Source organism: Apus apus, chromosome 3, assembly GCF_020740795.1.
Source record: "Apus apus isolate bApuApu2 chromosome 3, bApuApu2.pri.cur, whole genome shotgun sequence".
In the NCBI taxonomy this organism is placed as follows: Eukaryota; Metazoa; Chordata; class Aves; order Apodiformes; family Apodidae; genus Apus; species Apus apus.
In genome coordinates this window covers 57265953-57327309 of record NC_067284.1, presented here as the reverse complement: position 1 = coordinate 57327309, position 61357 = coordinate 57265953, and the positions used below count along the sequence as shown (strand labels likewise).

Below are 61357 nucleotides of genomic sequence, written 5' to 3'. Positions count from 1 at the left end.
ACATCCCGGGAGGAGCCCTTCATTGAGCTTCTCCCAATGAGCCCTTTGATTGCTCCTTGCTGAGGGAGCCTGCTGCTGAGCTGCCGAGGAAGAGCCCTTCTCTGCACCTTCCGGAAGGAGACCTTCGTTGTGCATCACCCAAGGAGCCCTTTGATTGCTCCTTGCTGGAGGAGCCCTTTGTTGTGCTGCTCTGGCATAGCGTTTCCATTTTTTGCCTCCGAAAAGCCCTTCATCGCGCTGCTCCCGAGGAGCCTTTTGACGCTTCACTTGGAGGAGCCCTTCATGTCAGCGTGCCAGAGGAGCCCCTGAGCTTGCTACACTGGGGAAGCCCATCACTTTGCTTTCCCTGAGGAGGCTGTTACTGTGCCATCTTGGAGGAGCCCTTTATTGCTCTGCACCCAAGGACAGCCCTTCGTTGCTCCTGGCTGGAAGAGCGCTTTGCCACAACTGCCTGGAGCAGCCCTTCACCGTGCTGCCCATGAGAATCCCTTCACCCTGCCCTTCTGGGGAGCCCATCATCTCACTGTCTTGGAGGAGCCTTTGATTGCCTAACCTTGGAAGAGAGCCCTTCATCTCTCCGATCTAGAGGAGCCCTTCACCTCACCTGGCCGCTCCTTATGCTGCCCCGCAGGAGCCCTACCTTTGTCGCATTGGTGGATCCCAACATTTCCCTAGCCTGCAGTGAAGGTATGGTATTTATCGAGTTGCGTGTGTTGTATCAGATTCTATGTAGGACGTAGTGCCTGTGTGTATTTAAAGTATGGTATTGTTTCTATTGCCCTTTGTCACGAGGCCCTGGAGGAGCCCCTCGCCGTGTGGTGCCTGAAGAGCCCCATTGCGGCGCGTCCCTGGAGGAGGCCTTTGCTGCGCCGCCCAGGAGGAGCCTTTCATCGTGCGTTGCCGGGTGCCCTTCATCGTCCCACCACAGCGGAGCCCTTCATCTTTCTGTGCCAGGGGAGACCATCGGTTTGCTGCACCGGAGAAGCCCATCGCTGTGCTTCCCCTGAGGAGGCCTCACTGTGCCATTTTGGCAGAGCTCTTCGTTGCTCCTGGCTGGAGGAGCCCTTCTCAGCGCTAGCCAGGAGGGACCCTTCATTGTGCTTCTCTGGAGGAGCATTTTAATGTTGTGCCTCCGGAAAGCCCTTTTTCATCATTCTCCACCTGAGGAGCTCTGTTGCCCGGATTGGAGGAGGCTTTCGCCTCTCCATCTGGAGGAGGTCTTCACGTCACCGTGCCAGAGGAGCCGCTCAGCTTTCTGCACTGGGTAAGCCCACCACTTTGATTCCCTTAGGTGATCCTCACCGTGCCGTCTTGGAGGAGCCCTTCGTTGTGCTTCACAAGGGGAGCCCTTTGATTGCTCCTTGCTGAAGGAGCCCTTTGATAGCTCCTTGCTGAGGGAGCCTGCTGCTGAGCTGCCGAGGAAGAGCCCTTCTGTGCAGATCCCGGGAGGAGCCCTTCATTGAGCTTCTCCCAGTGAGCCCTTTGATTGCTCCTTGCTGAGGGAGCCTGCTGCTGAGCTGCCGAGGAAGAGCCCTTCTCTGCACATCCCGGGAGGAGCCCTTCATTGAGCTTCTCCCAGTGAGCCCTTTGATTGCTCCTTGCTGAAGGAGCCCTTTGATAGCTCCTTGCTGAGGGAGCCTGCTGCTGAGCTGCCGAGGAAGAGCCCTTCTCTGCACATCCCGGGAGGAGCCGTTCATTGAGCTTCTCCCAATGAGCCCTTTGATTGCTCCTTGCTGAGGGAGCCTGCTGCTGAGCTGCCGAGGAAGAGCCCTTCTCTGCAGATCCCGGGAGGAGCCCTTCATTGAGCTTCTCCCAATGAGCCCTTTGATTGCTCCTTGCTGAGGGAGCCTGCTGCTGAGCTGCCGAGGAAGAGCCCTTCTCTGCACATCCCGGGAGGAGCCGTTCATTGAGCTTCTCCCAGTGAGCCCTTTGATTGCTCCTTGCTGAGGGAGCCTGCTGCTGAGCTGCCGAGGAAGAGCCCTTCTCTGCACATCCCGGGAGGAGCCCTTCATTGAGCTTCTCCCAGTGAGCCCTTTGATTGCTCCTTGCTGAAGGAGCCCTTTGATAGCTCCTTGCTGAGGGAGCCTGCTGCTGAGCTGCCGAGGAAGAGCCCTTCTGTGCAGATCCCGGGAGGAGCCCTTCATTGAGCTTCTCCCAATGAGCCCTTTGATTGCTCCTTGCTGAGGGAGCCTGCTGCTGAGCTGCCGAGGAAGAGCCGTTCTCTGCACATCCCGGGAGGAGCCCTTCATTGAGCTTCTCCCAATGAGCCCTTTGATTGCTTCTTGCTGAGGGAGCCTGCTGCTGAGCTGCCGAGGAAGAGCCCTTCTCTGCACATCCCGGGAGGAGCCCTTCATTGAGCTTCTCCCAGTGAGCCCTTTGATTGCTCCTTGCTGAAGGAGCCCTTTGATAGCTCCTTGCTGAGGGAGCCTGCTGCTGAGCTGCCGCGGAAGAGCCCTTCTCTGCACATCCCGGGAGGAGCCGTTCATTGAGCTTCTCCCAATGAGCCCTTTGATTGCTCCTTGCTGAGGGAGCCTGCTGCTGAGCTGCCGAGGAAGAGCCCTTCTCTGCAGATCCCGGGAGGAGCCCTTCATTGAGCTTCTCCCAATGAGCCCTTTGATTGCTCCTTGCTGAGGGAGCCTGCTGCTGAGCTGCCGAGGAAGAGCCCTTCTCTGCACATCCCGGGAGGAGCCGTTCATTGAGCTTCTCCCAGTGAGCCCTTTGATTGCTCCTTGCTGAGGGAGCCTGCTGCTGAGCTGCCGAGGAAGAGCCCTTCTCTGCACATCCCGGGAGGAGCCCTTCATTGAGCTTCTCCCAGTGAGCCCTTTGATTGCTCCTTGCTGAAGGAGCCCTTTGATAGCTCCTTGCTGAGGGAGCCTGCTGCTGAGCTGCCGAGGAAGAGCCCTTCTGTGCAGATCCCGGGAGGAGCCCTTCATTGAGCTTCTCCCAATGAGCCCTTTGATTGCTCCTTGCTGAGGGAGCCTGCTGCTGAGCTGCCGAGGAAGAGCCCTTCTCTGCACATCCCGGGAGGAGCCCTTCATTGAGCTTCTCCCAATGAGCCCTTTGATTGCTTCTTGCTGAGGGAGCCTGCTGCTGAGCTGCCGAGGAAGAGCCCTTCTCTGCACATCCCGGGAGGAGCCCTTCATTGAGCTTCTCCCAGTGAGCCCTTTGATTGCTCCTTGCTGAAGGAGCCCTTTGATAGCTCCTTGCTGCTGAGCTGCCGAGGAAGAGCCCTTCTCTGCACATCCCGGGAGGAGCCGTTCATTGAGCTTCTCCCAATGAGCCCTTTGATTGCTCCTTGCTGAGGGAGCCTGCTGCTGAGCTGCCGAGGAAGAGCCCTTCTCTGCAGATCCCGGGAGGAGCCCTTCATTGAGCTTCTCCCAATGAGCCCTTTGATTGCTCCTTGCTGAGGGAGCCTGCTGCTGAGCTGCCGAGGAAGAGCCCTTCTGTGCACATCCCGGGAGGAGCCGTTCATTGAGCTTCTCCCAGTGAGCCCTTTGATTGCTCCTTGCTGAGGGAGCCTGCTGCTGAGCTGCCGAGGAAGAGCCCTTCTCTGCACCTTCCGGAAGGAGACCTTCGTTGTGCATCACCCAAGGAGCCCTTTGATTGCTCCTTGCTGGAGGAGCCCTTTGTTGTGCTGCTCTGGCATAGCGTTTCCATTTTTTGCCTCCGAAAAGCCCTTCATCGCGCTGCTCCCGAGGAGCCTTTTGACGCTTCACTTGGAGGAGCCCTTCATGTCAGCGTGCCAGAGGAGCCCCTGAGCTTGCTACACTGGGGAAGCCCATCACTTTGCTTTCCCTGAGGAGGCTGTTACTGTGCCATCTTGGAGGAGCCCTTTATTGCTCTGCACCCAAGGACAGCCCTTCGTTGCTCCTGGCTGGAAGAGCGCTTTGCCACAACTGCCTGGAGCAGCCCTTCACCGTGCTGCCCATGAGAATCCCTTCACCCTGCCCTTCTGGGGAGCCCATCATCTCACTGTCTTGGAGGAGCCTTTGATTGCCTAACCTTGGAAGAGAGCCCTTCATCTCTCCGATCTAGAGGAGCCCTTCACCTCACCTGGCCGCTCCTTATGCTGCCCCGCAGGAGCCCTACCTTTGTCGCATTGGTGGATCCCAACATTTCCCTAGCCTGCAGTGAAGGTATGGTATTTATCGAGTTGCGTGTGTTGTATCAGATTCTATGTAGGACGTAGTGCCTGTGTGTATTTAAAGTATGGTATTGTTTCTATTGCCCTTTGTCACGAGGCCCCGGAGGAGCCCCTCGCCGTGTGGTGCCTGAAGAGCCCCATTGCGGCGCGTCCCTGGAGGAGGCCTTTGCTGCGCCGCCCAGGAGGAGCCTTTCATCGTGCGTTGCCGGGTGCCCTTCATCGTCCCACCACAGCGGAGCCCTTCATCTTTCTGTGCCAGGGGAGACCATCGGTTTGCTGCACCGGAGAAGCCCATCGCTGTGCTTCCCCTGAGGAGGCCTCACTGTGCCATTTTGGCAGAGCTCTTCGTTGCTCCTGGCTGGAGGAGCCCTTCTCAGCGCTAGCCAGGAGGGACCCTTCATTGTGCTTCTCTGGAGGAGCATTTTAATGTTGTGCCTCCGGAAAGCCCTTTTTCATCATTCTCCACCTGAGGAGCTCTGTTGCCCGGATTGGAGGAGGCTTTCGCCTCTCCATCTGGAGGAGGTCTTCACGTCACCGTGCCAGAGGAGCCGCTCAGCTTTCTGCACTGGGTAAGCCCACCACTTTGATTCCCTTAGGTGATCCTCACCGTGCCGTCTTGGAGGAGCCCTTCGTTGTGCTTCACAAGGGGAGCCCTTTGATTGCTCCTTGCTGAAGGAGCCCTTTGATAGCTCCTTGCTGAGGGAGCCTGCTGCTGAGCTGCCGAGGAAGAGCCCTTCTGTGCAGATCCCGGGAGGAGCCCTTCATTGAGCTTCTCCCAATGAGCCCTTTGATTGCTCCTTGCTGAGGGAGCCTGCTGCTGAGCTGCCGAGGAAGAGCCCTTCTGTGCACATCCCGGGAGGAGCCCTTCATTGAGCTTCTCCCAATGAGCCCTTTGATTGCTCCTTGCTGAGGGAGCCTGCTGCTGAGCTGCCGAGGAAGAGCCCTTCTCTGCACATCCCGGGAGGAGCCCTTCATTGAGCTTCTCCCAATGAGCCCTTTGATTGCTCCTTGCTGAGGGAGCCTGCTGCTGAGCTGCCGAGGAAGAGCCCTTCTCTGCACATCCCGGGAGGAGCCCTTCATTGAGCTTCTCCCAATGAGCCCTTTGATTGCTCCTTGCTGAGGGAGCCTGCTGCTGAGCTGCCGAGGAAGAGCCCTTCTCTGCACCTTCCGGAAGGAGACCTTCATTGTTCGTCACCCAAGGAGCCCTTTGATTGCTCCTTGCTGAAGGAGCCCTTTGATTGCTCCTTGCTGAGGGAGCCTGCTGCTGAGCTGCCGAGGAAGAGCCCTTCTCTGCACATCCCGGGAGGAGCCCTTCATTGAGCTTCTCCCAGTGAGCCCTTTGATTGCTCCTTGCTGAAGGAGCCCTTTGATAGCTCCTTGCTGAGGGAGCCTGCTGCTGAGCTGCCGAGGAAGAGCCCTTCTGTGCAGATCCCGGGAGGAGCCCTTCATTGAGCTTCTCCCAATGAGCCCTTTGATTGCTCCTTGCTGAGGGAGCCTGCTGCTGAGCTGCCGAGGAAGAGCCCTTCTCTGCACATCCCGGGAGGAGCCCTTCATTGAGCTTCTCCCAATGAGCCCTTTGATTGCTCCTTGCTGAGGGAGCCTGCTGCTGAGCTGCCGAGGAAGAGCCCTTCTGTGCAGATCCCGGGAGGAGCCCTTCATTGAGCTTCTCCCAATGAGCCCTTTGATTGCTCCTTGCTGAGGGAGCCTGCTGCTGAGCTGCCGAGGAAGAGCCCTTCTGTGCACATCCCGGGAGGAGCCCTTCATTGAGCTTCTCCCAATGAGCCCTTTGATTGCTCCTTGCTGAGGGAGCCTGCTGCTGAGCTGCCGAGGAAGAGCCCTTCTCTGCACCTTCCAGAAGGAGACCTTCATTGTTCGTCACCCAAGGAGCCCTTTGATTGCTCCTTGCTGAAGGAGCCCTTTGATTGCTCCTTGCTGAGGGAGCCTGCTGCTGAGCTGCCGAGGAAGATCCCTTCTCTGCACATCCCGGGAGGAGCCCTTCATTGAGCTTCTCCCAATGAGCCCTTTGATTGCTCCTTGCTGAAGGAGCCCTTTCATTGCTCCTTCCTGGAGGAGCCCTTTGATTGCTCCTTGCTGAGGGAGCCTGCTGCTGAGCTGCCGAGGAAGAGCCCTTCTCTGCACCTTCCGGAAGGAGACCTTCATTGTTCGTCACCCAAGGAGCCCTTTGATTGCTCCTTGCTGAAGGAGCCCTTTGATTGCTCCTTGCTGAGGGAGCCTGCTGCTGAGCTGCCGAGGAAGAGCCCTTCTCTGCACATCCCGGGAGGAGCCCTTCATTGAGCTTCTCCCAGTGAGCCCTTTGATTGTTCCTTGCTGAAGGAGCCCTTTGATAGCTCCTTGCTGAGGGAGCCTGCTGCTGAGCTGCCGAGGAAGAGCCCTTCTGTGCAGATCCCGGGAGGAGCCCTTCATTGAGCTTCTCCCAATGAGCCCTTTGATTGCTCCTTGCTGAGGGAGCCTGCTGCTGAGCTGCCGAGGAAGAGCCCTTCTCTGCACATCCCGGGAGGAGCCCTTCATTGAGCTTCTCCCAATGAGCCCTTTGATTGCTCCTTGCTGAGGGAGCCTGCTGCTGAGCTGCCGAGGAAGAGCCCTTCTCTGCACCTTCCGGAAGGAGACCTTCATTGTTCGTCACCCAAGGAGCCCTTTGATTGCTCCTTGCTGAAGGAGCCCTTTGATTGCTCCTTGCTGAGGGAGCCTGCTGCTGAGCTGCCGAGGAAGAGCCCTTCTCTGCACATCCCGGGAGGAGCCCTTCATTGAGCTTCTCCCAATGAGCCCTTTGATTGCTCCTTGCTGAAGGAGCCCTTTCATTGCTCCTTCCTGGAGGAGCCCTTTGATTGCTCCTTGCTGAGGGAGCCTGCTGCTGAGCTGCCAAGGAAGAGCCCTTCTCTGCACATCCCGGGAGGAGCCGTTCATTGAGCTTCTCCCAATGAGCCTTTTGATTGCTCCTTGCTGAGGGAGCCTGCTGCTGAGCTGCCGAGGAAGAGCCCTTCTCTGCACCTTCCGGAAGGAGACCTTCATTGTTCGTCACCCAAGGAGCCCTTTGATTGCTCCTTGCTGAAGGAGCCCTTTGATTGCTCCTTGCTGAGGGAGCCTGCTGCTGAGCTGCCGAGGAAGAACCCTTCTCTGCACATCCCGGGAGGAGCCCTTCATTGAGCTTCTCCCAGTGAGCCCTTTGATTGCTCCTTGCTGAAGGAGCCCTTTGATAGCTCCTTGCTGAGGGAGCCTGCTGCTGAGCTGCCGAGGAAGAGCCCTTCTGTGCAGATCCCGGGAGGAGCCCTTCATTGAGCTTCTCCCAATGAGCCCTTTGATTGCTCCTTGCTGAGGGAGCCTGCTGCTGAGCTGCCGAGGAAGAGCCCTTCTGTGCAGATCCCGGGAGGAGCCCTTCATTGAGCTTCTCCCAATGAGCCCTTTGATTGCTCCTTGCTGAGGGAGCCTGCTGCTGAGCTGCCGAGGAAGAGCCCTTCTCTGCACATCCCGGGAGGAGCCCTTCATTGAGCTTCTCCCAATGAGCCCTTTGATTGCTCCTTGCTGAGGGAGCCTGCTGCTGAGCTGCCGAGGAAGAGCCCTTCTCTGCACCTTCCAGAAGGAGACCTTCATTGTTCGTCACCCAAGGAGCCCTTTGATTGCTCCTTGCTGAAGGAGCCCTTTGATTGCTCCTTGCTGAGGGAGCCTGCTGCTGAGCTGCCGAGGAAGAGCCCTTCTCTGCACATCCCGGGAGGAGCCCTTCATTGAGCTTCTCCCAATGAGCCCTTTGATTGCTCCTTGCTGAAGGAGCCCTTTCATTGCTCCTTCCTGGAGGAGCCCTTTGATTGCTCCTTGCTGAGGGAGCCTGCTGCTGAGCTGCCGAGGAAGAGCCCTTCTCTGCACCTTCCGGAAGGAGACCTTCATTGTTCGTCACCCAAGGAGCCCTTTGATTGCTCCTTGCTGAAGGAGCCCTTTGATTGCTCCTTGCTGAGGGAGCCTGCTGCTGAGCTGCCGAGGAAGAGCCCTTCTCTGCACATCCCGGGAGGAGCCCTTCATTGAGCTTCTCCCAGTGAGCCCTTTGATTGTTCCTTGCTGAAGGAGCCCTTTGATAGCTCCTTGCTGAGGGAGCCTGCTGCTGAGCTGCCGAGGAAGAGCCCTTCTGTGCAGATCCCGGGAGGAGCCCTTCATTGAGCTTCTCCCAATGAGCCCTTTGATTGCTCCTTGCTGAGGGAGCCTGCTGCTGAGCTGCCGAGGAAGAGCCCTTCTGTGCAGATCCCGGGAGGAGCCCTTCATTGAGCTTCTCCCAATGAGCCCTTTGATTGCTCCTTGCTGAGGGAGCCTGCTGCTGAGCTGCCGAGGAAGAGCCCTTCTCTGCACCTTCCGGAAGGAGACCTTCATTGTGCATCACCCAAGGAGCCCTTTGATTGCTCCTTGCTGGAGGAGCCCTTTGTTGTGCTGCTCTGGCATAGCGTTTCCATTTTTTGCCTCCGAAAAGCCCTTCATCGCGCTGCTCCCGAGGAGCCTTTTGATGCTTCACTTGGAGGAGCCCTTCATGTCAGCGTGCCAGAGGAGCCCCTGAGCTTGCTACACTGGGGAAGCCCATCACTTTGCTTTCCCTGAGGAGGCTGTTACTGTGCCATCTTGGAGGAGCCCTTTATTGCTCTGCACCCAAGGACAGCCCTTCGTTGCTCCTGGCTGGAAGAGCGCTTTGCCACAACTGCCTGGAGCAGCCCTTCACCGTGCTGCCCATGAGAATCCCTTCACCCTGCCCTTCTGGGGAGCCCATCATCTCACTGTCTTGGAGGAGCCTTTGATTGCCTAACCTTGGAAGAGAGCCCTTCATCTCTCCGATCTAGAGGAGCCCTTCACCTCACCTGGCCGCTCCTTATGCTGCCCCGCAGGAGCCCTACCTTTGTCGCATTGGTGGATCCCAACATTTCCCTAGCCTGCAGTGAAGGTATGGTATTTATCGAGTTGCGTGTGTTGTATCAGATTCTATGTAGGACGTAGTGCCTGTGTGTATTTAAAGTATGGTATTGTTTCTATTGCCCTTTGTCACGAGGCCCCGGAGGAGCCCCTCGCCGTGTGGTGCCTGAAGAGCCCCATTGCGGCGCGTCCCTGGAGGAGGCCTTTGCTGCGCCGCCCAGGAGGAGCCTTTCATCGTGCGTTGCCGGGTGCCCTTCATCGTCCCACCACAGCGGAGCCCTTCATCTTTCTGTGCCAGGGGAGACCATCGGTTTGCTGCACCGGAGAAGCCCATCGCTGTGCTTCCCCTGAGGAGGCCTCACTGTGCCATTTTGGCAGAGCTCTTCGTTGCTCCTGGCTGGAGGAGCCCTTCTCAGCGCTAGCCAGGAGGGACCCTTCATTGTGCTTCTCTGGAGGAGCATTTTAATGTTGTGCCTCCGGAAAGCCCTTTTTCATCATTCTCCACCTGAGGAGCTCTGTTGCCCGGATTGGAGGAGGCTTTCGCCTCTCCATCTGGAGGAGGTCTTCACGTCACCGTGCCAGAGGAGCCGCTCAGCTTTCTGCACTGGGTAAGCCCACCACTTTGATTCCCTTAGGTGATCCTCACCGTGCCGTCTTGGAGGAGCCCTTCGTTGTGCTTCACAAGGGGAGCCCTTTGATTGCTCCTTGCTGAAGGAGCCCTTTGATAGCTCCTTGCTGAGGGAGCCTGCTGCTGAGCTGCCGAGGAAGAGCCCTTCTGTGCAGATCCCGGGAGGAGCCCTTCATTGAGCTTCTCCCAATGAGCCCTTTGATTGCTCCTTGCTGAGGGAGCCTGCTGCTGAGCTGCCGAGGAAGAGCCCTTCTCTGCACCTTCCGGAAGGAGAGCTTCGTTGTGTGTCACCCACGGAGCCCTTTGATTGTTACTTGCTGAAGGTGCCCTTCTATTGCTCCTTACTAGAGAAGCCCTCTGCTGTTCTGCCGAGGAGGAGCCCTTCTTTGCACCTCCTGGGAGGAGCCGTTTGTTCCCAGAGGATCCTACCATCTCACCGTCCCGGAGGAGACCTTCATAGTGCAGCTGCAGAGGGATCCCATAATCGAGGCGCCCTGAAGGTGCCCTTTGTTTCTCAGTGCCTGGGAAGCCTTTCATCAGCCAGCGCTGCAGCAGCTCCTTTTCTGGCTGCCCCAAAGTAGCTCTTTGCTGCACCCTGCTTCAGGCACCCATCGTTGTGCTGCCCTTGAGGAGCCCTTTCTTTGGTCATGTTGCTGGAGCCCATTACTGTCCTGCCCGCTAGGTCTGGTATGGTATGGTACGTATTGAATGTCACTTATGGTATCAACGGAGTTGTGTTATCCTGCATGGTAAGCCATGGTTTTAATGTATTCTCTGTAATGTATTCTCTGTACTTTATTCTCCCTGTTGCATTCTCTGTGTTGTATTGTACCGGGGCTTACCGTGTGTTGCGTACTGTAGATAGTGTTCTGTTGCGTATGGTGTTTTGTCTTCTCTTTTGTATGCATCGTATGGTATGGTATTTATGGAGTTTCATGTCTGGTCTGTATTGTTTGTATCTGATTCTATTTTCTGTGGTGGTGTGTGTATCTGTGTATTTGAAGTATGGTATTGTCTGTCTGGCCCTTGGTCGCAGGGCCTCGGAGGAGCCCTTCATTTCGCCATGCCACAGGAGCCCCTCATCTTGCTGCACCGGAGGAGCCCTTCGCTGTGCTTCCCCTGAGGAGACCTTCACGACGCCATCTGGGAGGAGCCCTTCATTCGTTGCGTGGCACTGGCGGATGGCGTCGTGCTACCCTGGAGGAGGCCTTCACTGCGCTGCCCTGGAGGAGCCCGTGGTTGCCAGCGATGATGCAAGATGTCGTCTGGTGTGTTTTATTGTATTGGGTGTTCTGTATCATATGTTGTAGGGTATGTATGATATGCTGTGTATTGTAGGGTGTGGTTCATGAGTTTTGCGCGTGTTGTTTAGTATTGTATATGTTTTGTTGTATTTGGCATTGTGTTTCATGTTTGGTGTGGTATGACTCCTATTTTCTGGCCTGTGTTTTTATTATCTGGTATGTCTTGTCTTATGTATTGGATTGTATTTTGCGTTGTGTGTGTTGCTTTGCCTGCTTTGGTGTTTAATGTAGTTACTGTGTATAGAAATGTTGTATTTTGTATTTTCTGTGTTGTGTTTATTATGTGTATTGCCTTATATTTGTGATTGTCTGGTCCGTATTGTATGTATTGTAGATTGTCTTGTAGGTATTGTATTGCAGTTTGGTTTGTTTGGTGTTGCTTGTATGCTGGTGGCACGGTATTTATCCTGTTGTTTGTTTCTTGTTACACAGCATATATCAGATTCTACGTAGTACGTAGTGCCTGTGTGTATTTAAAGTATGGCATTGTTTCTATTGCCCTTTGTCGCCAGAGGATCCTACCATCTCACCGTCCCGGAGGAGACCTTCATAGTGCAGCGGCAGAGGGATCCCATAATCGAGGCTCCCTGAAGGTGCCCTTTGTTTCTCAGTGCCTGGGAAGCCTTTCATCAGCCAGCGCTGCAGCAGCTCCTTTTCTGGCTGCCCTGAAGAAGCTCTTTGCTGCACCCTGCTGCAGGCGCCCATCGTTGTGCTGCCCTGGAGGAGCCCTTTCTTTGGTCATGTTGCTGGAGCCCATCACTGTCCTGCCCGGGAGGTCTGGTATGGTATGTTACCATGCTGGCCCAGAGGAGCCCTTCATTTTGCCGTGCCAGAGGAGCACCTCAGCTTGCTGCACCAGGGAAGCCCTTCAGTGTGCTTCCCCTGAGGTGACTTTCATGGTGCCTGATGAGGTCTTCACCACACCTCAGGTCTTCTCCTGGAAAGCAGCTTTGCAGAAAAAGACCTAGGTGCTGTAGTGTCACCAATCTGCTCATGATCCAGCAGAGTGTTCTTGCATTGCAGAAGGAATTTGGTACACTGGGCTTCCTTACACAAAATATTGCCAGCCGGTCAAGGCAGGCGATACTTGCACTGTATACAGCACTGGTGAGGGGAGTATTGTGTTCAGTTCTGGGTCTCTTGGTGCAAGACAGAATGGACATAGTGAAGATAGTCCCTCACTGGGCCACTAAGGTGATAAATGGTTTGGAGTGTATCACATGAGGAAAGGCTGAGAGAGAAAAGAGAAAGCTTTAGAGGAAATCAGTGCATATAAACACCTGAAGGGAGGGTTCAAAGCTCTTTTCAGTGGTGTGCAGTGACAGGGCAAGAGACAGTGGGCATAAAATTGAACACAGGAGATTTCTTCTGAATTTCAGGAAACACATTTTTACTGTGAGGGTGCCAGAGCACTAGTACAGGCTTGCCCAAGAAGACTGTGGTGTTTTCATGCTTGGAGATACTCATAAGCTGGCTGACACAGTTCTGGACAGATGGCTCCAGGCAACCCTACTGGAGCAGAGATCTTGGCCCAGAGTCTTGTCTCAAAAGTGGGTTCCTTCACTGGATGTGTAAGAAGCCAATCCACACAGAGGGTGGAGATACTTGCCATCAGTACCTGCCAGCTCTGTAAGAAAGACCTGAGCAGGCTGCACTGCGTGGCTGCCCACAGCAAAATGGCATGGTTGAGGTCATGGCCCTGGTGGCTGAAGAGCAGCACTGACAGCCAAGACTACGAGACAAGAGGGGCTGTGAGCTGATTCTGGCAGGTGTTGCTGCAGGTAGTTCTGAGCCAAGCTCCACTAGTCCTCAATAGCCTTCTCTCAAGCACAAGGAGTGTGCTAGGATACAGAGCCTACTGATCCAGGGGGGGCATAAGCATGGTGTGACCAGTCCCCCAAGCAGCTTTTGGGTGCCATGTGGCAGCATCCACCCTTAGGGCTTTTTGTGGGCTCACATTCAAGCTGATGGCTTGAAAAGCAAGATTTGTCCTGTCAGCTGGAAGGGGGAACTCTAGAGCTATTTATTGCTTGTAGCTGCTGGGTTGGCTCAAGTGCTGTTGGAAGTGCATGCCACTGACCTGCCACTGGACCACAGTCTCCCTGCAGGGTTGTTTTGTAGCTGCTGAGACATCATCAGTTCTCTTCTGGCCTGTGAGTGAGGAGTGCAGCAGCCCTGCAGAGGGGCAAGGTCTGGGCAAAGTCCTCAGGACTAGGTGGTGACAGCTTTGGTTCTTTTGTTGTCTAAGTTAAAATTATGTGTTTAATTTTTAGGACACCTCTGCATCTTGCTTGTTCAAATGGCCATGTGGATGTTGTTAGATTTCTAGTGGGAGAGAACTGCCAGCTGAACCTTGCTGGCCATTTTGGGACATCACCACTGTTGCAGGTATGCGGAATATGTTATGCTCTTGTGAGTGGGGCTTATCGACTGTGCATTACTTGAGAGGTGTCTGGCAGGTTTCTTTACACAGACCTGTGCAGAAACATTCTTGTTGTTACTGGCATAGAAGAGGCACATGTTAGCTGATCTTGCCTGACAATCCTGATGGCCTTCTATGACAAAGTAACCCCCTCAGTTGATGAGGGCAAGTGGTGGACATCATCTACCTGGATTTTTCCAAGGCTTTTGATATGGTCCCTCACAGCCTTCTCCTGGAGAAACTGACTTGTTAGGGCCTTGACAAGTGGTCTGTGTAGTGGGTGGGGAACTGTCTGACAGACCCTGGCAAACTCTGATGGCAACACCACCCCTTCACCTGCCTGTCCTGTCTCCTAATATAAATACAGTGGGGCTGTTACTTGAGCATTATGACACCGTTGATGCTGATAATAAGGTAAATGTTTATATTTGTTAAGTAAGTAAGTTCTTTCAGAAAGGTGCATTAATATTTTTCTTGAACTTTTTTTTTTTTACTTTGATTTTTAACTTGATTTATTTTACTGTCCTTTCAGGAGGGATGTACCCCACTAATGCTTGCTGTCTCTGAATATCATGAAGAGATAGTACATTTTCTCCTTCTAAAAGGAGCTGATGTGCATGCTCAAGATCTGTGTGAAAGGTAAGAGGTTTATCAAAATGGTCCCTTTAGTATTCATTAGGTTGGATTGATGGAAGGCATGAAAATGAGCTCTGAAAAAGAGGCACACACAGGAGCAGCTGTTTCTGTGTGACTTGTGAAAGCAGGTCTGCATTTGGCTGCTTTTGTACCTCAGTGGATGCTTTCTGCATTGAGGATTCCAAGAAGGCATTGCCTGGCAGGAAATGTGTCGTAAGCTCAGCAGCATCTCCTCAGTTCAAAAAACCATCTCTTGCATAGCAGCATAGTACATACTTAAGTGTTGTGTATATGGAAGCTTTGTCTGAACATTTAATTGTTTTGACTCACTCTCCCATTTTGTTGGTGTTTTTAATGGAAACTGCTTTTTCTTTGGTTCATTTTAAAGTAATGAGGGAAACAGTTTTTCTGAGAGCAAACGGGAATGAAAATAATCACAATCTCTGTGTAAAATTATCTATTTCATACCATACTTTAGATCTTTTTCAGTCATAAGTGGAGGATTGCTGCATCTGGTGGGGAGCCTAATTTGATAAAAGTTCTTCAGTATGGTGATGATGTTATCCATAAAGACACTGGTGTGTGGACAGCTGAGGATTCTGCTGTTATTCATGGATATTCTAGGTAAACTTTTAACTTTATAATTAGATTAAGATGTCAGTTATTAGTGTGGCTTTTGAATATTTTTGGTAGCAGCACCAAGGTTTAATGGTGTGTTTAGGCCTGTCTTGAAGGTGTGCTTAGTGATGCCTTCTGATGTGTATCTTGCCTGTGTCTTGTGTTAATTTGGAAGTTGAGAAAATTTCTACCCAGGATTCTTTGTTATTTCAAGTTATTTTGCTAAGCTCACATCTGCCCGGTATAAACTTTAAAGTGTGTCTGTAGCCAGAGGTGGAACTGGGCATGTAAACCCTCTTCCCAGACCAGCAAGCACCATTGTCCTTACTGACTTCCACTACAATGACCAGGAGGAATTATCAGCCTTCTGTTTCAGAGCTTGTTAAAATCTTAAGCAGTTTTATTCCTCTTATGCATAGCTTTGTAGCTGTGGCTGTTCCTTATCTAAGGTGGTTATGTGTGCTTGAAAGCTAGGCTGAAAAAAATGGACCAAGCAAGAGTTAATAACTGCAAAGGTATGAATATACACCTATAGGCTTAATGTGACAGTAGGGAACACTGAAGTATGTAATAGCCACACAAGAGGTTCTGTGGACATTACCCTTCACAAATATATGAGTATATGCTATAGGATAGATAATTGGCTGTTACCTATTCTGCTAAATGGTATATGCAAGTATGTGGTTATTTTTACCAAATACATTTCCTCTCTTTCTCTATATAGTCTTGGTAAACAACTGGCAGGAAATGCAGACCAAGAGAGCACAGGAGAAGCTTCTGCAGGTGGTGCCCAGGGCTCCACAGGACTTAGCACTCCTCACTGGACAGGAGCTGTTGGCTTCATGTTGGGTGCACCTGCTGTGAACAGTGATTTAGGGAATCACACAGGAAGCAAGCAAAAGCTAGCTGGATAACTTTGTGCAAATTCTGGAATGGTTTTATTGGGAAGAGTTCTCAGTGTGGTTTGCTATCAGTTGAGCACACTGAGCGAGGCTGCAGTTCCCCTGTTATTCTTGAATTCCTTCTGGTCATCTTTTGACCCCTTGGTTTTTCTGGGCAGGGTTAAAAAGCTTTGTGTTTCCAGTCCAATGTATGGAGGAGCTGCTGCATGTTTTCAGAGTAGTGGGAGCTCAAAAGCCTTACAGAAAAACACACTGAAGGAATGTTTTCCCAGCCTAATTGTCAGAAAGAAATTAAGAACAGCTAGTCTGAACTGGTCATTGAAGTTGGTAGCTTAAGAACAAAGGTGAATTCTGATTGCTTTGAGGTTCTTTTGTGGTGATTTTTCTCCTGAAACCAGTGTTGTTCTTCCTTATAATCCTGATGTAGTTATCATCATTATGAGTAAAGATGAAAACCTGGTGTGTAAAGCAGTATCTGCAAGGGCCCATCAAGGGCAGGCTGTTCTGCAGAGGAAAGGAGAGCTGAAGAGTCACAGCAAGGCTGTCCATAACCTCAAGGGACAGGAACAGTGCCCCCCACCCTCACCAAGAAGAGCAGAATAGGTCCAGTGACAGTGGGATCAGCAAGAGTGTAGATCACAAGGCCAGTCTGTAGGGACCCGCAGAGCTGCATCCCTACCAGGACATCATGTCCATGGGTGAGGATCAGGGCTGAGAGCAGTGAAGCCCAGCACAGGCCTGGCTGCATCTCAAGGCCTTGGCAGCATCTTCTAGCTCTGATGGGTGAATTCATTCTCTAGAAGAGAGGGAAGTAACACTGCCACAACTCAGAACAAGTGTATGAAGCTGGCTTTGCCCAAGATCACCCCTCGAGCCCCATCTTAGGCACAGCTTGAGCAGGAGAAGAGTTCAGGTTTTGCTTTTCTAAATGGTGTCATTGCTTCCCAGAGCACAATGTGGTGAGGTGATGTAGAAAATGCTCTGTAACTTCTTGCTCACTAGTAGCTGTCTCAACCCATCTTGCTCTTGTCATGGGGACTCAGAAGCAGAGTTCCCAGAAGTGCTTTTGAGGTTGCTCTGGCCGTTCAGCAGCATGTACCCTTTTTTCTACTTCTCTGTCCATTACTCAGGTTTGTTGCTAAAGCAGCTGTAGTTCAGAGCTACGTTTGGTTTTAGAACCTGCCTTTGCAGTGGCTTATTTGTAGTCCAAAAGCTTGTAGCATTTTTGTGCTTCTGTTAGAAGAGTTATTTTGAATTGCAGGGAAGTGCATTACATTTTGGCAGTTTTAAATAAGTCTAAAATTTCTTCTTTCTGTTAGAGACTCTTTCAAGTGTTTACTATGCTAGTTTCTTCCGCCTTTAATAAATGATAGGACATCATGTTCAATAGGTATGGAAGAAGTATGTTTCTGGAGAGGGGGGGAGAAAGACAGAACTGTCATTGACCATTGGAACCTATTGGAAGTCCAGTATTTCCTGCAAATTTTAAAAATAAACTGCAGCTTTGAGCTAAAGAGAATATGCCTTCCTCCACCACTACTGCAGAAGTACTTAGAAATCTTTCATTGTTGACAATGTGTACTTTTTTTTTTTTTTTGGCTGTCTACAGGTTGGTGAAACTGCCATTGGACTATTGTGGAGTGTGGATCCATTTACAGTCCTCCTCCTCTTGCCTGGAAAGGACAATAAGAATAGGCTGACAGATAAAAGGTATGTTTTCTACTGAAGCAACCAAAAGTGGAGAGCAATGTCCCATGTCCAAAACAAGTAACATGCTGTCTGAGCTAAACATCAGTTTTGCCTTCCCAGGTTCCTGACATAAGGCAAGGTGTGTGCTCTGCAGGGGTTAAATTTGCTTGTGTAAAATCTGAACATGAGCAGAAAGATCACAAATTCAGTGAGGGGGAAAAAACAAGTAGAAGAAAGCTACCTATGCTAAAGTATATAAAATTCAAATTACTACTATTGTTAATGTCTTCAGAGCCAGGATTTGCTCTCCAGGCTGTTATCAGTAAGAGGCAAAGCAAATCTGCTCTTCTGGAGTTGCTAGTTTATCCTTCATTTTACATCTTCCTCACATTGCCATGTCTCAGAAGCAAAGCACAGTGCCTTACTGGGACACAAGGCTTCAGGGCCGTGCTGCGCCCACCCTGCTAAGATTAGATTAATTGAAACATTGAGCAACTATGGTGAGTTTGCAAATGGAGTGAAATCCTAAAGCCCTGTGGTTCTAGACAAAATAACTAAAGTAAAAGCTTTCCTGTGCTTCTGTTTCCCTGGAAGAATCACAAACTTGCTCAAAAAGTGAGAGGGGGAAAAAAACGCAGGCTATACATGTAAGCCCCAACATTTTGTGCTTAATAACTGAAAGAGGAGAATCCTTTGAGCTCCACTTCCCCTCCTACCCACAGTTCTCCTGGGGGGTGCATGAAGTGCAATAATTAACTTTCTCAGGTAGGAAGTGAACATTTTCAGCAAAAACTTGGACACCACCCGTGGAGCTTCTCACAATACCTTTTTTGTCCTCTCTAGCCTGCAGGCTAAGCTGGCTTGGCTAGCTGTTTATCATAGAAGACGTGACAGTCCCAGCCACATGAAGCAAAAGGGCAAGGTGGTCTGTGTGTGGTGGAAGACAGCCCTGTTCAAGCTGCCTATACCCTATTTCAAAATATGAAGTGTTTGGCAGCAATTGGAGAACCAGCTGTCCCCACTCGCTATTGTGGAGGCAGAACAGGAAGGCGGAAAAGAGTTCTAAAAGCTTTTGCTTTTCTGAGCGCCCGGGTAGCCATACCAGGATGAGACAGAAGATGGCACTCGAACAGCAACAGATTAAAAACCATCACACAACGCCTACAATGGCGGGAGAGTCATTATCAGAGTAAATAAAAACAAACAGCAAAACACAAAAGCAAACAAAAAAAACCCGAAACCAAACAAAACCAGGAAAAATTAAATGGCTACTCAGACCCGAGGTAAATGGTTTAATGGCAAACTTGAAGCTTTGATAGTGAATGTTAATGTTTTAAACTTTGGACTGTCAAGGCTAGACATGTTAAAAAGTACCTGTCAGCTGTACTCCCTCAGTTCACAATACAGCCTGGTACTATAGTTAATATTTCTCTTGGAAATACAAAGCAATCTTGCACTTGATTCCCTGTGAAAATGGCGTTTGGGTGTGACCACCCTCCAGTTACTATTGTACAGTCCATTACCACTAGTGAGGAAATGGCTCAGAGCAGCCTGGTGGGTTCACAGGAGGGTCTGCACGCCTCAGGGCTCACAGTAGCTGGGCTGAGCTCTCCCACCCAGGAGGTCCTCTGTGGTCCTGCAGCAGCTGAACTGTGACTTCTTGTATGAACCTTGTTTAAAAGAAAGGAGGCTTGCTTCTCAGTAGTCATCCATGTTTTGTGGGTTGACTCCACTTTCTACACGTTAAGTGTTCTAATATTCAGTACTGGGGATAGTATTGTAGCTTCCTTAAAATGTTATATTTCACACCAGTTTGTAAAGGAGACAGCTTTGCCAGGTAGAAGAGAAGACTAAAGGAACTCGGGGAGGAGGAAAAAACAAAAAAATCTAGACTATTTAATGTTACCTCTTAGCATTTACTCTCTTTTTAAAAAGAATTACAGCCTGATAGATTAACCAGGTTCATGAAGAACCAGAGTGACAGAAAGATCATTCCTCTAACTCATTTAGAAACAGATCAGATAGATTGCTATTCTATAGATAGGAGAGTGAAACTGCTTTACTTTTCTCTATAGGCATGTTTTTTTTCCCGAATTTGAGAAGTCTTGTTACAGCTGTAACACTAGGAAGCTTCAGAGACCACAAAGGTCATCTAAACCTGATAAATCCAATACGGATGAGCTAGAATAAACCAGCTCTGTGCTTCCTAAAGCTGTTTGCTGATTACAAGCGCTCTCTCTTTGTTCTTATTGCCAATAAATATGGTCATACTGCATAAACTGAGATACCTGCATGATAATGACATCGTGTTGCCCTGAAAGCTATCTTGGAGCTGCAGCAGAGCACAAACAATGTGTTATCTCTGCAGCAGCAGGATTCAGGACCCCATTGTGTTAGGTCCTCTTTGAATGCAGGAAGACAAAGGCAGCCCAGGCCCACACCTCAAGATTTACCTTTGGGCACATAACAGATGTCTGCAGCTGGGGTTAAGGCTCCCTCCAGTGAAGTGAGCAGCCTTTGCCTCAGGCTTCAGTGGCTGAAGGAGGCAGAAAAAGAAGGAACATCTGATCATTTCACCCCCCACATTTCTTTTGTAAGTGCTCTTCTGCCTCTGTAGATATGCAGCCCTGTCACCTGGAGACAACACTGCCACAAATGAAAGAGCCGGCTGTGGGTGTTCACAATCAAACTCCTTCCAGGGACATGCCAGCTTATCAGTACCAGTTGTTTGCTCCAGTAAAGACAGCATGCCTAGCAGCTCTCAGACAAGGAGCAGCCTTTTTGGAGGAGGATATCTGTACACTTACTGTATGGGAGGGGAACCATACTTTTTTCATTCTTTTTACAGCACTTACCACCATAGACCTTCTACCAACAACCCATACTATAAATAGGAAAACGAGAACTGAGCAAGAGTTGAACACTTCTATGGCATCCAGACTGTTCTTAAAAGGTGTGGACTCCTGGACAGTATTGAAATAGCTAGTGTAAAGTCTCCTACCCTTAACAGGTAAACTGTCTTCCAAAATCTCTCTAAGGTAGCCCACTGTTTACTACTCATGGTCAGATTACACGGGGTGCTGATAAATCAGTTGTAGAGGTGCTTGGACCATTGCCCCCCCCAAACAGCATCCAGGAGGGCTTATTTTCAGACAGGGAATTTTTAAAATAGCTAGATGAAACGGGGCCAGTGTTGTGCTTAATGCGCTGATCGTTTCCCAGTGCTGGGAGGCTATAATGAAGATTCTGAGAATTGCTTAGAGATCGAGCCTGGACGCAGCAAGGCTAAGCCTCAGGTAGCAAGTTCTACTGGGACCAGACTGTCTCTGCACAGTTCATATATTCATATATCTGCCCTGCCTGCTTCATTCCAGCTCTCTGTCATGATGGATGGTGGAGGGCTGGCTGTACCATATATGCACAGTATTCTTATTTATTAAAAAGGAGATTACTTCTTTCCCTAGAGTTTGATTATAGGTTAAGGAAGAGGTGGAGTAACTTTTTAGTATAACATAGTATGTTATACAAAGACAGTATTACCCCTCTAATACTGCCAGATGGATATCAATAGGCAGAGGAAACTAGACACAGCTCTCTCAAGTGGTCCATGGCCCAGCAAACCCTGGGCAAGAGGCTTAGGACAGTCTGTATGTTACTGCCAATTCATCACTCCAGAGTCACACAGAAAGAAGCCAGCACAGTCACACTTAAGAGAAACACAGCTCATCTCCACATCACAGGAAGAGAAGATGGTGCTTTTTGACGATGGGCCAGCATCATGCCTTTCTCAGATCACAGGCCAAAGGCTACACTTGTCATTGGCATCTTTTTCAACTCTGAGGGTATTCAGATAATCTATTAAAATCTTCCCTGTACCACTAGGCCAGAAGAACTCCTTTTGTCTTGTGGAAAACACATCTTACCAGAGTACTTCTATGCATAATTTCTGCTGACATACCCATGTACATGATGCAGCTCCCAGAACACAACAACACAGATTTGATTATGCTCTTGTAGCTGTCAGATGAAGGAATAAACACAACAGATGCATCACTAGGCAATGGCAGCAATGGGGGCAATGAAGCACAGATGTACATGAGAAAAACGAAAGTTTTAATGATAAATTGGTAGCTAAGAAATATAATAAAGAATCACTGAGTTTTGTTTGAGATATTTAGGGTCTTTCCCACATCAGATTCTTAGGTCTTCATTAGATGGTAGTTGTCATGGGAGAAAAGTGTCAGCTTTAGGATTTAGGCAGCCACCAGTAGCATTAGTCTGAAAACAAATTTTGGGATCTCATTCTTGGCAACACTCTTTAGCAAGTTTTTATGATCAGCTAATGACTTATTTTCTCTCATTCAGAATAAGCATCTGTGGGGAATTTGACACAATCCTTGGAAGCGATGCATCACCATCCAGCTGTCCTATGGCAGTTTTCATGTTCACACAACCAAGTTTTGGTACAAGGATGGATCTGCATTTCCACTTGAGCCTTCATCTTCAATGCTGACTCCATTTCCAGTCCACTTACAGGACCCATTAATGCAATTGACTTGTTGTTGCTTTATGTTTCATTAAAAACAAAGTCTCTCCATGTACTGAAGTTGCTTACAAAGTCCTGCTTTGTCACCTTGGCTTTGAACCACGAATCTGGTTAACAGTTTTCTTTCACCTTAGAACTCCAGCCACTCTGTCATATAAATACAGTTTGATGGAGAAATCTCACCACCTTCATGGCAATCATCAAAAACCTGTAAAAGAAAGCCCTGTGTCAGTAATTATCTACAGCAAGCACAATCTAACTTGCAGTAACACACTCTCATGTTTTCTGCTCCTTCCCCAGTAGAAAAGCAGTAGTCTAACAGAGGCCAAAATCTAGGAAGTCCAGTGACAGCTCTGATGAAGTATAATGTAAACACAACAAAGCAAAATAGCCCCTGCTGCAGTAAATTATGCAAACAGACACATTGGCAAGTTTTACCCACGTGTCAGTTTACAATCCAAGCAGAAGAGACCAAAAACTAGACAGAAATAAGTTAGCTTGTTAAAAAACAGAAATCAGCAAACTTGGGATCAGAAAATATAATGTAATTTGGAATGTGCTACACTTTACAGCACCCTTTCACATACAGTACAGTAAAAAGACAACATGTAAGTGGGAAACTTCCTGGTCTAAACTAAAGAACCTGCCTCTCACACCATAGCTAAGTCATCACGGATAACAGTCATAAGCACAGTTGGTTTAGAAAGGCATGAAGATCACTCATGTGCATAACTTTGCAATGTGCTGGCTGGCCATTTGCAGGAATGTATTCAAAGTCTGCATGTACCCACCTGTTCATATACAGAATTAGTTACTTACAGGGCAGAGTCCACAGGGCGTCCTGACTAATCCAGTGGGTTGTATGAGAGGACTAACAGCTCTGTACAACTTCATCTGTCCATCCACACTGCCTACAGTCCCTTCCTTTGCAGCAATAATGGTCATCTCCACTTTCCCATCATATATTAACGTATTTAAAATGGTTTCAATGTCTTCCATTGACAACTCTACCTAAGAAAATTTGTAAAATAAGTATTAGGAAAGATGCATGCCAGTAAGTCCTGCAAGGAGAAAACGAGCAAACACAACTAGCAAACAGCTAGACCAGATAAAGTTACTGCTCTCACTGGGCACTTTGTGTCTGTGCAGTTATAAAAAAAAAAAAAAGAAAAACAAATATCAATACCTCCTACCTCCTAAACACTTTTGGGTCACATTAGCCTTGGCTTACCAAAACCAGCTTCCCTATGCACCTCAAGTGTCTACATCATCCTAGCACAATACATTCCCAATTTTACAGGCAAACAATTGTGAAAGAAGAAAAAGACAGACTACTGAAGATATGCCTGTTGATGGCAACCAAGAGAACTGCAGGGATTTTTTCCTCTCCTAAAACTGCTTGAAGTGCATAGGCAAACTTCAGAGAAATTACAAAACATAAACTGGTTGAGATTGTTAAAGGAAAACTTACTCCAGTTTCCATCAACAAGTATGGAAATGTCTTCTATACGCCCTAAAAACCCCACACATACACACAACCCAGAAATCCTGTGCAGCACCGATGACCCTCCTCAAAAAGAAATAAAGCAGCAAAGCCCACTTCCAGTGCAGTAATTGTAGGGTACTAAAGCACTTATCAGTCCCTCACCAAATTTGCAGGACCCAACTCCTGCAGCTACTCACGCACTTAGAATTTTGAGAGTAATAAGATGAATCTATTCTGACCTTACTGATACCCAGTTCACAGATGTACTTCCACACCTCATGGGATGAGGCAAATGAGCTGTTCCTCTGTATCATGGGGTTCTGTTTGCTCTCTCGAGCTGCTTCTGCCTGAGAAAATGCAAAGTTGAGTTGTAGTCAGTACTTACTGCCCAGAGCCTCCTTCATGGTTCAGTTTCAGACAGACTGAAATATAAAAGTTGATTTCCAAAAAATTGCTGGGACCCGTTTTTTATCTAGCATTTAAAACTATGTCCTTAAGACTGATGCACATGAGACAATGCAGTGTAGAACCAAACATAATTTTACACTAAATAGGACCAAAAATTTACATAGTGATTTAGATTAGTATGAAGGAGTACCAGCATCTGGTATTTTTTGGACATGAAGTTTCTGCTATGCTAGTGCCAGTTAAAATACATTTTAATGGAAAAGAGAAATGATGCAATCTGCATAGGACTTTTAACAGAGAATAGGCTTCTCCTGTAGTTATACTAGAGAAAATTGTCTTCTAGGCAGAGCCGACTGACTAGTTCTTCCCACCCTCTCAGAAATTAGGAGCTCTGCAAGGAAAACAGAGACTTTTGCTGGATTATCTGGTCCTGTGTTCTTTGCTGCCTAGCCTATCATTGGACCTTGGAGACAGAAGGCTTCATGCCCTGTACAGGCTGTGAAAATATGCATTATTAAATGCAACACCATCACACTTGCTGTGAAAAACACAATCCAGTACGTATTTGCCAATCCAGTTATAAGGATGACAACCACTTATGGAAAACACTATGGAAAACTTAAGCCTTGCCTGTCCCTGGTCTTATAAAGAAAACAATGGCACAAAACAAATGGAAGGTGACTCTAGTAGAGGCACTCACCTTACTCTGTAGAAATTTGAAACACTGTTGATTTAACACCTCCACAAATTCAGACTCAAAGTCTTGGTCACTGTACCAAGCCCCACCAGTCACTGAGCGGTCAGGCTGCAGGTTATATAGCATATACACCTTCTTCTTGGATGCCTGTTAGAAAAAAGCAGACAGCTCTTAACAGATGAAAGTCTTCCAGAAGAAAGGAAGATTTAAGAAGATACCTGCAAAAGACATAGTTCATTACTCTTAAAACGTAGGGCACAGCAATCCAGCTGACATGAGTTGTCCTTAACATGTTTGACCCTCAGGTAACATGGAGATAGAGAGAAGATCAATACATTTAGATTCCTAATCACTTTATAACATACTGTTAGAAGAGAGAGTCCTGCTAACAACATGCACGCAATACAGACCTCACTGAGGAAGATCTCAGAGTTTAATTTTAGCCTGTTGACTCTAATCCCCCTCCACAGTCAAATGAAGGCAGGCAAGTGCCTTCAGAAGACAGGAAAGACAAACTTAATGGAGAAGTTTTCAACAGTTTCTGCAGGATTCAACTCCATGCACTGATGATAGGAGGACCCTCACACAATTAAATCCAGCAGCTAAAGTTAGCCCTTGGGAGCCCACTCCTTACTGCCACACCTAGATGAGATGAAGGGGAATGCTGCATCACCCCTGATATTCGTAGTCAAAGGGCAATGGTTGTCCACTGAAGCAATTTGAGCAACATTACATCCCCTCTATGACTAGATGAAGCCAGCATCTCTCATGAGAAGATGAAAAAAACCTACTGCTTCCCTATGTCCAACTTCTTTATCTCCATTTTATTTAGGAAGTTACCCTCATATCTCACTCTCCCTTCCGCCCCCCCCCAAATGCACACATGCAAGCCCAGGCATTGCCTCCACGGTGCAGATGAGACTGGCACATAAAAACCACGAAGGTTCACAAACAAGTGGTATTCCTGGTGTACCAAGCCCTGCAACAAGACTGAATCTCTGCTAGAATCCAGAGGAACATCCAAAGAATACACTAATGCCAATGACTTGTAATTAAATCAGGTAAGGGAGAGTGTGATGCTGTGCAAGTATTGTAACAGTGTGAGAAAAAGCATAGAAAAGGATAAGCTGTAGTCTGGTAGGTGGACTGTTTGCACAGAAGATAAGAAAGTGCTTGAGTAACTAGAACAAAGTAGAGGAATCCAGACTAAAACAATCAATGTCTTCAAAAGTGTTTGAAGTAAACAGTACAAATCCAGTATGAACCAGATAACTGAAGGGAGGATCTCCAGGGGAGAGAAACCTTGCAAGGCCACTTGCAGCTAAGTAATCATATCACTAGTGCCCTATAAAAGGCTGAGATTGCTTCAGTATCAAAAACACTAAATTGTGGTACAGCTGAACTGGGATCGATGGAGAAAAAAGTAATTAGAGGCAGGTTGCTTATTTGCAGTGGAAACTGAGCAGAGAAAGGAGAAAAGGGTGGTAGAAAAGAGTTAAGAAAGAAAAGGGAGAATATGGTATATATATAAAAAAAAAAAAAAATCAGACAAAAGAGAGGGCAGGATCTGCAGACAGCAGGAGTGTGGTTGGGTACAGACAGCAGAGAAGCTGTCTGTGGACCCAAGCCCACTGAGTCCCTCAGTTTATGTCCTAAAGACCAGGTATAGAAGTGCAGACAAAAGGCTGATAGAAGTGCACATCAGCAGTAAGCAGTGCCAGAGGTTTGTGAAGGCTAACAGAACTACAACAGTTGTTGTGCAATAAAGAATTAAGAGACTGAAACTGAAATTTAATAGTAATAGTGTGTAAGTAGTAGTGGGAAGACTGATAGAACTTGAAAATAACAGTGATGTGTTGTGCTAGTTTGGTTTGGTGGGGTTTTTGGTAGTGGGGGAAGGGCCCCAGGGATGGCTCCTGTAAGAAGCTGAGAAGCTCCCCCTGCTCCAAAACCAGCCAAGGAGCTATTAGAAGGACAATAGATGGGCCTTGGCCATTAACATACGAAAGAACTGAGATAACACCTGAGCAGAGTGAGCAGTTAAGAAACACCTGAGTTGGAGAGGTGAAAGGCAGTGCTGGGGTGAAGATCCCGGTGGTTGGTGAGGAAGAAGGGGAAGAAGGTGCCCAAGCAGAAGTTTCCCTGCAACCCATGGTGAGATGGCAGCTGTCCCCCTGCACTCATGGAGGAACGTGGTGGAACATTCCCTGAAGGTGCCAGGGGGGGTGAACTTGGCCACTGGACTTGGATATTGTGGTCAGTGGACTCAGATTTGCTGCATGTGGACTCTGTGCAGCTTTAGAAGACTCCGGGGCCAGGGGAGGTGACTATTCCCGAAGCAGCCCCCGACTCCGTGGGAAGCCCAGGCTGGAGCAGCTCCGGACCTCGTGGAAAGGACTCATGAAGGAGAGGTTCGTGGAGGACTCTCTCCCATGGGAGGGACCCCATGGGGAAGCAGGGCAGGACTGTGAGGAATCCTTCTTCCTGAGGAGGAAGGAGCAGCAGGAACCACCAGCCTGTGAACTGACTCTAAACCCCATCCCCTGTCCCCCTGTGCCGCTGAGGGGAAGGAGGGAGAGACACTGGGAACAAAGGGATTTGGGCCTGGGAAGAAGAGAGGGGTGGGGTAACATATGCAAGCCCTGCTCTCTGTGTTGTCTGTGTCCTGTGTGCATTGGGTTAATGTGAGATAAAATTATTATTTTTTCCCCAAATTGCGTCTGTTTTGCCAAGGACCTTAACTGGTGAAGAACCCTCTTTGTCCTTTGTCTTGACCCAGGAGCTTTGTCCTTCTCATCCCAGAGTGTGCGTGTGTGTGGGGGGAGTTGAGTGAGCGGCCATGGGGCTGTTCCTTTGTTGTTGTGTTGGACCCAAACAACAACGTGTTCATTATTTAGATTATTAATCAGTTTGTTAGTGTTGTCCCTAATAACTGACAACATTACTAGTACATTGATTATTTAATAAACATTATTAAACCTGCATACTAAAGGCAGAGAATCAAACACTGGTGCACAGTCAGTGAGAAGGCTGGAGTTGGAATGAGGTTTCTGTGCTCCCAGTCCCCTATTCAGACATAGCATTCAGCAAACATTTCAAATTGTTAAAAAAAAAAAGTTATAAAATACTCACTGCCACAGATTTAACTGCTTTAATTAGCTTCTTGCTTTCCAGGTTTTTCAGTATCTTATTGATCTCTGTTAAAGGCAAATTACTTTTGTATCTAATGTCCCTGCTCCAAATGCCTGTTTAAAGTCAGAGAAATTAACAGAAATTAATGGAAGAAACCGTTTGTTTCTGTACATAGTCACACAACAAGTCACATCTCAACACTGCTCGACTTGCTTGTTACCACAGGATGTATCCTGGATCTTACCACTGCTGGCAAAAGGGAGGGAAGGGACAGAAGAGGATTGAACAAATATAAATCAACTGATAACAACACGAAATGCATACAACCACCACACTGTTCTGCCTTTTACCTCTGCTCTGAGAGCTCGTACATTTCACTGCCAACATGAATACATCACAGAAATGTTCTTGCATTTTTAGGCAACTTGTGTTTGTCTCAACAAAAATATGACAGGCAGTTCTACCTGCCATCTCTCAAGTACAGTGTGCAATGACTGTTGGGAAAGCCTAGTTACTAGCAGTTGCCTGCTGGCAGCACAGCTTTTAAATCTGACATAGATTATCATATTTTCTTTTAAGCTGTGAGTGATCTGCAGATTCCTCAGTTTGACAATCCCATAGGTAACTCGGAATTAATATTCCAAATACTCTTAAGAAGCATGCCCCTCAAAAAAAGTCAACCAGAACAAGTTGTTATTTTGATTGAGAAATAAGTGATCTTCTCTTTTGTTTTTACAAAGTGGACACGTGGAACATTAGCTACAGACCTGGTATGGAGACTTTACTTTTTTTAATGCTTGTCCAGACAATACAAATAAAAGTTTGGACAGCAACAGTTCCTTAAGTAAACAGATTAGTACCATACAGGGTTAAAATTTATTTAAATTACCTTTGTTGCCTGCATCTTCTATAATTTGGTAAACCAGCTTCTCTTGATTGTCAGAGCCTTTCATTTTACTGTAAAATAAGGATAGACATCAGGATTTTTGAAAGGTTCGAAATTTGGAAGAAGGTGGATTAGTTTTAAACCGAAAGCAAGTACTATGAAAAAGACAATGCACAAAGGAAAAGAAAAAAATCTACACCATGAGCCAGCAAATATAATACATGACACTAAACCTCTCTGGATCAAGCCAAGCTTGCCAGTGAGAAGCCACAGTGAAGAGAGAAGAGCACTCTATGAAAGTGACCAAGCAGGAGTCACTTAGCTTATCATAACACACAGGGAATTCAGAGTCACGTATTAACACCACTGTGGAAGGTCAAGCAGAGCATGGAACATAATTTAGGATAACCTGACTCTAGCCAGACCACTTATGAAGGTATGGTACAATGCTCACAACTCTTAAGACATGCCTCTTCACTGGTCTGAGAAAGCCTGAGTTCAGCAGTCTTTTTTTACAGCATTTGCAAGACAGGATGACACACCTGCACTGGGGATAATTTTGAAGGATATTTACTTCCAGAAGTAAGTCTAGGCATTTTTACTTAGATTTGCATAAGGCATCACAAGACGTGGTTTGAAGGTGTGTTTTAAAAAAATTAAAGATCATGAGCAGTAGTACAAGTGGCCTCCTGGAAGAGCTGTAAATGCAAGTGCTGATCCTGTAACGCGAGCAGTGAGGAAGACCACATAACCACAGTTTGCCAAGGGTATGGTCAGGCTTCAGCTGGATTTCACCTGAGCATATACTTATGTTTGCACTGATCACTTTGCTGTCATCTGGACCAGAAAATCTGCTAGCAAGTTAGAACTGTCATCCCATGGCACCCTCTGTTCAGTAAAACGACTACACCTACAGCAGCTTTCAGAATGAGCTCAGAGGAGTCAAGCGTACCCTCCAGAAAAAAGCAGTTATGTTCTGTAATAAGCATGTGACAGAACCCATGTTACATTGCTGAGTGTGTTCTCAGCAATGTTGCAAGTGAGTTGCAGAATTGTGTTGCAAATGTATTTATCCAGCACACACGAGGCTTACCTTGCGTTTTGAGATTCTTTGATTCTATATAGGAGACCTGCATTGCTCCTGAGAAGGTCCAGTTGCCCCTAGAAGAGATGGGCACAATGCATTTACGTTCCTTCACATAGCTTGTTTCAGAACGTGGCCAGAATCTTCTGATAATCTAAATTAAAAACATTTTTTTTCATGTCAACTGAATAAAGAAAAGGGAAAACTACCATTTCTAACCACTGGAAACAGTAATACCCATGAGGATATTTTTTCCCTACATGCACAATAATACCCTTGAGGATTTTTTCCCCCCCCTACAAGTATCCATTTATCACCAGCTATCAGAAATAACAAATACAGTTCCCCTCCCTTCCCACATCATCTATGCATTTCCTGTTATTTCTCCTTTCACCACACAAGGGACATTAAGTTCTTGTATACTCTGTTTTCCCTTTCCACCAAAACACTCATTTGTATGGCTACCCAGGAATCACTTTGGAGCTCTACTGTGTAAGTTTTGAACAATTCTAAGTTCTAGTAGCAAAGTTATTTTTCACTAAGTACAGACTGCTGGAAAAACTGCTTATCTCAAGTGAAGTATCTGATGCTTATTAAGGCTGAGCTCTCACTGGTCTTTCCCCTGTGTTTCAGGTACTTCCTAGGTCTCCCCACACACCCCCATGCCCCAAGACATCTATTTTAAACAAATTCTAGAGACTTGACTATTTTTGAAGCCCCACTGTGAAAGTGGCCAACCCATTCAAAAGTTCTTGCACACACAAGCTCACAATGTGCTAAAAAACATCGTATCTATAACAGAAAGACCAAAAGTAGAGAGATTAATTCCAGTGCCACCTAGTATGGCCCATGCTAAGAAGTTTCAGCTATTAAAAAAAACTAAACAACTGTACGTCAGTCAGTCTGGATGCTTTCCAACCCCAGTCTTTCTGAGAAAGCCCCTCTTTTCAACAGTGCTCTCTCCACTGCACCACTCAGTCCACATTATCTCCTGACTACACATCCCCATGAAGCAGCTGGAACCAAAAGAAATCTTGATCTTTCAAGACCTTGACCAGTTAGCCAATACTCAAGTTTGTGCCACACTGAACCAACAAGATGAAACATCTGCTCTCTGTTCCTGAACATGTGGCAGAAGTAACTGCCAGGGATCCTCTCTCCCATCTTAGACTGACTCCTGAGACAGTAAAGGAAAATGGCCAGTGACATGGGAAATTTTATAGAAGATGCAAAAAAAATCTGTTGCGATGTTTCAACTCCTTACCAGAGTAATCCACAACCTTGGAATTTTGTGAGGTGTTCGGAAAAGACCGTGGGATAACATCCATTCTTTTAAGTCTAGCCTGTTCCCTCTCCGTCATTAATGGGTCCTCTGTTTATCACCTGTGGCTGTCTTACCACCTGCTGAAACACTGCAACTACACTTGCACCCCACTGTTACATGAAACCACTGTGTCACCTTCTTCGTTATGAAGTTAACATATGGGGAAAAGAAGACCAAAGAACTTCAGACACATCAGAAAACAAATGTGGTACTTCTCAGTGGTAGCTTCCTCACCTGGAAACCCACAGGGGTGTATACATTCATGGTAACTTGGTATTATGGAATACAAAGAGTAAGCTGAGGTGTGTTTTAATTGGCTTTGGCAATCATAAGTGTTTATGGCAAGCAAAGGCAAGTTATGGTAACTGTACATAATAGGAAATGCCAGTAAATCCAAAGGGATTGATTTGCCCAACAGGTTGCTACCACACACATTGTGTGTACAAAGAGTGCACCAGGTTGGCTGAAGTAACACAAGGAAGGTGAAATCACCCTACCATTGAGAGGAGCCTGTTGATTGCCATGGCTCGCTGCTGGGCTTCCATGTGAGGCATATCATTCTGAATCACCTGGTCTGTGATCCCATGAGGGAACTGATGGCACAGCTCAATGATCCTGCCAGAGGGTAAAAGCAAGTTTACAATCACGTTCTGTTGCATAGAAAAACAAATCCCAACAGTACTAGAGTCAGAGCAGAGAACAACAAAAAGAAAATTCAAGGAGAAAGTACCCATGAACTCCTTCTCAGCCATATCTATAGAGGGAACTTAGCATCTACTACCTGTTTGGACAAATACACCTCTGCAACTGCTGGACAATCTACCTCTTCTCTTCGTGACAATAATTAACATGGTGCTCTGTTTTGCTTTTATGTTGCTCTTTTTATTAAGTACAAGGCTTTACAGCTCCATGTACAGTTTCATTATAGAAAAGGTTCTGATGGGAAGCCATTGCTAGCTAGTCAGAGAATGCAAATACCGTTTAGGAAAGAAGAAAGGAAAAAAAAAAAAAATTAAAGCACAACAGCTTCAATTCCCCTCTGTAACATTTTCTGAGAAAAAAAAAGACACCAGGGCAAACGAAGGTAACCTGGCCCCACCTCTCACTGCCCCCCAGGCACCTGCCAGCCCCGCACAAGACACACCGTGCCCCCAGACCTCCTTCCCGACCACCACCCGGGCCTACCACCACCACCACCACCACCACCACCCCCGAGGCACCAGCACGCCCTGTGCCCTCTGCCCTGCCCGCTCCCCCTCAGGACACTTCCCTCGCCTCCCCGCCAACCCCCACGGGCCTCCGGAGCACCTCGCCTCAGCCGCACCGCCCGCCCGCCCACCTGTTCTCGATATCCACGGGGTCCGGGACCTCCGGCTTCACCTTCACCTCCGCCATGGCGCCGCCGCCGCCGCCGGCGCGGAGAGATGACGTCAGAGCCGCGCGGCGGGGAGGGAGGAGGCCGGTTGCCAAGCAACGGGACGCGGCCCAGCGGAGGCCGGGGCGGGCCGGGCCGGGGCCCTGGTGACGGGAAACGGGGGGTGGGCCCGGGGAGGGGCTCGGGGTCCTGCGGGGTGAGCCGGCTGCGCAGCGGGGGTGCAGCGGGGTGGAAAGGGATCGGGCTGCTGCAGCGGGGTGCGCGGGGCTGGGAACACGCGCAGCGGGGTGGGGTGCGGGGGGTGGGGTGCGGGGGGTGGGTGGGCTGTGCCGTGCCGCGGGGCTGGCCCGGCAGGGCTGGAGGCCAGGCTGGGGCAGGGGCCGGGCCCGCTGGGGAGGCCGGCAGGACCGGCTGTGTGGCAGCGCCCAGGGTTTCCCAAGGGCTGAGTCGGGGCGCTGCGGTTTTGGTTCCGGGCGTGCCGAGAGCAGGCGGGTCCTTGAGGATAAACACTCGCTGCCCCCTGGCAGCAGGTGCGGGTTGAGCCGCCCGTCCCCGCCAGTCCCGCGCCGCTGCGAGCAGCCCGGGAGAGTGAGTCTGGCTGAGAGCTGCCCGCGCTCCTGGGCTCAGCCCTGGGACACACCTCGTCGCAGCCCCGGAGAGCGGGGTCTGACGAGCACCTCCCGTGCTGAACCATTGCTGCCTGCACTGGCGGGTAAGAGGCGTTTCTGGAGGACTGAAGGGTTGGTTGCAAAACCAAATCCTTCTAGTGTACGCGTTTCCTGGCCCTGAGTATCAGTTCCCAAGATCTTTTTGTATCGTAACATGTAACCCTATCCAAATGCAATTTTTCACTCTTGAGTTGTGTGACATGCTAGTGACTATGTAATTTATGATAAATCATGTTTGGCCGGTGTTTTATCAGTATATTATTAATGCATATGATAGCTGAGATAAGCTTAAGGAATAGCTGTCCTGCTTTAGTCCTTTTCAGGGCATTTTGTGTATGTTCAGATGGCCATGACAAAACAAGAGGATGGTGCTTCCTGCAAAGAAAATGACACCACATCTGCCATGATGAGGGTCAAGATATTGTGCTCTCCCTCACTCTTACATCCCTGATGTATGGTGCCAAAGCTGTTTTTCTTGAGTATGTGGAAAACAGACTTGAGCAAGGAGGCGCAAAGTGAAATGAAAGCAACAGTGCTCAAGCTTTGTTCACAGTTCTGAAACAGGAGAGTAAGTCAAAAGTGTGATGGTCATTGAGATCCTGTTCCTTTTCAAAGTGAAAATAATGCAAACATTAAAGAGTACCGACAGTTTAAATAATCTCATGTTCTGTCTTTTAAGAGAAGTTAAGACAAGGAATCACATTAAAAGGCTGTATTTCTCAATGCATTCCTCTATTTAGAAAAATTCTCTGCCTTTTTTGTTTTTCTTTTTTAAAGATCACTGCTGAGAAAAATGACAGCTGGCTCTGTCTCAGTTCCTCAGGTCATACCACTTCGAATCCCTCTTCCAGGGAAGGCTAAACACCAAATAGACACAAACACTCTCGTAGAAATAAAATCAGGTAGGAATAAGAACTTGGACTCTATGTAAAGCCTTTTCTTATGTGTCCATTTGAGACTTTAGCCTTTATACTTTTATTTGAATGTATGGGTTTTATGAGTGTCCACTTCCTTAAGAAACTTAGAATACAGCAAATAGTATAGTAACACTTAATTTTATGCATTCAGACAATATCATTGACATGAGTTATTTCATATATGTTAGCAGTCTTAACTGTTTCCAAGAATAAGCTCTTAAGCTGTTGCATTTCACTGCAAAACCAATGCTTGAAAGTATCACATGCCATGCTCACCCCAAAGGTTTTCCTTGCCATTTTTAAAATGTCACCTTTCACCATGGGAGGGAATATCTTTTCTGTCTTTAGAGCAGAAAATCCATTGTCATGTTTTAATACAAAATCATTGCACAGCTGCTTTATAAAGAGTAAATATTGCTTATAATGAAATTGCAATTGTCGAGTAGCAAATTTTCATGGGAGAAACAGTTTTGGTCATTCACAGAATTGCTCTGTATTGTTTATGTGAGAAAAATCCCATGTGAGAAAAAACCCACAGTATTGAGTACTTTGAAGCGTGGAGCCTGTTTTTCACAGGTTGAATGCAGTTTGGCTACTTTCTTTCTCTGTGTCTTTCAGATACACCTGAGGTCTCCATTTATTACACTTTAGATGGAAGTAAACCAGAACTCATTAGGAAGCCTGGCTATGGAGACCATAACACTTTTAAGTATAAGGGTCCTATCATATTACCAGTTGGGAAAATAATGGTCAAGGCACTGGCAGTTACAAAGTAAGTATCCTGTTTTATTTTACTGGCATTTTGGCAAGGGACAGATGTTCTGGTCATGGCTTGGAGCTGTTCAAAGCATTCCAGACCTGGCAAATGAGAGATGCCTCTTTCCCCAGCCAGTTTGCAGTCTAAGTGATATCGTGGGTTGCACTGACTTCACTTTCTCCTAAAGCTTTTTATCCATTAAGTGTCTGTGCAGACAGATTATCTCTTGGATGTTTATCTCCTGGACTGTGGATGTAGGCCAACGATCTGTAGAGGCTGTGGGCAAGAAACGAATAAAATGTACTATACTTAGAGCTTATCCTTTTGAGTTTGATCATAAAATATGCCAGAGGAATTGGTATGATGTTTTCTGGGGTCTTACAGTGATTCAGCAGATTTAAAGTTGGTATTCCCAGGAATCTGCTTAGTTTCTCCCAAAGGGATCACAGAATGCTAAACCTCACAGCTTAAGTACAACGTTAGTACAAGGGTGAAGGACAAGTGTTAGGAAAAATACAACATATGTAGAAGAAAACTGGGTTTTGCTGCACACCCACTGACTCTCCAAACCAACTTCATGCTTAGAGTCAGAAAGAGGACACATGCATTCTGTCTGTGTCTTGTTTTATCTTTTATCTCCAAGGAAGCAGAAACTTCCGCTTCAGTTGGGTATTTGTACTTATATTCCCCACTATTAGCATCCTTAGATAGCCTTTGCTTATCACAGATTCACAGAATGGTTTGGGTTGGAAGGGACCTTAAAGATCATCTAGTTCCAACCCCCCTGCAGGGGCGGGAACACCTTCCACTAGACCAGGTAGCTCACAGCCCCATCCAACCTGGCCTTGGAACACTTCCAGGAATGAGGCATCCACAACTTCCCTGGACAACATGCTCCAGTGTTTCACCACCCTCACAGTGAAAAATTTCTTCATAATGTTTAACCTAAATCTCCCCTCTTCCAGTTTAAAGCCATTCCCCCTTGTCCTCTCACTACAAGACCTTGTAACAAGTCCCTCCCTGGATTCCCTGTAGGCCCCTTAATAAAGTCTCCCCAGAGCCTTTTCTTCTCCAGGCTGAACAACCCCAACTCTCTCAGCCTGTCTTCATAGGAGAGGTTCTCCAGCCATCGGATTTTCATGGCCCTCTTCTGGACTTGCTCCGGGAGCTCCATGTCCTTCCTGTGTTGAGGGCTCCAGAACTGGACACAGTACTCCAGGTGGGGTCTCACAAGAGTAGAGTAGAGGGAAGAATCACCCACTGATTGTGCTTCTTTTGATGTAGCCAAGAACACGGTTGGCTTTCTGGGCTGTAAACACACATTTTTGGCTCCTGTTGAGCTTCTCATCAACCAACACCCCAAGACCTTCTCCTCAGGGTTGTTCTAAAACCATTCTCCACCCAACCTTTATTTGTTCTTGGGATTGCCCCAGCCCATGTGCAGGAACTTGCACTTGGGTCCTGCACTGGAATGTAAGAACACGTACCCCTATGTGTATTTTCTGATATCACTACCTAGATTAACACTTGTTTCCAGTATGGTTTTTTTAAGACATTTTCAGGTGGGCTAAAATAAGTGCTCTAGAATAACAATATATCCTAAATGAGTGGTTTGGACATTTAGAGAAATTTCAATATTACTGCTGCAAAATAATAATAATAATAATAATAATAATAATAATAATAATAATAATAATAATAATAATAATAATAATAATAATAATAATAATAATAATAAAAAATTGTGTGCTACCTGCTGCTTGACTGGGAAAATAAATAAGGTAGTATGAATGGAAGAAAAGCCTTGCTGTCCTCTATTTTCTGCAACCCTGACAAATGATAGTTACTCCAGAAAGCAGACACAGGATTAGCAAGAGTTTTACTGGTAACTTCTTATCATGCACATTTTACACTAAAAAAAAGGCAAAACAAAGCAGTGTTTCCTGAGAGCATTGTCCAGGATGATACTTATCCATTGAAATAATGACTGCAAGCTTGGAAAAAATGTTCCAGCAAATGAGCCACGTTCATCAGTGATTTACTCGTTGCTGCACACGGGTTTGTGGCATGTGTGTAGCTTTGTGACTGTTGATTTTCAGGGACTGCAGGGAGAGTACAGTTGTAACAAAGGTGTTTCTGGTAGAGTACAAGCAGCCAAACATCCTCTTCTCTGCTGAAGGTGGTTACAAGAATTTCCTAAAAGATATCACCACACAGGTAAGTTTTAGCAATTTTAAGCCCTTGTGTGAATAGAAAACGTTGCTTGTATGATATACTTAGGGATTAAACCTTTGACTGCCTATACTTTTAATATGTTATTTTCTCTGTTTGCCCATCTTTGCTACCTTGATCCTTTTTGTAATATTAAATTTTCAAGGGGACACGTTATTTTTTTTTCCTCTTTTTTTCACTGGCCTTTTATGAGAAATGCAGATAAAATATTTTAAAAATACATTTGTAATTTAAGAAAATTAATACCATAAGCATGTACTTTAAAAATCCTAACAAATAACTACAGCAGAAGTAGATTAGAACAAAAACAAATCTTTCATTTGGAATTCAAATAGAGTTTCTTTTTAGGAGAGGGAAGGTGGAATGTTTACTACAAAACCAAAGAAGAATGGAGTGAGCATGGAAATTAAGCCTGCCTGGAGTGAAGCACCCCAAGATTTTCAAGGTACAGTATTACTTCATAAAACTGAAACAGACTTCTGTCTCAGATGAAAATAGTGAAAAGCTTTCCTCTTATTTCACTGGTAAATTATGGGTAATTTAAAAACCATTTCAGAACACAAAATATCCTCTGGGAATTCCAATTTTGATTGCCCAACACTGCAAATAGGGAACAAAATTTACCTTCCATATGTATCACTTTACCTCTTAAAAACATTAAGAATCATTAATTTCTGGGCAACATAACAAGGCCCAGTCTATATTTCCCTTTCTGCTGTAAAATACAGTTGAATTGATGGGATTGCAAATCCTTTATGGAATTCTTTACTGGTGTTTTCTTCCAAAATATATGTACAAAGCAGAAATGAAAGCTTGACCCAGATTTTCTCTGTAGATAAAGCCTTTTATTCCATGGCAATGGCAATGGGACTGTTTTAGATCAGGGAATCATATTAATGTAACTCTTAGGAGCTGGTGGGGGGGTTTAGCATGCAGGAAGGAAGAAAATCGTAAATAGAGAAAAATACAAAAGTAAGCTCTTTCAGAGGAGAATGAGGTTTCTTCTAGATTATTTTCCTGTAATTCCACGCAGTGTATTTGAACCCAAAACTTAAATGTCAAATACATTTTAAAATATGCTTAGCTACTGGAATTTAAATTGAGAGTATGTAATATTTGTGTGAAGATGTATGTTAAATGTATGAAGTGAGTGACAGTGGGTTAACAGGATTGTAATTTTAGACTTAGAAACAGAAAAAAAGACTGCTCACAGGTCCCTGCACGGACCACAGCTCCTTGCCAGTCATTTGGAAGCAAAAGAGTACAGAGAGGAATCCATCTCAGCACTACCAGCAGAGTCGTTACAGGTAAGCAAAAGAGTGTTGAGGAAAACTGTGAAGTGCTGTCATCAAACCTGAGCTGTAAAAAAATAAAGATGTGAAGAGTTGTGATCATTCTTATATCATCTCTCAGAAATTAATGCCTTTGGCTGTGTTACCAAAGAACCATAGAATTGTTCTGGTTGGAAAAGAGCTTTAAGATCATCAAGTTCAACCATTAACCCAGCACATTGCCAAGTCCACCACTAAACCATGTCCCTGAGCACCACAACTACACATCCTTTAAATACCTCCAGGGATGGTGACTCCACCACTTCCCCAGGCAGCCCATTCCTGTGCCCGACAACCTTTTCAGTGAAGGAATTTTTCCTAATATACAGCCTGAACCTCCTCTGGCACAACTTGAAGCTATTTCCTCTTGTTCTATTGCTTGTTACTTAGGAGACCAACACTCACCTCACTACAACATCCTTTCAGTTAGTTGTACAGAGCAGCTAGTTTTAGAGAGAAACATTATACAGTACTAATTTAAATTTACTCGTAATGAGACACTGGAATAGGAATATCCAAAGCAGTACACAGTTATCAGTGAGGACAGAACCAGGCAAAGCAAATTAACTATACCTGCATTGCTACTGATTCTCTTCTAATACATGAATGAATCTTCAATTAGCAAAAATTCTTACTGTAGGTGGATCAGTTGATAATTAAAACTTCATATTCAGTAACACTGTCTTGGAAGTAAATAGCAAGATAGATTGGAAGAAGCTGTAAGTATTTATGCAGCTAATGAGGGAATTGAGTATAGCAGATATTCCTTAAAGCAATCCATTTCAGAGCAGCTTGTATCAAATAACATCTTTAGCTGATTTTGCTGCTCCTGTATGCATTTTGCAAATACTTGCTTACTAAGGGTAAATAAAGAGTTGCCGTTCTTTTAGTTTGCTAGTTCTTCTGCAGTGACTAGTCGGAAGAGCTTGGCAAGCACACAGGTGGCAAGGATCCAGAGGGAAACAGATTTCCTCAAGTAAGTGACTTCTACTTTTAACATGTTTGACCTTGGAAAGTAAATGAGCAATTGCTTTTTGCAACCAACTTGATAATAGTTTCAGGCTTTACAAAAGGAGGAAAGCGAAGACAGACACTGGCTCATAGGTGGAGAATATGAACTAGGTAGAACTTTGAAAAATCTTTCTGTAACATGTAGTTGTATTTACGTCTCATGATACAGTTACCAACTATAGACTCATCCTTCGAAAAAAAATCCTAACACCTGTAGGATTGGAGGAACAGCTGCCTTTGTAAGTTCGAGTACAGCCCTCATTGCTCTAGGTGAAAACTGCTCATTGGAGTAGTCTCACAGAAAGTTAGTGCTTCTCAGTATTGAAAGGGTATGTGATCTACTTCAGTGATTTCTCATGGTGCAGCAGTGAGGCCTGATAAAGACAGCATGTCAGGAGACCTGTTTACCTCACGTGGTGAGGAAGAATGTATGAAACTCCATAGGAGCCAGAGAGCTTCCTATTTTGCAAAGCTGTTTAGAGTTCAGAACCTCATATCATGGATGCTGGGGCATGGTCTGGTGGACCACCATAGCTTGGAAACCATGACCAAGAAATCAGTGGCCTAAGCCCTGTCACACCAGCTTCCAGATGAATCATTATTATGCAGCAGTACAATACCAAAACAAGCTCAGCCAGTTTGCTCTTCTTCTCAGATGTGCACACTGTTCTGCACCTCGCCTGTCTGACCCCCTAGCTCACTTCTGTCAGGAATGTGGATCTCCTGTCCCACCTGTGCCAGTACATCGCTTCCCACCTCCCGAAGGAGCGCAGGTCAGCAAAACATAACAATCAACAAATCCTCTCTGCAGAAACCAACTTTCTCAGCAAATGCTGGCAAAACCACTATTTGGTCACACTTTCATTTGGGAAGCTCTGTTCTGATTGTTTTATTTTGTTCACTACTGGATGTAATCCTTAAATGATGGGCACAATTAACCCATTTTGATGGCTTCAAGTGCCATATATTTTAATGAGGGTAACAATGAAAAAGAAGCTGTGTTTTATTTGCTTGTTTCAGGAAACATCACAAAATTTAGATTCCTCTTCATCCTGCAACAACAACCATCACATCTTGGGGACCTGCATATGCATCTTATTCCAGTTCTAAATAGTGCAGTTAGTTAGTATCTAGTGTCTATGTCATAGCTGTAGAAGACCCACCTGATATGCCTGAAACCTTAAATGCTGTTGTGTGTGGGCCTACATAAGAGCACTGAGTTTTTACAGTGATGTCCATAACTATCTTCTCTAATCTCTTCCCAAGAGATAATAACCTGATCCAACAAGTCAGTGGTGCATTTTTTTCCTGTATCATTAGAAAGTTGTCTTTTTCTGGGGCAATGTTGTAATTTCAAGTGATGACTGAGAATATTCAGTACCTCTTTAGACTAGGTTCATAATCAGGAGGATTTGAACTACCTGCACATATTGTGTAGTAGCATTTTAAATGGACTCAAAATTAACTTAGTATCTTTCTGGCATATTGCTAGCAGTCAGAAAAGCATTGTCTTCCCAGTTGTCTTCATGTTTTCTCAATAGCCTCTAATCTCTGAAGGATCCATGCCAGCATTTGTTGCTGTCAGTTGCTGTGTTCACAGAGACTTTGTTGCTGGTGTACACTCTAACCAGGGAAATACTGAAAAACTCATTATAACCTTAATGATGTCATTATGGTCCTTAACATGCTGTGATGTGGCTTCTTCCTCAGATGGCCCCATGTCTGGAGTGCAGGCATCTTGTGCCAATGAACACCCCCACTTGCATTGTATGTGAGTCGCCAATAGCTCCACAGCTGCAGCCCCAAACCAACCTCTGCGTAAAGGTACTTGAGAATAAGTAACAAAATAGCAATTTACCTCCTGGCATGTGTTTTGCTAACGTTCGTTCTTTACAAATATTTTCATCCAACTTGGTTTTGTGTAATTATGACAGGTTCAAGAGTTAGTCAGATTAAAAACACCTTGAATAGAAATAATCATCAAAGGTAAACCACAGCAGCTCAGGAAGGCAGGTTGAGGAGCACGTGATGTAGCAGTCTGAATGACAGAAATGCATGCACTTGTGTTCAGTAGAGAGGTATTCTGTGACTTATGGCCTTAGTATTACTAAGCATTTTAAGTATATTGGATATGTCTTCAATACTCTGCTTCCCTCATTTGATTGTAAAAGCCTAGCACAGGTGGGCTGGCAGGACTGGGGCAGTGCTTATATGCCCAGAACATTAGAGTACAGTCTTGATCAGTGATCCAGAAGTGCTGGTGGACTTAACTTGGCAAAATTTGCCCTACAGAGTACTCCTTGCCTAGGGGCATGGGGATTATCTGTTCTGTGTGAGTGCAGTGACTAAGCAAACTGACACTAATAAATATGATCTGGAGGTATTGATGCTGGATTTCTTGAGGGAACTGTACCATAGTTTAAAAAAAACCAAACTCACCAAGATATGTAGAGTTGTAATGACCAAAAAATAAGGCATAGCTATAGTCTGAAGCCCACAGCACAGACTTGAAGGATCTCTTCTATCTGCAGGGCTGAATAGCCACAGCACTTTGTAAGATCAAGTCTTCGTCTTATTGTTGTTGTTCGCAATTTTCAAATAACGTGAAATATATTCTTTTTCTGTTTAAAAGGGTAAAGTAATTTGTCAGGTGTGTGGCACAGGAAATCCTCTTCACCATAACCACTGTGTGACTTGTGAAAGCAAGCTGCCTGAAATGCAAACGGTAAGGCTTCTTGCATCAATCACACTTGGGTTAATCAAATCCAAGCATAACATTCTTTTTCTTTGTAAAACTGAAGTCATATGCCTGTGTGTCTATGTTGCAAAAGCAGAGACTCCCTTCCAAAGCCATATTCAAGCCTAGTATTCCACCACAAATGTCCAGCTAAATTTAAGTGTATCATATACCTTCAAGTTCCTCCTGTGGAGGTGAGGATTGCAAATGCCACAGTGAAAGCTCAGAAGGCTCTGAAAAAGACTAGCCAAGCCTAGTCTTGGCTACAGGAGAGTCTTGTTTGTGTTCATATTATTTTCAGTTGCAATAGAAAGTGAGTATATACATCAGGAAGATCATTCTCATGGATTTCAAGTATTTTGTGAAAATAAAATATTATTTTACTTTTTTTTTTTCTTACCTCCATTTGCTGCTTCCCCTACGTGCCTACAGCTACTAGGCTTGTATTTGGCTGTGACTCTGCACAGAGGTGAGAAAAGCAACAGTAAATGTTCCCCCTAAAATTGCTGTCTGTTTCGACTCCCCATTTAGCTTGCTCATTTGGCTTCTAAGAAGAATTTTCCTTTCACTTCTGAGGAGAAAATTCTTGTATGAAAACCTTGTGGTACCTTTCACTTCTCCAGGTTGTGAGAAATACAGAAATAAGAGAATAATAATGCTTTGCAAGTTAAAATCTTCTGATGATACTGGCAACATCCTGAGCTCTAAAACTCAGTAGCTGGAGGCAAAGCTCTCTAGCATAGCCACCGAGGTGTCCTTTTCAAGTGAATTTCATTAGGAATCTGTACTTAGCTAAGATAAACAAGTTTAACTGCTTCACTGGAAGTAGATACTAATGTGTAGCTGCATTTGTAGTTAGGCATATGACTTGAATGGTGAGACCTGCAGTAGCTAAGAGAGAAATTTAAAAGCTTACTAACAATTTAGTAATCAGAATTTACTAATAATAGTGATTAATTAGTGATAACAATAGTAATTCCTGATTATTTTATAATTAGTAACAGTGTTGATATTACTACTAATAGTTATTAAATTATTTAGATTTAGAACATGTTTAGACATGTGAGCTCATAAATTTTGTCCTCCAAATGAACCTCCAATTAACATAATTTTAAATTGCAATGCAGGCCACAGATGAAAACAGGGCTATTTGGTGTCTGCTTACTTGCTGTTGTGGTGGCTGTAATCAAAATAATTTTCTTCAGTTTCTGTTCCTTATCCATATTCCTGACCTGCATAGAAAATAAACTGCATAAGCCCTGAGGCAAAAACTAACAAAACATTTTTAAGACCTGTTTTTCCTAACTAGGATCTATCCTCAACCCCTAGAAGTTTCAGATGGTAAAAACTGATTTATTTTGCATACCCATATAAGTTAATTGTAGTAGGAAAGAGAGGTAATATATAATTGATATGATGTAAAAGAGTGAAAAAAATAGTCATGTAGCAAATACCAAACTGAGAGAAGACTTGTTGTCTGAACACACATTCCCTGCCATACTACTACAAAGCAAGGTATGAACAAAAGTAGCTTCTGTGGTTTGGATTTGAAAGATAAGTTTATCAGCAGAGAAAATTTCCTCTTAACTTTGAGTGTACTTATACATGGGGCCATAATAATAAATACTCAGTGTAAAAGGATACTACTGATAAGGAATAATTTAAATTTTTTTTGCACTCAATTCTGCTAAAATATTTAAAAAATAATTAATGCCACATTTTATTGTGGTTTTGTAATGAAGAAAAAATCAGCTTAGATGCAAGTCACTCTGTTGATTATTATAAGTTGAAATAATTCTTTTAGGCTGAATATTGCTTTATGTTATCAAAGTAGCTTGCTTTCCTCTTAGCTTGTGAACTTTTCAGAAGTGTTTTCTCCCTAATGCCTTTTTTGTTTCATTAGCCCATGTTTGGAGGAGACACCCCTCTGCCTTATCCCAGCCAGCAAAGGAAGACAGTTTTGTGCTCAAAATGCAACCACGTTAACCAATGTGATGCCCGTTTCTGTGACCGGTGTGGAGCCAAGGCACGTGCTCTCAGTGTTTGTACTGACAAATCTGGCTTTGTTCATCTGTGACCTTCAAACTTCTCTGTGCAAAACTTATGTCAGTTAGCACACAACTTATTGCTATCAAAGTATTTACTTGGAGTACATGAGATTATATAAAGAAAAATTAAAGACTTAGATGACATCCTGACCCCACTATAGTCAGTGACTTAAGGGTCTAGAGACATAAGCAAGTTACCATGGGTCAGTGATCATCAGCTCATGGCATCAGGTGAGATGCAACAGCTGTGTACTCTGCCGAAGTAACTTATCCATCAAAGGCTGAAGTACAGGCTAACCTAATGCAGGTTTTCCCATATATACTCTGGGATATGATCATCTATAGAAGTGTTACCTGAGATGGGAAGATGCAGGCAATTTTTTGGCTGAAGGCCTCATTAACTGCAAGTACCTAACTGCTGCTGAGTAGAGCTTTTGCATGGTATAATCAATGCCAACAATTTCCCCTGGCTTATGTTTTTATAGGTACAGTGTTTCAATTTAAGATCACAGGATAATATATTTTTTTTACCATGAGCTGAGTCTGCAAAAAATTGTAAACAGTCCCCTGTATGCATATATAACTATTGGTCCTTCACTGTACCAGGGGACTCAGGGTGGTGGGGGTAGTGTTAGAACCAAACAGGAAAGGATCACAGTCCATATTCAATTCCAGAGCCCACACCAGTAATGACAGGGCTTTGCCAAAGAAAAGAAAGATATTTGAAAGTGTATGTTAAAACAAATAACATATTCAAATGCTAGATCTGTCTGAAAAAAATCACAGAATCACGGCTGGAAAAGACCTTTAAGATCATGAAGTCCAGCCTATGACCAACACCACCACATTGGCTAGACCATGGCACTAAGTGCCACATCCAGCCTTCCCTTGAACACATCCAGGGACAGTGCCTCCACCACTTCCCTGGAAAGTCCATTTCGATGTCTAATCACCCTCTCCATGAGGAAGTGCTTCCTAATATCCAACCTAAACCTCCCCTGGTGCAGCTTCAGGCCATGCCCTCTTGTCTTGTTGATAGTTGCCTGGGAGAAGAGCCCAGCCCCCACCTGACTACAACCTCCCTTCAGGTAGTTGTAGAGAGCGATGAGGTCCCCCCTGAGTCTCCTCTTCTCCAGGCTAAACAACCCCAGCTCCCTCAGCCCCTCCTCATAAGACTTTCCCTCTAGTCCCTTCACCAGCCTTGTTGCTCTCCTCTGGACCTGCGCCAGCACCTCAATATCCTTCTTGAAGTGAGGGGGCCCAGAACTGCACACAGTACTCGAGGTGTTTGCCTCCGTAGCACAGTGCTGAGATAGCTGAAGGTTTACTGTCTGGCATCTGCCAATGTGTTAGCACCTTGTATCCTGGTTAAAGTTTCCAACCTAATAGCTTTAGGTAGTGCTACTTTACTTCCTTCTAATTCATGACACTGCTTTTATAATTCCTGAACCATGCATCATACATTTCTGTACTGACAAGGTTTCATTCCCCTTTCCAGCCTGGGCCTCCCCCATCCTACTTCTCCTGCTTCAAGTGTGGTACAAGCAACCGTCCATACGCCCGCTTCTGTGGGGCCTGTGGTGTTTACATAGAACCCCCCTCGAGGCGGGGTTCTCAGAACAGCATTCTCATGGATCCTGGGGACTCGCTGGCATTTTCTGAGGTAAGACCCACAGATGGAAGGCGGGTGTAGATCTGCACATCTTCATTAATTTCCTCTTTGGGACAACATCGTGGTTTGTTAGCATGCTGAGGGCAAACATGAGGTTATGTTTGTTCTGAGAATTGCTTTCTGACTCAAAGTAGCCTTAGCCAAAGGCCTTAATCCAGCCTCAATCTAAATAGGAAAGTGAGAAACAAACAGCTTTTCAAAAGTTTTAGCTCTTTAAGTACCTTTAACTCGTGAATTATTTGTGTGCTGCAGATACAAGGTATTCTTTCATTCATATGTAGGAGTGCTTTTAAAACTCAGTTTTAAGAGAGACTGTAATACTTAGCAAGGCCAGCTTTTGTCTTACAAAAGCATACAGGTCATTCTGCTGGCAATCATGAAGAGTTTTGCTTTTGCTTGAATATGTGTAATAAGTCACGTTATTGTTACAGACTGGTAATTAAGATCAAGAGTTGTTACTGATTCTTCTCACTATCGTTTTAATTTCTTTACAATTTTGTATACTGTTCTTGTTTATTTCTGCTTGTAAGCCATTTAATTACATCTAATGATATTACTTACACTATTCCTTCCCCTCTGCTCCCCACAGGCTAAACGATTTCAAGCTCAAGTTGCCTGGCAGCCTCTTCCCACTTCCTTGCCCAAATCAGGGCAAGAACTAAAAGAAAGAGAAGATAAAGGAACCCAAACCATTGGACTTTTTTACCCATCCAGCAAACTGTTGGAAAAGAAGAAGCTTGAGCTCATTTCACAAAACGAAAAGCTGGAAAAGATGAGTGATCATAAGCCTCTCCTGACAGCCACCAGTCCTGGGAAAGGTTAGGAGGTTTGATTTTTTTGTTTTCTAAACAACTCTACAATGTATGACCTTGCTTTTTCTCAAAAGGATTATAGTGTACAGAATGTGGCATCAGTAGGATGCTGATTTACATCATTACAGGTCTCTTTTCCCACCACTCGTAAGTGCAGTGCCTTAGAATTCAAATCACTGATCTCCATCTATAGTTAAAAGAAAGCCTATCAGCAATATAAAAATTATGGTTACTGACTCCTGTGCAGCTTTACTAATTTGCTAGTAGTAACTCTTGAAAAATATGGTGAGGCTTGTCTATGTGAAGAACTTATATGGGGTGATGTTGTGGAATAAATAACAGAAGTTTCAGAAGCAAACTGACCTAAAGAAAGGGATTCTTAACAGGATTACAAAAAACAAGGTTGGTAGAAACCTTGAGAGCTCTTGTAGGCCCCATCTTTCAGCCCTGCAAAGGTATCAGTACCTCTAGATCGCTGATTGCAGAGACTGACTACTGTATCAGTACTGCAAACAATCTTGTTTCACAGTCCCTGGTTTGGTCATTTAGTTCTTCGTGGTGTCACTTGGCTGTTTGCTGTCATTAAAAGGTTTCCAATTTTTAGAGATTTTAGTTTTACTATCCTGGAAAAACTCCCAACTTCAGCTTTCTGGTTTCCAAACCCTTGAAAGCAGTCCATCAGTATTAATCAGAGACCTAATAAATGAACCAATTTGCAAAATTGTCTTTAATATTACAGGGCAGTCCAGCTGTGCAGTCCAGAGAATAAGATAATTTTAAATCACTACAGCATCAAACTGTGGTTACTTTTTTGGATCCACTTCCCCATTTCTAGCTTTTTTCTACAATCAGATGGTCAACCCCTCAGGCTGTTATCAGAATGATTTATCTAGTGGGTAGAAGAATTTGCTAATGAAAGTTAGAATTTCCTGGTTTGACTCTGTGTATAAATATCCAGATGATGCTCTCTTACTTTTAAAATTATCACTAAGAAACTCTGTTGTCCTGCTCTCTTGCTCTGAAATGTGGCATGTTCTCTTCGACATCACTGTAGGAAATACACTTGACTCAACATGTTAGGAAACTTAAAGAGATAAGAAAGGATTGGCCTGGAATAGTGCTGAGGGGAAAAAAATTAACACTGAACATTAATATATCTCTATCAGAAGTACAGCTCTTGACTTGTGAATGAGAATTCCTTTCACTGTGAAAGACTGGGAAGAAATTCTGAACTGCTTTTGAAAGTTGTTAATTTTTATCCATTTAGCAGAGGTAACTTTGTTGAAGCTGCACTGCGTGATGTATTTTCCCTTAGACCCTGCCAAGGACTGAGGAACATACTTTGTTCTGTAAATCAACAAATGTCTGTTACAATAAAGTCTTTCATGCTGTTCCCTTTCCTTGATGTTGATCTGTACGTATGGCTTGAAGCTACACGTATCAACAAGACCATACATTATCACTCAGGAAAATCTTGTTTATGTATGCCAAATATATACATTATTTCTTTAATTCAAATAGTATCAGATATTTTATATCAAAGTTTTTTAATAGAAGTGATCGCTTTCCTGACCTATTAGCTATTAACTAATCTTCTTTTCTTTTGTGAAGATTAAAAAAAAAAAAGTTAGGACAGAGGGAAAGAACAGTAGTACCCAAACACTAGTCCTTTGATGTGTACTGTATTTCTTGTTTGGCTGTACTTTCAGTCTGTTTTGAACAGGAGCAAAGTAATTTACCAGATAAACTCTACAAAGAAGCCTCCCCCTTTCTACTGTAACAAGCAGTAAACAAGTGTGATATAGGTGAAATCAGCTATTGACAACATGACTTCAAGTATTCCATCAGTGCTGCCAAAAATCCTTTTAGATGTAAGAAAATGTCAGACGTGAGAATATGTTCCTGGCCATCTGCATTTTTTGAAATAAAATCTGGGCATCTAGGCTAGTTATAAACCAGTTAATTGAAAATAACACAGATTTCTCTGGAGGCATCACTCACCAAGTACTAGTCTAGCTTAGATTTTTAAATTACTGTTTTCAACTTGTATTAGTTTCTGTATGTGAGACCATGGCAGGGAACAATTTATGTTGCTCTGTGGGTCCTTCTTTTTATATTCCTTTAAAGCTGCCTAGCAAGTAAGACTTGCTGGCTTTGTTTGTCATGGTTTCTATCAGTTTTATTTTGGAAGAGTCCTCCAAGCACAAAAATCCTTGTGCACTTGCTTTTCTTGTAAAAGTCAGAGCAGCACTTTTCTTCTGACCTGGCTTCCTTTCACTGTTTTGACATTCACTTAACATGAAGGGAAGGATAAAGTAGGAGCAACTTCATTGTGTCAGTTAAACAAGGTTACCAAGCCCACACAATTTATTTACAACAAAATAAATAATACTCTGTACTTTGCAAAAATAAAATTAACCAAATCCTGATAACAAGCACTTAAGAATAAGTCCTTTGGTTTCTTTCTCTGATGAAAACAGAACATTGCTTCAGAAATACTTGTAAACATTGCAAAACCTCTAAGTGGCTGGAATTTTGAATCTGGGAGCATTCAGCCCCTCATGTTTCATGCCCTGTACCAGCATAAAGGACTGCTGACTCTCTCCCAGAGATCCTGACAAACCTAAGAGCAGAAATTGATACGCTTTTAATATGTTCTCCTGTATATAATTGGAAGACATTTATTTTGGGAAATAATTTACACAGACCAAAATCCTATATGGGTTGGATTACTCTGTCTGCAGTTTTCAGATGTGACTTGCTGTTACCTGACAGTGATCTCAAGTGAACTAGAAATCAGTTCAATAATGTAGAATTGCTTAGTTGTAACAATGTACTTTAAAAAAAATAATATCTGGAATAGTGTGATATTTACCTTTACACAGGGGCAGTTTTGTTTCCAAAGGACAATAGTTGTGAATAGAGGTGCACTAAAAATGAATTATAACCCATGCAGAAGACAGTATTTCACCATTCATAGCTTGCTTCTCCTTTTCTTGATCAGATGAATTTTCTAAAGTAAACTGATTTTTTTTTTGGTCTCAGTGAAAACATGCTGTCTTTTAAATAATCCATCACATGATCAGAAGAAATGTTAATCACAATTTCAGGGATTTTTTCTACTGCTTAACACTCTGCTCAGGTTACTGGAGGAAGCAGCTCGATCATGTCTGTGCTCACCTTAGAAGCTACGCTCAGAACAACCTTGAATTCAGAGCACTGATTGGAGAACCTCGGATGGGAAAGGTAGGAAGGAGCTTGTGAGTAGTATCTGCCTATCCAGTCTCATGAAAGATTATTTTGGCTGCTAGATAAACACTAGAAAAATTAATGTCTCCATTTTCTTTATGCCTTGAACTGTTTGTGTATGCAATTTATTTTGGTTTGTTGCTCCATCTTTTGCTCAGTCTTTTACTGAAGATTTTTTTCTGCTTCCTTTCCTGTGGTAGTTTCTATTCTTCTCTCACCCCACAGCTGTAAGAGAAGTGATAGAAGCCAGAAAGCCCTTGCTCAGCTGCTTTATCCGGCAGCAGGCAATCAAGACAAAGAAGAGATCACTGTCATCTGTGTAGTTGGTCAGTTAAATAAGACCTGCTAGAAAGGGAATGTAATTCTATGCTTACCTCTACTCCAGAATGGATTATACCAGCAGATAGCAGCAATTCTCTTTGGTAACTTAGTCTACTTCTAGTAGGAACCATACCAGTATTAAAGGAAAAGGGTATTGCTTGAAGATGTAGTCTTCAGGATGTCACCAAACTGCATTAAGATTCTTAAAGGAGTGATAGCGAGAAGGTGTAAACTGGAGGTTCTTCCTAAAGAGTCCTAGAAGATCAGGCTGGTGTGATTGAGGGATCATTTGGCCTGCGGGAGGGTCAACTCTGCCTAAATTGTTCCTGACAGATGTTTATCTTGAAGCTTTTCAAACTCCCCAACAATGGAGATTTCACAATTGCCCTACGCAGTCCATTTCTGCACTCAATTATCCTTGCTGTTCAGCTGCAGTGCTGTGTTGCTTTCTTCGGCAGCCCTGCCGGGTTAGGGAGTTACATCCCTTTTCGCTGCTTCCTGGGTGCTGCCAGCACAACTGCTTGAGGGAATGTCCTGTGGACTGGATCAGGTTAAAAATAGCTCTGGAGGGGAAAAAAGGGCATCAGGGCTAGTACAAAAGTAGGTTGGCAGTGAGCAGCTGGAATTGAAATGCAAGCACAAGTAGGGTTGGGAACTCCTTGAATTGGTATAGCTACTGGGAAGCTTCTCCCCAGTGTCTGACCTAAGTCTTCCTTGTTACAGCTCAAGATCACTATTTTTTAACCTGTCCTGACTGATGTGACACATTCATAAAACAAAACAAAACAAAACAAACCCAAAACAACCAACCAAAACAACCACAAATTTAGCACATAGAAACAACTACAGAAAAGTTCACCAACAGCGGGCTTCAGAAATCTAGTTGTAATTTGGCCAATTACATTTTTAGGAGGTTAACACTTTATCAGGTATTTTGCATGTGAATTCTATACCCACTGAGACCTATTGGGTTCATCAGTATGTTCAGAAGATGTACTACAGGTATAAAGATACCTGCTTGGTGGAGATGAGGTATAGGCCCACTGCAACTTGTTTCCTTTGCTAAAAGATTCAAAATTATATGCCTGAAAAATATTAAATTTCCCAGAAAAGGCTATTCCTGCTGCTTCTTGGCCTTTTGTCATCCTATTGTCTTGAAGCCTCTGCCCCCAAAAGTAGCAGAAGTTATTCAAAGTCGATGCCAACTATCTGAGCTTAATGCTGGGTTGTTGGGGTTTTTTTCACTTTTCACATGGATTTGAAATAAAATCACCCTCAACATTCTCAACCTGCTGCAATATAACCTTGTCAGCTTCATTCCAGTTCTTTATAATCCCATGTGCACTTATTTATGCATAACTTCAATCGTCTTGCCAGCAGTACTGTCTCAATGAATTGATACAGGAAGGTGCCCATGTTTTACTGCTGTGCTTCCACAGACTGCTACAACTAAAACAGCAACCAGTTCTCCTGGAGCAGGGCAATACAGGACAATACAGCCTCTCATGCAGCTACAAAATCTAGGAGGAGAATGGCTGAACTTTCATGAAACAAAGCTTTATTACACCTTTTGGATTAATTTGGCATTTCAGTCATTCTAATGTTTCCAGTTACTCAAAATACTACCTGCCAGTTAGATGGCAAATGTTACAAAACATAGGCAAAGGCCTCATTTGTGATTTTGTGTATTGGCTACATAATAAACATCATCAACAAGACTTATTCCTGAAATTATTTCTGTGTATTTTTTCCAAGGGGTACTAATGGTTGCTCTTTCCCTCCAGATTAATTCTGCTACCATCCATGAGGATGACTATGAAGTCACTATTACATTGAATTATGCTCTTGCTACTAACAAGGTCAGTTTGGGGGATGTGGCCTATTGTTGGCAACTGGTCTAGAGCTGTCACTAGACTAGTCAGTGTAACTCTCATACATTTTAAATTCAGGTCTAAACAAGAAAACCTTTTGTTCAGAGAGTGTTAACTCATCACTTCAGAGAAAAGAATATTTTTCTATTGGAGCTGGCTAAACTGGTGGTATCTGATTAAGCCAGACTTCATGGTTATGTTGCTATCATCTTGCATTTCATTAGTTTGCTATTAATATGAACATTCTTCTTTCAGCTTGTTTCTAGGACCCCATAGCTCTTGATCTTGGAGCCTCCTTCAGCCTGCATATTGTGCTCTTAAGAAACAAGTTTAGTGATTGTCAGTTGTTCGGAGATAACATTTGCCAGAGTTCCTGTTAACCATATTCAAACACTCAAAATCCCTCCTAAAAACCACTCCCATCTTGATTTCCAGCTTCTATAGGATGAAAATCTATCATTTCACAGATCAGCCATTCAGACTGTATCTCTTTTGCAGAATCTTTAAAAGTTTACCTTGCCAAGTGTTGCCTGAAAAAGTGTATCACATCACTTCACGTGAGGAGTTTATCAGATGTCTCAGGTGGTAGATACACTTTCATTTGGATAAGAATCTTCATTAAGTGAGGTTGTGTCACTTTTTAAAAATCAAAACAAATACCTAACACAAGGCTTAGAAAAAATGCTACATTTTGTCTCAAAACAGAATTCAATTACATATAGTACTTTGCCTTGTGCTTATCAGAGACTCACATTAAAAGCCTATATATTTTTTCATATGCAACACCACTGTTCTGTGCTACTAAGATTATAACAGCATTAGGTTATAATCTGATTAACTGTCTGCATTTGATGATTCTACAGGATATTCATGCTAATAAACCAGTGAAGTTCAGAAGTCACTACCTGAGTACTGTAACAGAAGTCAGAGGTGGAAAGGACAGCAGTCAAACTAGTTTTGGTGAGATTATTTTTATTATTTTTTTTCCCTGGCTTTGTGACAGACAATAAATACAGTAGAAAACAATATGGAAGTAGTGAGACACTGAGGTAGGCAAATGAATATAGTGGCACATTATGCACCTACGTATTGATCTATAAATCTCCAAATGGGGTTGAGTTGAGATTTAAGTGATGTACAGACTCTGTCAAAAGCTCATGGGAATGTTTTATCCCTAGAGGAAAGCTGCAGATGCCAGTAAACTGCAGCCACAGTACAGAGCAGAGTCTTTATTATAGTGATAAAATTGTAGATGCTTTGCATATTCTTTTACAATAGGAGTTATAAATGTCAATATTATCCTTACTTCTGAGGTGTGCCAGGGACTTCAGCTTTGGCACATTTGCCAAAGATAAGAAATTATTAAATACATTAATTCTAGACCTAGTTTTCAGAGATGCTTAACTTGCATCTCCCATTGGTGTCAGTAGCAGCTCAACATTTTAGGCATCTCATAGTGCACTTAGGTTTTCCTTAAATCAACTAGTTATAAAGTCAGCATTAGAATTCAAAAATTCCTATAGTATAATTTGACACACTTCAATTCATGTTGAAGTTTCAGCCAGTTTCTAATCTAAGACTTGGCAAGTGGCAGCCACGGCAGTAGGAGCTGGGTTCCTGGAGTGTCAATGACTGTGATTTCAGGCACTTTAGTAGCTGCAGCTCTCAAGGTCCCCACATGTCATGTACTTTCCTTATCCAGCCTCCTGCACATCCGTAGATTACGTCTCATAAAAATAAAGGATTTACATATCTACTCAAGGTCCTCTAGTCTCGTTCCTAAGTATTTGGGAACTAAACAGCATTGAAAAATTGTAAGAGTTTTGATCAAAACAATTAATGAATCCAAGTCAAGCCTGTTGAATAGCTGCAGCTAGTTAAAAATAGACTCAGCCCCCAAATCTCTACATTTCATTGAAGCGTTGTTTCAAAATAGCAAGTTTTTAAGTTTGCCTGTGTGTAAACCTTTTGTTAAAACCAGTCTGATCTGCAACAAATATTTCATCACTTTCTCTTGTAGAAAGCTGATAAATACTGCTTTTATTTCAACACAAAATATTTTTGTGGATAAATTATTTCCAGATCTGTCCCCCAAGTTCTTGTTAGGATACTGACTTTGCTTTGAATTAACACTTGTTTCCCTTTCTGGTAGGCAAAGATGATTATAATCTTTTCCATTCAAGAGGCAAAATAAAGAGAACAAATTCAAGAACACTTACAGGAAAAGAAGATGGTCAATGGCTCAATGTCCAAATGGAGGCAGGTGACGAGTGGTGTCCCTCAGGGGTCAGTACTGGGACCAGTGCTGGAGACAGTGACAGTGGGATTGAGTGTATCCTTAGCAAGTTTACTGACAATGCCAAGCTGTGTGGAATAGCTGACACCCTAGGGGGAAGGGAGGCCATCCAGAGGGACCTTGACACCCTGGAGAGGTGGGCCAGTACCAACCTCATTAAGTTCAACAAGGCCAAGTGCAGGGTCCTGCACCTGGGTTGGTGCAACCCCAGGCACAAATACAGGCTGGGGAGAGATTGGCTGGAGAGCAGTCCTGAGGAGAAGGACTTGGGAGTGGTACTAGATGAGAAGCTGGACATGAGCCACCAGTGTGTGCTCACAGCCCAGAGAGCAACTGCATCCTGGGCTGCATCAGAAGAAGTGTGGCCAGCAGGGCCAGGGAGGGGATTCTGCCCCTCTACTCTGCTCTGGTGAGACTTCACCTGGAGTACTGTGTACAGCTCTGGGGCCCTCAGCACAAGAAAGACACGGACCTGTTGGAGAGGGTCCAGAGAAGGGCCACCAAGATGATCAAAGGGCTGGAGCACCTCTGCTATGAAGACAGGCTGAGAGAATTGGGGCTGTTCAGCCTTGAGAAGAGAAAGCTCTGGGGAGACCTTATAGCTCCTTCCAGTACCTGAAGGGCCTACATGAAAGCTGGGAAGGGGTTTTTCATCAGAGAAGATAGTGATAGGACAAGGGATAATGATTTTAAGCTGAGAGAGGGGAAATTTAGGTTAGATATTAGGACGAAATTCTTCACTATAAGGGTGGTGAGGAACTGGAATGGGTTTCCCAGGGAGGTTGTTGATGCCCCATCCCTGGAGGTTTTTAAGACCAGGTTGGATGAGGTTTTGTGCAACCTGGTCTAGTGGTAGGGTTTCCTGCTCATGGCAGGGGGGTTGGAACTTTATGATCTTTAAGGTCCCTTCCAACCTTAATTCTGTGATTCTAAGACAAGCTCCCTGTATCTGGTGCCAGTACAGAAAAAAACCCACCTACTTAGAGAGCAGCACTAACATGAAGGAGGGCATCCAAGAGTAAAAACAGAAAGCTTTTAATAATGACTGGGGTGAGGGGGGAAAAAAGGGCACAAAAGTCCAACTTAATATCAAACCTGAAAATCAGTAGCTGATGTTTGTTATAGAACTGGAAGCAGCCAAACTTTGTTCCTACTAAGAGCATTAGAAAGGGGGTGGTTAGTAGGTCAAGAGAGGTTCTCCTCCCCCTCTATTCTGCCTTGGTGAGGCCACATCTGGAATATTGTGTCCAGTTCTGGGCCCCTCAGTTCAGGAAGGACAGGGAACTGCTTGAAAGAGTCCAACGCAGAGCCACAAAGATGATTAAGGGAGTGGAACATCTCCCTTATGAGGAAAGGCTGAGGGAGCTGGGTCTCTTTACCTTGGAGAAAAGGAGACTGAGGGGTGACCTCATCAGTGTTTACAAATATGTAAAGGGTGAGTGTCAGGATGACGGAGCCAGGCTTTTTTCAGTGATGACCAGTGATAGGACAAGGGGCAATGGGTGCAAATTGGAGCATAGGAGGTTTAAGGTGAATATCAGGAAACATTTTTTTACTGTGAGAGTGACAGAGCACTGGAACAGGCTGCCCAGAGAGGTTGTGGAGTCTCCTTCACTGGAGACATTCAAAACCTGCCTGGACATGTTCCTGTGTAGTGTGCTCTGGGTGATCCTGCTCTGGCAGGGGGGTTGGACTTGATGATCTTTCGAGGTCCCTTCCAACCCCTAGGATTCTGTGTGAACTAAATTGTTGCTTTCATTTTTGGACCCATTCTGTTTTCCTGACACAGCAATAGGCCTCAAGACTGTTGTAGACCAATTGTGTGACAGTTTTTTCTTGGAAGCAACATCTGTTGGAGGCATTGTTGTCTTCAGTGGACCCTTACTGCCTGGTCTGACTCCATAGGACATACCCTTGGCTGTGCTAGAACTACTGTTCACAGTCAAACTGAACTGGACAGGGGAAGATGATGTATGTGACCAGCTTTTAAGGACAACTCAGTTTTCCCATAAAGCTGAGATGTCAGCACAACTGAGGGCTGGCTTAATGCAAGAAGCAGGGCTTTACTTCCCCTAGAGAAATAGCCTGGAAGCACTGCCTACTGAATGGATCATCAGTAATAGCACAAAAAACCCCAAAAGGGAAACCTGCATTAATCTCAGGCTGGTTCATTTAGCCAACTCAACAGCTGGAAGAAGATACAGAGCTTAGTAATATGTGTCCAGAGAAAGAAATGCTTGGTTAAGTGTCTGGGCTTTCAAAAGGGGAGAGGAAGGAGGTGAGAAGAAATATAAGAAGATTTTTGTGTTGGTTTATTTGTTTTGAGATTTAGTATCAAACTTCAGTGAGGCAAACTATTTTCTAAAGAAAGTACTTCCATACATTCTGGAAGCTTCAAACTCTAATTCTATACCAAATAACATTTGCTGTGGTGAACAGAGCTTTGTGCAGTCCTGGAGAGCTGCACTGATGTGAATCGAGTTGCTTGCAGACATGTTTGCTGAATCAAGTCTTCAGTAGTGAGATATTCACCTGGGTTATGCAATGCTTGCTCAGATTCAGAAAGAAAATTCCCACAGAAGGGTCAGGAGTTAGTAACACTGAGGCTCAGCTACGTGTTATTCCCTCAGATATTGTTAAGCCACTGTGTGCATTTTCCACCTTTTCTCAAAGCTGGAATATGGTCCACCTGCTCATATTTTCACTATGTGAAATGTTACTGGCTGTTCTGTGTTTCCACAGCCAGAGTCCAGACAACTACTGGATGAATTGGGTCCAAATGGGAAAGGAAGAATTACCTTGGTAGAACAATTGCTCAGTGAAGTAAGTTACTGCTTGCTGAAGTTTCCCCTTCCAACTCTTTGACCATTTACTGCATGCATGTTAGCCTGGTACATGACTTTATGCTTAGGAGGCAACATCCTTTGAATACAAGTGTCTTCAGGTTGGAAGAGCATTTCGGAGAAGAAACAGTAAAATATATTAATCTTATACGCTTTGGAAAAAAAGAAAGCATAACTTCTACCTTTTTGCTGTGTAGGTGCATCCTGACTGTGAAACTTGACTGCCCTTGTTATACATATGTTTTGAGCTAGGACAAATGTTTTCAGAAGAAACATTAAGAATCAATACCACAGTTTGAACATTTCTCTGTCTCAAGCACAAAGACCATTTGCCAGCTTAAAGTGGCGTAATATGAAAGCAGGGTGGAAGCTGAAGAATTGTTATGGCTTGAACAGCTTGCCTTCCCTCTCCTGTGCCTTCTAGGGAGCTGACCCAAACTGCACCAGCGAGGAGGACCAACCTGCTCTCACAGTTGCTGTCCTTAACAAGCGCACAGAAGCAATTTCCCTGCTTGTGCAGAAAGGTGCCGACATTGATCAGCAGTCAGGACCGTAAGTGAGCACTGCAACTTGCACATGAGCAAGGGTATTAGTATTCACCATCCTTCTTTCAGTTGCCAGCTTTGAAGATTTCTTATAATTTCTGTTAAATAAGCTGCTGTTCTATTCAGTTGCTTCCCCCATCCACTTCTACTTAATATGATAAATCACACTAAAGTCTAAAAACAACAAAAATCACCATTAATCCTAATGTATTCTATACCTTCTTATTAATTTTCCTTAGTTTAATTTGCTAGACCATTTCTCCATGGACCAGGACCATTTCCTTAGGTATTAAGTACATGACTCATTTCTCTTACGCAGGCACAACAACACTGCTCTCCATGAGGCAGTTCTGCTTGGGTCAGAGGGAGAGGAGTGCATTCGAGTCCTGTTACAGTAAGTACTGCAGCTGGGCCTCTAGCTCAACTACAGGCTACCCACAGGCTACCTACCTGCATGCATCTAGTCAGCAGCACTGAGGGGCCAGAGCCTGGCAAAGACTCAGCACTCTTACCCTACAGTTCTGTCCCAGCAGGAAGAGGCATCCTGAAATTCCAAAGTGACTCTGCATCAAGATTTACCTACAGGCCACTCCACTAACTCCAGTAACTTGGAATTAATTTAAGTAGCTTAAACCAATCTGTTCTTTTTTTACAGCTGCAATGCAAGCATAAAAAAGAAGAATGCAGCAGGGCAATCGGCATATGACTTGGCTGTTACAGCTGGAAATAATGAAGTTATTTCATTGTTCACAAGTAAGCTTCGACAGGGAACACCGGACACACTTAAATAACCCCAGAGCACTAGTCTTGTCAGTGTGTGATTGCAACCACCTTTTCCCCAGGATGGACTTGGAGGTTCTCTGAGTTTGGGAGCACCTAAGTGCAGGCATCCAGTTCAGTCTGCAGACTTCACAACCTTGTGCAATCAAATCGGGCCCCATAACAGCCAAATATTTTCTACAAGATTCCCCAATTCGTTCCCAACAGTTCAGAGCACAATTCTTCACTGTCTGTGCTCTGTTCTGCAACATTTTTTTTTCCTTTCCAAACTTGTGCAAGGAGAGGAACCAAGCAAACTGTTCAAGGCACAAGGACATTTTAAGGAGACTTGATGAACACTGCTTAAGACAGTTTGACATTTGAGCAATCGCCCTGCACGCTGTAGTTTGATTACCTTATTTTCTGTTTTGAAGTTAAAACTGCATTCAGTGCAGCTCACCACATTAAAGGTCAGATTCTTTTCCACGAGAAAAATGAGTAAAATTACGTTGCTGTTTCGCCCTCAACTTTTATTAATAAATGCATCAACATGAGGCAGCAGCCAACTACAAAGAGAAGTTTACAAGGATACCAGGCACACTAAGATTTGGCATAATTACACATTTTTAGCCACAATCCTAAATCCCTGAAGGAGTTTTAAAACTCCTTCTCCTTTCCATTTCCAAAAGTATCCAAAAGCATTGGTATATTCAGGGTAAAAATGGAAGTGACTGTCAGCTCTTGCAAGGAACACAAGCCTTTGGAGCAGAGCTACCAGCACCTCCAAAATAGAAATGGTTTGGTTCGAAAAAAAACAGAACAAATAAAACCACAGATAGTAATCCTTAACTATACCATGAGAAAGAACAGGAGAATCCCTACAAAGAAAAGACTACGTATGCAATGCATCAAGCCCCAAGTACTTTCTAGACACGACTCAGGTGAGGGAAGGAGAATTCAGCCTGCTTCTCACAGAGATGGCCTTTCTGAGAGCAGTCTCAGAGAGTCAAACTGGCAGTGCCAGAGCACAAGAGCGATGTCACGGGCAAGTGAGAAGCTACAGTAGCCTAGGAGGCCAGATCTTCTATTTTACAACGCACGCTCTTGGCTGCGTCTTCAACCTCGGTCACCTTCTGAGAAATTGCTTTTTTCTGCAAAGAACAGAAATAATACATTACTGTCTACCCCGTAAATTGAGCTTTGTTCAGCGTCAAGGAGGAAGCGGGCCACGTCTCCCATGAGGCGAGGGCTGAGTGAGAACCATGAGAGGGGGCACCATCTCCTCCAGCACCAGCAGGAAAGGAACAAACCACCTGGGCAGCACTGTGGTAAGGAACCACCAGGCCAGCTAAACAAACCCCGGACTGGAAGCTAAGTAACTCTTTCAGCACCGTGGGGGCGCAGAGGAAACATGACGGACGGGTACATACAATTGCATTTTTCTTCCTTCCTTTGTCCAGCTTCAGGAACTCCTGCAGGGACAGGTCAGCAGGATCTTTCCGGAGGGAGAGAAAAGCACAGCCCGCGGAGTGTTTTTTGTGCTCCTCCCTGCAACGAGCGAAATGGAAGAAGAAGAAGGGAAACGGACGAGGGAGGAAGAGGCCAAGGGGCGCCCGACGGGACACCCGCAGCCCTTCCTCCGGGCCGAGCCCCGCCGTGCCCGGGAGCGCTTCCCCCGCCGCCAGGGCCCGGCCGGGGCTGCCTCGGCCCCGCTAACTCACAGCGGGTCGTCGTCGGGCTCCCAGCCCTCCAGCTCCTTGAAGCAGAAGAAGCACTGCGCCACGTCGGGGCCGTTCTCGCTCGGGCAGTGCACGAACCCCGCCGCCGCCATCTGCGGGCACAGCCCGGGCGGGACGGCCCGTCAGGACGGCCCGTCACTCAGCACCTCCCGCCCCCCGCGCCCCGCCGCGCTCACCCGCTCGGGCGTGCAGGCGCAGCCCTCGGTGAAGGGCCAGCTGCGGAAGGTGGCGGCGCGGGCCGAGGCCAGGTAGAGCCGCCACTCCTCCAGCGGCAGCGGCAGCGCCGCGCCCGCTGCCATGGCTGCCATGGCTGCCCCTCCTGCCTTCCCTCCCGCCGGCGGCGCGGGGCAGGCCGGGAGCGCGCGGGCAGGCGCTGGCGGGGCAGCCCCTCCCGCCGGGGCCGGGGCCGGGTCTGTGCGTTGGGTTCCGTTAGACTCGCGGGATGGTTGGGTCGGAAGGGGCCGTCAAGATGGCCTCGGTGCGGCCCCGCGCGGGCAGGGACCCCCCCCCGCCAGGCCGGGGAGCTCGGCGCCCCCTCCGGCCTGGCCTGGAACGCTCCCAGGGGTGGGGCAGCCGCAGCTCCCCTGGGCACCCGGGGCCGGCGTCCCCTGATGCTGAAGAGTTTCCTCCTCCATGTGTCATCTCAGTCTCCCCTCTTAAATCCACGACCCCTTGTCTTATTGCTACACACCCGTGTAAACAGTCCCTCCCCAGCCCCCTCCAGATACTGGAAGGCCACTAGAAGGTCTCCCTGGAGCCTTCTCCAGGCTGAGCCACCACAAACCCTTCAGCTTGTCTCCCTAGGAGAGGTGCTCCAGCCAGTGACCCCCGTAAGAAGGTGCCAGGGGTTAGTGCATTGTCAGAGCTGGCACAGAAGCACAGAGGGAAGGGTCCTGCCGAGACAGCTGCTCTGGCCGCTGTGGCAGGGGCTGCCTGTTCTTGCCAGAGGCAACTGCCCATCCCCTCCCGCGGGCAGCAGGAGCAGCTGAACTCCCTGCCTCACTAATGCTGCCTGCCTGGGTAAGGAAGCGGGACCGGGCAAGCTGGCTCACTGCCACAGGGGCAGGAGGCAGCTCGTTTTGCAGGGATGAACCAGCTACTCAACCATCACAGCAGCAGGGGCCGAGTTTCCTGCACTGTCTCATTTAGCAGGCAGTGTTTGCTCAGGCAGAGTCTCCTGCAGAAATGGACCGGATTACCTCTAGAAGCAAGCTGATGTAAGCAAAGTAGTCCGGGTAAAAGTGGGTTAGCTCAACCACTAAGAGCACCACAGGCGGGTGGGTTTGCAAAGCAGCACATCCTCAGAACATAGGTGGCAATGAACGGACCAAGCAGATTCTTGCTTCTTCCCTCGGACTGAATCTGA

The 61357-nt window shown here is 45.4% G+C and overlaps 3 protein-coding genes across 3 annotated transcripts; 1 reads left to right on the top strand and 2 right to left on the bottom strand.

Moving 5' to 3' along the window:
* Positions 1-21337: 21337 nt before the first annotated feature.
* POLR3F (RNA polymerase III subunit F) lies at positions 21338-32222 on the bottom strand. The gene is made up of 9 exons (XM_051615362.1): positions 32148-32222; positions 31306-31423; positions 29494-29561; positions 28404-28471; positions 27515-27627; positions 24386-24529; positions 23517-23624; positions 22611-22802; positions 21338-21999 (listed from the first exon to the last, which is right to left on the bottom strand). The coding sequence occupies exons 1-9, from the start codon at positions 32201-32203 to the stop codon at positions 21922-21924; spliced, it is 945 nt and encodes a 314-aa protein (XP_051471322.1). The 5' UTR covers positions 32204-32222; the 3' UTR covers positions 21338-21921.
* Positions 32223-33644: 1422 nt separating this feature from the next.
* On the top strand, positions 33645-58741 carry DZANK1 (double zinc ribbon and ankyrin repeat domains 1). Its single transcript, XM_051615189.1, has 20 exons — positions 33645-33753; positions 34387-34540; positions 36625-36742; positions 37106-37202; positions 37940-38064; positions 38979-39064; positions 39755-39872; positions 40810-40923; positions 41732-41824; positions 43740-43862; positions 45383-45547; positions 46146-46374; positions 49511-49614; positions 51723-51797; positions 52673-52769; positions 53962-54056; positions 56848-56928; positions 57373-57500; positions 57813-57887; positions 58149-58741. Exons 1-20 carry the CDS (start codon positions 33645-33647, stop codon positions 58282-58284), a joined length of 2322 nt encoding a protein of 773 aa, XP_051471149.1. The 3' UTR covers positions 58285-58741.
* Positions 58742-58761: 20 nt separating this feature from the next.
* On the bottom strand, positions 58762-60350 carry BIRC5 (baculoviral IAP repeat containing 5). The gene is made up of 4 exons (XM_051615188.1): positions 60168-60350; positions 59974-60083; positions 59683-59800; positions 58762-59403 (listed from the first exon to the last, which is right to left on the bottom strand). Exons 1-4 carry the CDS (start codon positions 60297-60299, stop codon positions 59320-59322), a joined length of 444 nt encoding a protein of 147 aa, XP_051471148.1. The 5' UTR covers positions 60300-60350; the 3' UTR covers positions 58762-59319.
* Positions 60351-61357: the final 1007 nt, after the last annotated feature.

Excerpts from the sequence above, each read along its gene's own strand:
- POLR3F (XM_051615362.1), bottom strand. The coding sequence starts at position 32,203 with ATGGCGGAGGTGAAGGTGAAGCCGGAGGTCCCGGACCCCGTGGATATC. Across the intron at positions 28,472-29,493 it reads AAAGAATCTCAAAACGCAAG|TAAAATGAAAGGCTCTGACA; the intron begins GTAAGCCTCGTG and ends CTTATTTTACAG. Across the intron at positions 24,530-27,514 it reads AAGCAGTTAAATCTGTGGCA|GCATCCAAGAAGAAGGTGTA; the intron begins GTGAGTATTTTA and ends TTTTTCTAACAG.
- DZANK1 (XM_051615189.1), top strand. The coding sequence starts at position 33,645 with ATGACAGCTGGCTCTGTCTCAGTTCCTCAGGTCATACCACTTCGAATC. Across the intron at positions 41,825-43,739 it reads AGCTGCCTGAAATGCAAACG|CCCATGTTTGGAGGAGACAC; the intron begins GTAAGGCTTCTT and ends TTGTTTCATTAG. Across the intron at positions 46,375-49,510 it reads AGCCACCAGTCCTGGGAAAG|GTTACTGGAGGAAGCAGCTC; the intron begins GTTAGGAGGTTT and ends CACTCTGCTCAG.
- BIRC5 (XM_051615188.1), bottom strand. The coding sequence starts at position 60,299 with ATGGCAGCCATGGCAGCGGGCGCGGCGCTGCCGCTGCCGCTGGAGGAG. Across the intron at positions 60,084-60,167 it reads GCGCCTGCACGCCCGAGCGG|ATGGCGGCGGCGGGGTTCGT; the intron begins GTGAGCGCGGCG and ends CTGTGCCCGCAG. Across the intron at positions 59,404-59,682 it reads GAAGGAAGAAAAATGCAATT|AAAAAAGCAATTTCTCAGAA; the intron begins GTATGTACCCGT and ends TGTTCTTTGCAG.